The following is a 60,507-nucleotide window of genomic DNA, read 5'->3' as shown; positions in this document are numbered from 1 at the left end:
GCTTGGTCAAAGGAAATTTCAAATTCTTCAGGCCAGGTATTTTTGAACAACATAGAAAATCCAGAACGCTTACACTGAAAAATTGAATCAAACATGGCACAATCTAGAACAATACGCTTACCAAGAACTAAAGATTCTAACTTGTCAGGTTTTGGAGAATGAAGATTTGCATAAAACATCCTAACCGGGGCTTCATAAACCTTTGGGGGAGGTAGAGAGAGAATTGTCCAACCTTGAAAATCAAATAATTCCTTTACCTTGCAGTTGAAAACTTCCGTGTCGTTCAAATCAATAACCCTACCATGGGCTATTGGCTTATCCTTGAATGCGATGGAGGTGTCTCTGTTTGGGGTGTCATATAAGTTGATATTAGAATCTAAAGAACTCGTGAGGTCTGCTTTGGGCTTCTTTAGAGTGAGGGACTCAAGATTTTCTTTCATGGGGTATTTGCCTAGAGCTTTTTCATTCAAGCTACGCGTATCATTGGAGAGCTCTTCCTAAGAAGAGGCAAAGTCTTTGGAGTAGTCTGACCCTAAATCGACCTATTCTAGAGGTTGTGATGAGGGTTTTGCTTTGAAGCGAGTACTCTTTCGAGTATAGGCAGAGGGGTTTTTGGAGTTTTTCGCCATCGATGAGTTGGGAAGAAGGGTTTTAGAGCGATAGTACCAATGTGAGAGAGTGAGAGTGATGGAGGGAACTAAAACGGGTGAATTTGATGGTTGAGTGCAGAAAAGGAAAATGCGTCAGTGAATAGATGTGATGATTGATTTTTCTTTTCGGAGAGTCGTGATCGATGTGAAAAGAAGGAAAAATGGAGGCGCATAATTAATAACTCTTACACACACAAGGAAATAATTTAAAAAATAACAGTAAAAATAATTAGTAACACATATGTCCTAATTATTAGTGCTAAGTGAAATAATACCAAGTGATTCCCATAAGACACAAAATCTATCTTCAAGTAAGAGTTTTGTGAAAATGTGTGCTAGTTGATCAATAGTGCTAACAAACATCAATTATATATCTCCTTTAATAATATGATCTTTAATAAAATGATGCTTGATATCTATATGCTTAGCTCTAGAATGTTGCACAGGATATTTTGAGAGACATATAGCACTATAATTGTCACAAAATATTTGAATAGGTTTAAAAGATAATTCATATTCACTCTATTGATGAGATATCTAGAGTAATTGAGCACAACATTGTCCAATGGCAATGTATTCTACTTCGGTTGTGACAAAGCCACTGATCCTTGTTTCTTACTGTTCCAGGAGATTAATGTTTTCCCTAGCAATTGACACGTTCCACTAGTACTTTTTCTATCTTCTTTGTCACCTGCAAGATCAGCATCTGAAAATCTTTCAAGTTTAAAAATGTTAGAATGTGGATACCATAGTCCATGAGAGATAGTTCCGTTAAGATAGTGAATTATTCGCTTTACTGCAGTTAAGTGTTACTCCTTAAGAACTGACTGAAACCTAACACATTTACACACATTAAACATGATATCTGACCAACTATCAGTTAAATATAGCATAGATCCAATCATTCCACGATACTTGATTTCATCCACTGATTTTCCTTTTTCATCTTTATCAAGATTGGTTGATGGACTCATAGGCGTTCCAATTGCTTTAGCATTGCTCACGTCAAACTTTTGAATCAACTCCTAAGTATACTTGGTCTGACAAATAAATGTGCCTTTTTCTGATTGCCGAATTTGAAGTCCAAGGAAGAACGTGAGTTATCCCATCATACTCATTTCAAACTCACTCTGTATGAGATATGAGAATTTCTTGCACAAAAGAGAGTTAGAACTACAAAAAATAATATCATCGACGTAAATCTGAATAATGAGATTACCTTGAAAAGATCTTTTGATAAATAATATAGTATCTACTTTACCTCTTGTGAATCCATGATCAGTTAGAAATGAACTTAGCCTATCATACCAAGTTCGAGGAGCTTGCTTGAGTTCATAGAGAGCTTTAGTCAATTTATACACATGGTAAGGAAATTATGAGTTCTCAAATCTAGGAGGTTGTTTTACATATACATCCTCATAAATAAAACAATTTAAGAAAGTACTCTTAACATCCATTTGAAAAAGTTTAAAACCTTTAAACGATGCATATACAAGTAATATACGAATTGATTCTAATCGGGCTACCAGAGCAAATGTTTCATCATAATCAACTCCTTTCTGCTGTGAGTAGCCTTGTGCCACTAATCTTGGTTTGTTCCTAATTACCTTTACATCCTCATTCAACTTGTTTATGAATATCCATTTGGTTCCAACAATTGTAGCATTTGCTGACTTAGGCACAAGTTTCCATACTTGATTTTTGTCAAATTGATCAAGTTCATCTTGCATGGCTTGTACCCATCTGGAGTCTTTTAAGACTTTGTCAACCTTCTTTGGTTCGTCAGCATGATTGTTGACAGATTCATTAGTCGACTTTGTAGGTTCGTTGCTGTTATTAGTGGACTTTTTGGATTTCTGAGATTTATTTGTGTGTGATATGTCTTGATTGATATCTTCATCACCTACAATGATTCCTTTCTCGGCCATAGTGTTATTATCATCAAAGATAACATGAACTGATTCCTCTACACTCAATGCACGTTTATTATAAACTCTAAATGACCTACTGTTATTTGAATAATCAAGAAATATACCTCCATCACTCCTTGGTTCGAACTTACCAAGATTGTCCTTACCATTATTGTGAATAAAGCATTTGCTTCCGAAGTGATGAAAGTAGCCTATGTTTGGTCTTTTACCTTTCCACGAGTCTTCTTTAGAATAGGCTGTATGAGACATCTGTTGAGAATATGGCACACTGTTCTAACTACTTCTGCCCAAAAGTGATTTGGCAGAGAGTGTTCTAATATCATTGTTCTGGCCATATCTTGTAAGTTTGTGTTTTTGCATTCAACCACTCCATTTTGCTGAGGTGATCTAGGAGTTGAGATGTTGTGAGTATATCCCACTAGCAGGTAATATAATAAGGCAATATATTAGAATTGTGAAATTGACTAACAATGAAGCCGAGGGGACTTGCGAAAACCATTTGGGAGTGAAATCGTTGGTTTGGAAATTAATTAGGACCATGTATTATTGGAATGAAATAGAGAAGGATACAAAGGACTTTGTTAAAAAATGCGACGAATGTCAAAGGCATGCCCTAATGATCTACCAACCGGGGAGCTGCTTCACAAGGTCCTTTACCCTTGTCCATTCATGAAGTAGGGAATGAATATCGCAGGTCCTTTACGATGGGCACCCGGTAAGGCTTAGTACATCTTGCTTATGACCGATTACTTCTCTAAGTGGGTTGAGGCACAAACGTTTGAGAAAGTTAGAGAGAACGAGGTTATCGACTTCATCTGGGATCACATAATTTGTCGGTTCAGGATACCAACCGGGATTACCTGTGACAATAAGATATAATTTACCGATAACAAGGTCAATAAGTTCTTTGAAGATCACAAAATCAAAAGAGAACAAAGGTGGTAGGAAATTCTACCCGAGGTCTTATGAGCATATCAAACAACCTTGAGGTCGAGCACCGGTAAGACACCATTTTGCTCTAGTATACAACGCAGAGGCTTTGATTCTAGTAGAAGTGGGGGAACCGAGCTTGAGGTTCCAATATTCTATGAAAACATCAAACGACAAGGCTATGGACACAACTCTAAATTTAGCATACCAGCTCAAAAGCAGCGGATGGGGACATATTACAGCCGAAGGGAAAACCTTCGACACTTCCAAGTCGGGGACTTAGTATTGAAAAAAGTCACACTACATACCAAGAACCTGAATGACGGAAAATTAGGCCCGAATTGGGAAGGACCATACAGAGTCACTGGTATAACCGGAAAGGGCTTGTACCAGCTTGAGTCCGAAAATAGCATACAACTGCAGGATAACTTGAATGTGGCACACTTAAATCGGTACTATTGCTAAGGTATGAATACTTAATCTTCTTTGAGGTTTATTATATTTTGAACTAACCCGTGCAGGCACTCAACCGAAGTCAAGTCCAGAATTAGGTTTCAAATCACGTGTTGCACTCTTTTTCCCTTCGAGTGGTTTTTCCCGCAGTGGATTTTACGATAAGGTTTTTAACGAGGCAACAGTAAGCATGCTACTCTAGTTTTGAGGACCAGTCAAGAACCGGGGACTGGGTACTTCCCACTTTAGATCATTAGTACTCGAGCCCTCAGAATTTGGCCTCAAGTACTAGGGGATTATCACACCCTGAATCAAGAACCAAAGACTGAGTTCGGAAATTTCGAAGACAATTTTATTAACATCGAAATCCAAGGCTTGACTAATAGGATTTATTGTAAGAGTCAAACAATCAAATGAATCATGCCCAGATAGTTCATTCCTGCCATAGAAGATAGTTTTTGTATCTTCGATTATTTACATTACATTTGAAGTAATAAAGTGAGAAATTCACCTTTTATGCTTCATCGATTAACACTTACACGAGCAATGTTATCATTATGTCACTTAGAATAAATATTGAGTTCAAAGCCCTCTAAGCTCACATGCCATCGTTAACCGGGGGTATGAAACCTCAAAAGCAGTTAGAGCTCGCGAGACCGTGCATATTTATCTAAATACCCATAAGCTTATGGGTCACCCCGAACTGGGGACTACCGACTGACAAAAAGAGGGGGTAGATCGGGTTACTAAACCTCGATGGAATTAAGACTATGAGGAAGGGCCTAAATACGAAAGACTACAACCAACTTAAGTTCCGAAGCCATTAGAGCTTCGACCCTGGTGCATAAACGAATCAGAGACGTCTAAGTTCGTAAATATAAAAATTAAGGTCCTTACACATTTTAAGTCTATAACGATTATGTACGATCTGATCAAATCAATCGGTTTCGAATTATGGTCAAGGAAAGAGCCACCTTCGATAGATATTAACTGTGTCCGGATAAATTATTCGACTTCGTTTTATTTTTTGTTAGATCCTCCGAAGTTAAAGTAATTCGGAGTCGTTACTTGACCCGGGCCTTATTCGACCTTTGGAAGCTGAACAATTTGAGCAATAACAAAATTTATGCTAAGGCATCGATAATGCATTAAGTCCGAGATACAAGTTACATATTCTAAGTCCTAAGCATAAGCAAATGCGGAAATATTAAAGGACACAATGTGTAGCCGATGGGTAATTTATTATATTTAACAAAAAGTATTTATAGAGGTACGAGAAAATGACCCCGAATTACAAAACATACAAATACAAAAAAATATATATAAACTAAGGTATTCCCTGCCCAATCTTCATTAGAGCCCAGCTCGCTATCCGATCCCTTGGGTTGGTACCTCGCTTTGGCCTCAAATTCTAACCTCTTTGCCTTTTTGATCTTTGTCTCTACGTCGACCCCCCTTCCCCCGGACTAGGATCTCCTCGAGAGCCTTCCTACGAGATATCCATTTCACATACTCAACCTTCGTTATGATTCGGGCTTCGGTTGTCTTGACATTGGCCTTATACTGGGCCAGCATATCTTGGGCTTCTGAGGCCTCGTTCGAAGCCACCTCCAATTTGGACTTCAGCTCAGTGTTCTCTTCGCCAAGAGCATCACGCTCTGCAAAGGTTGAGGCAAGTTGAGCCAGGAGTTCCTCGTTCAACATATACCATTTGTTGACCTTTTCTTTCGTCACACAGAGCTGCACTTTGGTCGGCTCATTATCTATCTCAAGCACTCTTACCTTCTCAACCAGAAGAGCAAGATCCAGTTTTGCTTTCGAGGCCTTCTTCTGGGCCTTCTCCGGTTTGGCCTGAAAGGCTGGGAGGTCGGTCATGTCCCTAAGGACCTCGTCCTTCTGCTCACAGAGAGCCTGGTACATCTCCATTTTCCAGACTTGTTCCTTGAGCTTGAATTCGAGGTGGTCACCTCCATCCTGTAAAGGTGAAATCTTTCATGATGAAGCACTGAGGCCTGAGATATAGATAAAGAATATTGTCAAAAACATTTAAGATGATGGGAACTCGTTAAAATAAATAGGGAAGTCGATATACCCGATTCAGAGCCTGCTGGGCCTCATTGAAAAGACTTATCCCATATACCTCGTTCATCTTCACTTGGTCTTCTTCGGTTACCAAGGAATGAAAATAACTAGCCACTCTGATTGGCTCGGACAACATGCTAGTATCTGTCGACACCGAGAACATGACCGTCTTCTTTCGATCAGGGTCCACACTCGGGGCATGAAACTGCTTCTCGAGCTTTGAGCTCGAGCTCGGCCCTCGTGATTCCGGTTGCACAACCTTTTTCGGGAACTCCAAGTGGCCAAAGCCAGAGTAGTCTTCCAATATGCCAATGTCCACGCCCTCAAAAAATGAGTTGATGGTATCGTCCACGGCCCGGGACATTTCAGTCGGCTTTTCCTCAGTGGCCTAAGCTTCATTCAAAGTGGCCTCCATACGATGCAGTGAATCTTGAATATGGATAAAGGCATTGCCTTCAGAAATGGCCCTTATCAGGACCGGAGGGGCTTCTTGCAAAGCAATAACCATATGTTCTTCTTCAGGCCTCATGAGCTAAGGAGGATTCAGCCTTACAAGTATCCCCCTTAGGGGCCGCCAACTCTTGGTCGACATCGATTAGCTCGTGGGTGTAGAATTATACATGTTAATCGGGCTGGGCTGACCTGTTTACAACCCGGTTCAGCTCGGGTCAACCCAGTACTGTAGCGTGGGGGTGGGTTGGGACAGGTTGGGCGGGGAGCGGGTTTCAAACGAATAATTTTTTGATACCGGTACACCGAAACTTGCTAAGCCCGTTAACCCGTTAACGGGCTACAACCCGGTTCATCCAGGTTTTTAACTTTTTTTTTTTTAAATCTTACAGAAAAAGTTTTGTGTGTGTAATTTGATAATGCTTCTAACAACAATGCTGCTATTACAATATTAAAATTGCATCTACACCCACCACTTCCTGAAATATTTTATGTTAGATGTGCATGTCATATTTATAATTTGATTGTGAAGAGTGGCCTTGAATTATTTAGAGATGATATCACTTTAGTTAGAAGAGTTGTTGGTGTAATTCAAGGAAATAATAGAAGCGCTAGATTGAATGCATTTAAAGAAAAATGTGTACACTATGGACTAAAACCAAGACTCATGCCTGAAGAAATAGTTACTAGGTGGAATTATACTTATTTATTCTTAAAATATTGTTATAAATATAGAATTCCTATAACTGAAGTTGCTAATTCTCATTGTACCAATCCTAGCCGTTTGTTAACATCTAGAACTTGGGATGTCATTGAAGATGTTGTAAAGTTTTTACAAAAATTTTATATGGCTACATTTGAGTTTTCTGGAGCTTATTATCCTATTATTGCAAATGGTTTAGTTCATTTTGCTGAAATTTCTCTTTTAATACATAATTTGAAAAAGAAAGAAGGATATACTTCTGTTGTTGAATCTATACTAGATAATTTTAAAAAATATTTCTACCAATTCTCCCTATTTACCTAATTGGTGCTATTTAAACCCTTCTATCAAAATGGCCACTTGTCGCCAATTAATCACTGCTTTATATTCTTATATGGATATTGGACCAACTGAAACTCCTGATATTGACACTTGTATTTCTGATCTACACAAATATTTAGAAACATTATATAATTATCATGCTAACATTGTTGATGCTTCTTCTGCTGTAGATGCAAACATTCCTTCAAGTTCAGTTTCAACATCTGGGACCAATGCTTTGGATGATAATGATGGTGTTGAAGATTATTTGATTTGGTCTACACTAGGGGAGCATCAACAAACCAGTTCAGAAATATTGATGAACTTCAATTCTACTTGCAAAAGTCAGCATAGCCCCACACAAAGGAATTTCTACCACTGGGTTGGTGGAGGAGCAACTCAAATCAATTTCCTGTTCTTTCGGCCATGGCTCGAGACGTGCTAAATGTGCCGATTTCAACAGTCGCATCAGAGAGCGTATTTAGCCAAGCAAGGCAGCAAGTAGGAGATACCCGTCATTTATTGGGCAGCAATGCTTTGGAAATTCTAGTGTGCTTCAGAGATTGGATAAGATCAGAACGGCGAAATCAAGGGCGTGACGAGGTAGATGAAGCGTAGGACCAAGTAATTGGAGATATAATGGTTTATGGTTCTGATTCAACTAATGCCGGAAACCAAGAACCTCATGTTGACATGAATGAACTTACAAAAATGATGCAAAGCATGTGATGTACTATTTTTTTTTTTTTTATAATTATTGTAAACTTTTAATTTGCAAGTTCAAAAATAACAAAATCAAAAAAGAATTTGCAACTTAATTTGAAGTATTATATATTATTCAATAAAAATAACAAATGAAAGTCTTCGGAGCTTGATCCTTACATATTGCCTATTGGTCTTATTAAATAATTTTTTGTAGTCACTTACTTTCAAATTTTAATTTTAAAATTGTAAAATCCAAATTTTAAATTTAAAACTTTAAACTTCAAAGTTTAATTCTAAGCCTTAAAAGTTTGCAAACACTTGAGTATCAATAACATTGAATAAGAAAAACAAAATTTACTTAAAAAAAAATTAAAAAAATTACACGGCCCGGTCCAGCCCGCTAAGCCCGAACCCGGACGGACAAAAAAAAACTCAAAAAAGTACAGCCTGCTAACTCAGCCCGCTAACAGCCCGCAATGTTAAACGAACGAGCTGGTTTTTTTTTGTGTCCAGTCCGTCCCAGCCCGCCCGTTAAACACCCATATGTAGAATTCCATGTCCTCGTCATCCTCGGGAAAATCCTTGAGGTGACAAAGAGCTTCCGAATCTGGGACCCGGGCATCAGAAGTCTTTTTGGTGCTCTTTCTGACCTTAAGCACAATCCATTTTCTCTTCTTGACCTTGGCAGGAACATCCAAGGAGTCAGGGGATCTTTTTTTCTTCTTTGTTTTCCCTCCTTCGTTGCAGCAACTTCAACAACGGGCTGTAGAGAAGAGGAGGGTTTGGAAGACGAGGTTGATACCATGATATTGATGGTTTTCTGAAGCTTGATGGTCTTAGGCAAACGTGTGAAAGAAGGATTTAGTCATGACAATAACAGAATAAAAATGACCAGGACAAAATTCAACCAGAAAAAAAGAACTCACGCTTGGAATAGGTAAGTTGTTTGCATATACTTTCCACCCACTCCCTAAAATACAGGACCGCATTGGGGACTCGGGGGACAACTGCATATCAAATGAAACATGTCATGAGAATGAAAAGTAAATACAAGAAAGGACTTTGATGACTTAAGAAGAACTAAACTTACGATTCTGGTTCAACTTCTCAGGGAACGACATGAATTCGGGAGGAATGAGGTCCTCGGTCTTTATCCAAAAGAGCCTACCCTGCCAACCTCGGTCCCTGTCTTTGTCTATACAAGAGAAGGGAGCCTTCTTTACCGACAGACAAGTTTGATTAACCCCTCCTCGAAAGATTCTGGGGTTGTAAACTCGGAGTAAGTGATCTACCATGAACCGAGGCTCCTCCATATTATTCATAAAATGATAGAGAAGTGTCACGATCCTCCAAATGAACGGTTGAGCCTGCCCGGGGCAAATTTCGTACCTCTTGCAGAACTCAAGGATCACCGTATCAACAGGGCCAAATGTGAAAGGATATGTATAAACATATAAGTATCCTTCCATGTATGTCGTGATGTCCTCGTCATGACTGGGAACGACTATGTCCTAGCCTTCCCATTTGCAGTTCTCTCGGACAATCTTGAGCGTCTCATCGGTAATGGAGCAAACGTACCTTCACGCCTCCTTACCCTAATCTCCTTGTACAGAGGCCTTCTAGATTTTAATGTTATTATCTATGGAGCAGCCGTCGGGGATAAAATCTGTATGGGGAGGTACTGAGGTTACTATGGGAGGCACTGCCTTGATACTGGTGGCCGAGGAAGAATTCGTTGGTGCAATGTTTTGAGGTACTGATTTTGAAGTTTTCACCATTTCTATCTGAGTGTATGAAGATTTGAAGACTTGATATGAATATTTAAAGACTTTATATGAAGATTTGAAGATGAACTGTGATAATATGAAGATATGAAGAACAAGTTATGAAGATTTGAAGGATTGATGAACAGATGAAGATATAAAAAACTCGAGGGTAACTTAAGGAAATTTGAAGTCAGGAAGTAAAAAAAAAGTGAAAATAGGATACCAGAACTTTTAAAGGGAAAGAGTAATGATTGCGAGACATTTCGAATTCGGTAACTACCGGGGGATATTCAACTGACAGCTAACGCATGTCCAAAATTAAAGCAACGTGACTGATGGGACGTTTCGGTTCGTTAGCTTGCTCATGATGTACGAAAAAAGGAACCAGGGTCAATTCGTCCTCTTTCATTGTTCCTATAATCTACTCTCTGAGAAGTGATGGAACTATCTGTATACAGGTAAAATCGGGGATAGAGTTATCCCGATTTCCCGTTGTGAAGCAAGGAACGACGTTACTCGTTACTGGCTCGAGTGAGACCGAAAGGTACCCATAGATCGGAACCAGGGATAAATAAATGGTACAACGGGTCTCGAGCATGGCCGAACCCGGAAAGAATCAAGCTAGAATGAGATGAAGAATTGAGGGGAAAGGAAAGCTAGTTAAAAAGACAAACGGGGAGCCGAAATATCCGCCATTAGCTGGATATTGCGGCGCAGATCACGCTCGGTATTAACTGCGGATCATATTTTCGTGGGAGAAAAGGAAGAACAAGATTTTTACCTTATTTAGACTTGTATTAGGGCTAAAACTCCTCTACTATATAAAAAGGAGGACCCCTTCATTTTTTGAAACTGTTTTTGGCATGCATATCAAGACAATAAAATTTATTTTGACTGTCAGTAATTGATCTAAGTGTTCTTCAATTGTTCACTCATTTAGCTGGATCCGAGCTCTATCTCGAGGGCTCGATTGAAACCGACCGTTAGTATTTAAGCCTGACACGAGGCTTGATTACTTCGCCACATTGGTTTGATCGTTTTATCTCATTTCAATTCCATTATTTACTGTTCTTTGATCATTTGTGTTAAAGTAAATCACATATCTATTAAACGCGTAAAAAATTAATTGGTATCCATTTCAAGGATAAACAATATATTTAACCGAAGATACCAATTTTAACCCTATTTGTCTCACACTTATTTTATGTGCGACTCACACAAAAGTGAGAATCATTCTGCACTTAGGCATCATTTGGTTGAAGAGATTAGAAAAAATAATCCCATCATAATATCTTGCCAAAATAATTCAACATTTGGTTGGAGAGATAAAGGGTAAAATATGTCCTTGAATTATGGAAAATAATCTATATATGCTTTTCGTTAATAGTTAGTGTCAATCATGCCCTTGCCTTTGCAAAAGTGAAAAATGGTTTGCTTCCCGGCGTCCAAAATTTAGAACAAAAAAGGTTCATGTATTCTATAAACTATGTGAAATGGTCTAGATAGGCCATCATCTAATAATTTGGGTAAATCATAATATTTCAGTAGATGTGAATTCTCAAAGGGCTCACATGGTGTGTAACAAGAGCTGAGTGCCTGTTACTTAACAATGGCAGTAAGAGATGTCCTGCAGAGAAAACGTGGCCAATGACAGTTGCTTTACCAATGGAGTTGTGAAGCGCTTGCTCAACTCTTTTGTTGTTTATTACCCGACTTCATTGTTTCTATTTACTGTTGGGTGTTTTAGCTCTTTATTATGATTTGGTATTATCCAAGGTGGTGTTAGGGCACCAGTTTTACCTTAAAAATAATATTTGACTGTCTGCAATGGTGGAAAGTTATGTGTTGGAGTTATCTGATTTGTAATCATTTGGGCTTGTTTGTATTTATTAGCCAATGCAACCTAATCATTTTTTCTCTTTGTTTTGTATTTTCCATTTTGTCCCAGTACAAATAGTTAGACTCAGGTATTTGCATTCAATTTCTGAGAAAAGAAAATAAGAATTCTCTCGATTCTTCTCTCTGCAAACATGCCCGATTAATCAAACCCTAGTCTCAATTTTCTCCATTTCTGATCGATTTCACCAATCTTAACACTATGTTGTGCAAACATTGCAAATTCTGGGCTTTAACTAGGTAAACATGTCTATGTTTCTCATTATAAATTCGTTCTTCTCTGTTATAACAAACTTGTAGATGCTAAATATTTCGTATAGTTGGCTGCATAGAAAGAGATAAAATGTTATTATGCTATTTTACTTCAGGATACCATTATGTAATGTCCTTACTTAAGTAAGTTTCAGTTGTAATTTCAATCCAATCAATCCAGCATTTCCAGTTGTAAGTTTCAGTTGTAATTCCCAAAATTAATGTTAATCAAACCCAATCAATCGAGCATTCAAGATTCAAGTTACTACAAGCTTTTCCAATAATTTTTAACTTCACCCAATCATTTTACCGTAAAATTTTCCAGATTTGAATAGAACTTCGTGCTCTGAAGCTCCTTCAATGGAGTTCGAGTCTCACCGCAGCAAAACTTCAATTTCAGATTTGAACATCCATCAATTGGAATTCAAATTTTTAGCTCATATTAATCATGAGTCATACCCATGAATTAAAAAAGAGATTCAAGAGGATGAAGGTGGATTTGTGGCATAGAATCACCAGCCACCGTGAAGCAGAACATAAAAGAAAGAAAGAACAAAATGAGAAAAGAAAAAAGAATGCTAGAAGTAGGTCTATAATTTTGGGTTAAGGGATAAACAAAATAGAAGTTAAATATAAACTGGGCCAAAACAGGTAAGAAAGTAAAAGGAAAAATGGTCAAATATACCCCTCTACTTTGTTTATTGTTCACATATACCATCCGTTATATTATTAGACCACATATATCCTTACCGTTAGCCAAACTTTTTAAAAATATCATCCACCTAACAGACAATCATCAAATTAAAAAAAATTATTTAAAAAAAAAATACATTAACCCACAACCCTTTAAACCCATCATATTAAAATACGGAACCTAAATTTCTGACACGCCTTAACACATTTTATTCATTTAGAGAGAGAGTGAGAATGATGGTGGCGGTAGGATTAGTAAAAACTTATATTTTGGTTCTTAGTTGTTCATGGTGGCATTAGGTTGTCATGTTATCACACTTGATAGTTGGTTTGTATGTATGGTAACAATTGATATATACTTTAACAATATTTGTGTTTGGTTAATACATGAAGTTAGTGTGCTTATGTTGTTAAGTTACTTTCCAACTTGGTGGTGTACTTTCTTTTATTCTTGATGAACTCCTTAGACTGTAACTTGATATTAAATTGAATCTCCTCTTATTATTTAATAATTTCTGTTCATTATAAGTTCAGTTGTTACTAAGAATTATGAGTATCACACCTAGGGGCGGCCCAACATCATCCGAGGCATAAAGCAAAGCCTTAATAAGAGGCCTTTATATATATATATATATATATATATATATATATATATATAAAATTTAATGAACATCGTTTTTTTTTTTTAAAAATTAGACAAGTGAGAATGTGGAATTAAAAAAAATGAGAACTTAGTTTTATAAAGTACAGAAAATTAAATGAATTTAACGTTGATTGCATCACAACTGAAATGGGAGAACCCAGAAAACATACTTCCTTCGTCCCAACTTAAGTGATTCCTTTTTTTAGTAAGCCCCTTTCTATATTTGGTAACAATTCAACTTTAGATTTTTCTTTTTACCATTAATGAAATGATTTCTAGCCCACAAATTTCTACGATTTATTTAAGATTACAAGTTTCAAAAGCCTTCCTTTATTTCATAAACTTCATGCCCAATCAAACACTTTCATATTAATTGAGACGGAGAGAGTATAATTTATGTAAGGAAAATAAATAATAAGTTAGATTATTAGATATAGTTACGTGACCAACTAACGAATAGAGAAATATAATTAAGTAAAAAAGTAAAATAAGATTGATAGAAAACTATTTTAGTTATATTAATTAGAGGAAAAAATCGAGTTATTAAAAATTAATATGACAATAAAGAAATAAATTTATCAATAATAAGAGATAATTATATAAATAATATACTACTATATATAGAAAAATAATAATTTTGGGGCCCTTAAATTTTTGGGGCCTAAATTAAGTGTTTCACTTGCTTTAGGGTGAGGCCGCCGCTGATCACACCCCATAGCTTGGACTCTAACTTTGGTTCTTAAGGCGTGATTTGACGATAATACTCGTAGCTCAAATGCTTAAAGTAGAATAAGAAAATCATAATGCTTAAATACTCATCAACAAAGGCTCACAAATGGAGGAAAAAATACCTCGGTAGCTGCCTTAAGACTTCAGAACTGTCAACCTAATAAGATACTATAAATATTCAAGTCATGGTGGAAAGAAAATCATGGTGAATACTTGATACAGTTTGACATGACGAAAAAAAAAAAAACAAAGAGAAAAACTAGAAGAAGAAAAAAGAAATCGAAAAAGGCTGAATATAATAAACATACAATAATGATATTAAAAGAATTGTGACTGAATATATAAATGAATATATGGTTGTCGGTATTTTTATGTCTTTCACTTCTTCAGTTCAACAAGTGAATATGAAGGAGATGACTAATCTTTGAGAAAAAATACAGTAAATAAAAGCGGTTTAACATGTTATTAATGGGTTTAGTTAAAAAATAAGTCTTTTTTTAATTTGGTGGCTTTCCGTTAGGTGGAGGGTATTTTTAAAAAGTTTGGCTAACGGTAAGGATAGATGTGGCTCAATAGTATAACGGAGAATACATGTGAACAATATATCAAAGTAGGGGAGTATATTTGACCCTTTTCCCAAAGTAAAAATATGGGCCAATTTTGGTAGCATTGTTGTTTCAGTTGTATTTACCCGTAATTAATTTAATTTTTTCCCACTATGTTCATCTTTCTAGATTATCGTTGTTTATCGTTTAAAAAGATTAAATGAATACAGTATCTTAGGGGAGGGGTAAAATGGGATAATTTTTAAGCTACAGAGGCATATGTAGACCATTTCTCACAGTTAAGAAATTTGACTACTCTCGTTATTGAGATTTGGACATACGACATTTTGCACCATGCTATTTAGCTCCATTAGTCAATAAGGGCAAATATAACTTACTTCGGTAACGAGAATGGTATGATTAATCCCACTTATTAATGAAGAATGTACAGAACTTTTGAAAAGAGTACTTTTGGAGAGAATCAGTTTGTGTTTGACTAATTAATCTGAAATATTTTTGAGCAATAATTTGTATTTGACCAAACTTTTCAGAAAATAATTTTAAGTATCAAATTACGAATAAGGACATGAATAGATTTACTTAATAGTTAGTATTATAAGTAAATAAATAATCTCAAAAAATTATTATTACAGGCAATAATTAATTTTTTTATTTTATTTAAGTAAAATATGAAAAAAAATTTAAAAGTACTTAATTCTTTTAATATAAGTTAAATATATTAAAAATCATTCAACAAATATAAAAGAATTCACCCCTAAAATCACTATATATTAGAAAGTTATCCTAAAAATAATAAGAAATATTTATACATTAATATCCTAAGCATTAGGTTTAACGGTTATTTTGGTATATACTATATTTTATTAAGGGTATTTTTGGTAAGAAAAAAAGTCAAAACTGCTTCTGCTTCTGCTTTTGGGAAGAAGCTACTTTTTTTTTTTGCTTATCAGAAACTGCTTCTGCTTCTTCCCAAAATTATTTTTTTTCACCAAAAAAGCTTGACCAAACACCTTAAGTAAGAAAAAAAAGTACTTTTGAAAAAAAAATAAAATACTTTTGACCTCTCGAGAAACTTGGCCAAATATGCTATAAGTCTGGCATAAGCAATGCAGTTTGGTTTGCACCGTAAAATAACACTCTGCAATAAGTTGTGCAAAAATTGATGTATTAGTGTATTACATGATTTCACTTGAAATAGTCCTCAAACAAGTATTTTTAATTACACAATATTTCAAATATTGGAAGTGACTATTCACAAATACTGAAACCTTATTTTAGTGAAATAATGGTCTTAAGTAAAAAAATACAACTTTTGGAGTAAATTTATGTCCAAATACAATTTCAACTTTCAAGTACTCTTATTCAATTTGCACTTCAAATTTACATCAAAAGAGAAAATTTGGTGGGTAAAAACTTTTTCTAATTTTCGCAATACTTGAAACAAATTGAAAAAAGCTTTCCCATCCAAACGGTAAATTCCTTATTTTCATTTTTTCCCAATAATTGAAAAACTACGGAAGAAAAATCCTACACTCCTTCAATGGCGATGAGCAAAGCTAAAACCCTACCCGAAGAAATCATATTTGACATACTTTCCCTGCTGCCTGCAAAATTCATAGGCCAATACAGGTGCGTGTCAAAGCAGTGGCGCAATCTTCTCTCAGACCCACAATTCATCAAAGCTCACCACATTATCCATGCCCACAAAAAAGAAGAAAAACTCATTTATATCTCTGTTTCTCATGCTTTTCACACTATCACTTTCAGGTATTATAAAGGCATTTTTACAATTTCTTTGTATAGTATGTTTAATTTTGTCCCCGTATTTGATTCAATAAAAATAAACCCCATAAAGTATCGCAAAGGGTAATTCTTTCTTCATAGAGTTTGTGATGGTAATTCTTCCACCCCGAAGATAGATTTAGTGATTGATTGTATCACTTGAAATGGGAAAAACTTGAAATTGTAACTTGTTTCAATTCAACATCATCAAATGGTGGCTCTTTAAGGAAAACTTATAGTTCAATTTTGAGCACATGTAGTCTTGAAAAGGAATAATTTTAGAAGTTTTGGCTTCTTCGAATCATAAGTTAATCTCACAATGAACTCATGTAAAATTAGTGTTTGCCACTCCTATGGATACCATTTTTAAGCAATACCGACAGTAGAACTATGATTTGGCTGCTCTAAAAAAGGAAACAAATTTAAGCTTTCTACCTCGTTGATTGTATAATTGCAAGATCTATAACTATAAAGACTCTTAAGATAGATATCGGGTGGTATCACTACTTAAGAAGCTAACCACATTGTTGAGAGTGGAGAGACTCTTAAGATAGATATCTACAGTAGCAATACATAGATAAGAGTAACTAACGATGAAAAAAGGCCCTTAAAATGAATAACCTCACAATTTTGCCTCAAGAATCAAGACATATCAATCTCTATATTACTCCTCCCGTTTCAATTTAAGTGAACCTATTCTCGGCTTTCCCGACTTCATCCTTGAATCCGAACATTCATTGGCGATCAAGGCTGCATCTATGATGTTTCTATCACTAAGAAAAGCCATCTGAGAAGGACTGACAAGACTTGGCAGCACATTTTTAAGCCTATTCGCCAAAGTTTTGGAAAGGATCTTATAGAAACTACCTATCAAGCTGATAGGTCTATAATCTTTTAGTTCCTTTGCATCAGTCTTCTTAGGGATAAGAGCTGTATAAGAAGAATTTAAACTTTCAAAATATTCACAATCATGAAAGTGATTAATAGCATTCAACAAATCAACTTTTAGAATCAGCCAACACCTTTTGTTGAAACACATTGAGAACCAATCTGGACCCAGCGATTTGTCACTTTCGCAACTTTTGATGACCCCATGTATCTCCTCTTCCTGGCAAGGTCTGTGAAGCCACTCCTTTTCCTCGCTGGAAATGCATGGAGCATTGACATATTCCCAATGTGTTCTCCAGTTTTCATTCTCTTTGTATAATGCCTCATAAAAACTAAGAATCTCATTTTTTGATGACCTCTTCATTTTCATAAAGTACTCCCCCAACCTCCAGCCTGTCAATATGATTGAATCTACTATGAGAGTTTGCCATCTTGTGGTAAAAGCAGTGTTGTTGTCCCCTTGCTTCAACCAAAGGCACCTAGACTTCTGTCTCCGGGTGATTTCTTCCATTTTGAAAATCTCCTCAAGCTCCATATGAAGGATTGCTTTGGAGTGTAAGAGATCATCCGAGAGTGGTGTTTCTTCAGCTTCTTGATCAATTTCCATGATTTCACTCAGTATAGAAGTTTTCCTATTCTCCAAAAGACAAAAGAGGGCTTGTTCCATTCTTTAAGCTTAAGTTCCAATAACTCGAGCTTCTTTGTCAAAAATATAATCCGGGCTGCCCAAAATATTGAAAGGCATCCACCAATTTCTAACCAATTCTTCAAAATTAGGGTGTTCTAACCACATATTTTGAACTTAAAATAAGAGACATTTCTAGCCCAATGACCACACTCTAGGATAATTGGAGAGTGATCCGAGTCAATACGTGGGAGCGTGGATTGTTTGATTGCACCAATTGCTATCATGCTGCAAAATTAGTCTATGGACAAACGGCCTAAAGAATCTTACCTCCCTGCCCATAAAAGGGAAATGGTTTCATTAATTAAAGAGTAGAATTATTGAGGGCACGTGGTGGTATTTCATGGATTTACGCCATATCAATGGAAAAAACTCACACACCCGGTGTTTCCAATATCAATGAATATATGACATATCCCTTTCATACACATTTTATCACTTAAATGCGGTTAGTTTGTGTATATTCTAATATCAATTTACTGTTAAAATATGTTGCTCGGACTCTCCGAAAATGTTGCCGGGTGTGTGTCGGATTCTCTAAAAGTAGTGTATTTTTGGAGGATTTGACACGGGTATAGCAGCATTTTGGAGAGTCCGTGCAATATAGCTGTCAACTATGGTAAACTCATGCAGTTTGGTTTAAACACCAGGTATGAATAAGTTTCTCTCATAGCAAACTTACACTTTTTCTATGCCTTGCACAGGAATTAATCTACTCTAGGCACAATACAAGTTAAGAGAGATGTATACAAAGCCTTATCAAAATCGAGTTGTACACAAAGGCCTGCATCTCGATATGTTTAATCCCAATAGTGGTTTGTATAATGTGATGAAGTATACAAAGGTAGTAGTTGAGACATGCATTTGTGTTTGGTATATTTTGAAGCCTGCAAAGGCAGTAGTAGCAACGTGTGGAGAAAGGGTCCCTTTTGATCAGACCCTCATACTTGAGATTTGATCGTTCATATCTCAGTTGAGTTTTAATAGATGATCTGAGTAGCGATAAACGCGCATTTAACAGGTTGTTTTACATCAAGTCTTCTCCTCTTGTGAAAGCAGGATTATCCTTTGAATTTCAGTAAACAAATCTTTAGCTTTGCAATGTTTTGTTAGCATATCAAATAATTGTGCTTCCCTGTCTTATTTCTATTTTTGGATGGAAAAATGGTACAGATTGCTTATTTGATAAATATTAGACAATCAACTCTCTTGCAGCCACTTACTGTAACTGCCAGTGTGAGTATGCTAATAGATAGAGAATCTTCTGATCGTATAATAAGTCAAAATAGTTGAGTCTCTTTTTTCTATGAGTTAAAAACAGCCTTGAAGTGTCACGACCCCGATTTCCCCTCCGTAGGATGTCGTGATGACACCTAGTCACTAAGACTAGGCAAACCTAACACTTACTGAATTATATGACAGAATTTAACCAGAAGCAACTATTAAGTATGAAACTGAAATTTCTATTGTAAACCAATACTCCCGAGTGCAATACAATACCCCAAAACCGGTAGTACAAGTCATAAGCTCTGCTGAGTTTACTAAGAAATCTCTAAGTACAACTGTTTCGGAATAGAAATAAACAGTACAAGTACAATATCAGAAGGTGACTCTTAAGCCTGCGAACGCGATGTCAGGTATACCTTGAGTCTCCACGGCAAAGCCCGATCATCTAACTAGTGATCATCCGACTCATAAGTACCTGGATCTGCACAAAAAAATATGTAAAAAGCGTAGCATGAGTATATCACAACGGTACCCAGTAAATATCAAGACTAACCTCAGTGGAGTAGTGACGAAGGACAGTCAAGACACCTACTAGACTTAACAACCTGTACAAGTATGAATGTAAAACTAACAGGGAAACGATGTCAATATAAAGCTAAGCATGGTAAAGATAGCAAAACAATACTCACAATAGAATACTAGAAACATCAGTTAGCAACAGGGAACAAACAGGTAATAATGTCGTAGAGTAAGCTGAACACAGTTTAAATCTGGTGAACCAAGTAAGGAAAACAAGTAACAACTCAATAAGAGCAACCACTTTCACACAAGATTTGTTTAAGAATTTTTCTGAGGTACTTCACCTCATAGTCACAATTCACGGGTCTCAGTTCATGAACCCTAATCACTTGGCATCTTGTGCCTACATTACAATTCATAGCTGCATGGACGACTCACGTGTTGCACGGACAACTCACGTGCCAATACCATTAATACCTCATATCTGCACGGACAACTCACGTGCCATCAATAACAGTGACTCATGACCGCACGGACAACTCACGTGCCTCTCACACAGAAGGCAAGTAAACGAGAGTACATGTAAATGGTCAATAATATCAGGATTCATCTTCTTAACCTGATACGGGTGATTAATTACATGTATGCTTGTGCAAGTGTTCTATCACAACTCAAGTCGACAAGTAAGAGTGAAGACAACGAAAGGCACGTAGGAAACAACACAACACAATGAAAAATGTATAACTCACACAAGGTAGGCACACCACTATACAAATATCATCAATAACAATGTCCTCGGGCCATCACAAGTCATCACACATCATCCCCGACATAGAACACCTTGTCTCGCCACGTGCGCAACAATAAAACAAATGCCTGCCTTGTCTTGCCGCACGCGCATAATGATATTATTTCCACCTGGTCTCGACACATGCGCAAACCCGCATATATAGCCCGCTTTGTCACACCGCATGTGCAAATATCAATAATAACAATAGCACAGACAACTCACGTGCGAACACCCCGACAATCCTTTCAAAATACCACGTGTGCCAAAAAATATAACAACACAATATAATGACTTTCACCACATGTGCCCATATGCACAACATTTCCTCAAACCAATTCCAATACCATAACCACACATAACCCTCGGCTCAACCACACTGAGTACAACAATAACAACAAATATTATCAGAAACATCATACTTAGGGCTCGAAGAAGGATAAAAAGAATTAGGACAGCCATCCCAATGGCCACCTTGACCAGCACATATATTACAAATATTCCACGAAAAGGATTGAGATTGTACGCACAACTCGCTCCCGGGGATATTCTGATAATTTTTTTACTAGTGGGGTCCTCCACAATATGGACAAGGATCATCAAAATAAGAATAAGCATCATTCGAACAATTTACATTCCAAGATGCCATGTGAAAGTAAGTAAAAGAAAACAAAATACTAATTAAATAAGAAAATTAAAAACTTGAACAAAAATAAATTAAAAGCTTAACTTAGATAAACAATCAATAACTAAGTCCCCGGCAACATCGCCAAAAACTTGTTGATTCCCCAGTACACGCAAGTATACGTGGCTGTCAAGTAATAAAGTGACTCGAAAGTCGAATGTCGAACCCACAAAGACTTAGATTAACCGTTAACTAAGCAAACTAAAATCAATTTACTGTTCAAGATGTTCAAGAGTTTAACTTTTTTATTACAACTGCTATTGCAAAATTTAAACATGTAGCCAAGGGAGATATAAATTCCAGGGTTGTGGTCGGTTTATCAATCCTATTGAGTTCATAATTACACCTGTTAATCCAAATTATCTATGATTGCTAGTTGACCTGATCGTTTATATAAATAATATGTTCCCACAATACTATCCGTCAATCCATAATATATCAACCCTATATTCCTATGGTTTTGAATCTATCATGAGCGAATATAATACGGTATTCAACTAAGCAAGACTGTTAGGTATATTCATATTCTAACCGCGAAATCTTTCCCCGAGCCACAGGTTCAGAAACAAGCTCTCTCCAGTTCTACTCTAATCTAAACACGGCTTTCCCAAGCATAGCATAGATAGTAAATAGAACTCAACTACTGGCCAAACAATTAAGCAATTATGCACAGAATTAGAAAAACAACCAAAGACGATAACTCGAATTAACGGTAATATAATCAATAAACTTCAATATTCATGACAACCACAACCCTAGAATGCGGAATTTAGCTCCACATAGCCATGATAGCAAAACAACAAATCATCAAGAAAAAATAAAGATTACTAAATTTGATGGAAGAAAGATGGAATCTGATGAATTCCGGCCTCTATGGTGGCTCTGTGCTCTCCCTCGGTCCAATCTCAGGTCTCCCTCTCTAAAAATGGTGTTTAATGATTATTTATATGTGTAGAGAAAAGACATAAATGAAATAACCAAGTCCAAAACCAAAAAGGAGACAAAATAGACTTAAAACTCAGACCATGCGTCGCCACACGAAACACGCGATGAACCTCGCACTGGACCTCGCGTCGCGAGGCAAAACGCGAGGAGAATTGCTCGCCTCGCCTGCTGCTCTTCGTTTACAATTTTGATTTCTTTGGTTAGTGCTAGTTGCCTAACTTTTCTTCCCATAATTTCTCGTACTTTTCCTTTCTTTTTCAATTTGCAATTCTATGTTATAGCCTTCATGCCCTCGATCCGATGGTCCTCATTCTCCCACTTGGCAAGCTGCTACTGTGAACAACAAAGTAAAGGATGCTTCCAGAAACCTTCGAAAACAATAAGGGATTAGCTCAAGGAGTACTAAAAAAGGTGCTAATGGCAGTGGGACTCCTGCAGGTGATAAGAAGCTTAAAAAATGAAGCCCATTTTTTTTGAAATCCCACTATAGTAATGCCTGGTGACTATTGGTATGTTTAGTCGGGCGGCGGACGTTAGGTCACCTATTTTGAGTTATGGACAGCAGCGGGAAAGGAGTCTATCTATCTGCCTAGCTATCTCGTTGAATCAGTCTTTTTCGCCACATCGCGTATAACGGGAATCGAACCCCCTCCGCACTAAGGGAAATGACTCTCGATTGAGAAAAAACTTGCCACCTTTTTTGTATCCATTTCGCGGATTCTATCTTTCTGGAAGCTACCTCCCCTCTCTCTTTATGCACTTGCCTAGAAGGCTTAGGTGTCCGTGGGTAAGCAACCGCTGCTTATCGATTAATAGAGCCAGCTCCACGTCCGAGCCTTAGAATAGAACAAGACATTTGAATTCTAGCGCACTAGCCTTAGCTAGACTCCTGCTTCAAGTGCTGATTTGAATTTCTTAGTTGAAGGAGTGAGAATAGGCCTAAGGGAATAATCAATCCACAGCTTACTTCGACGTTTTCAATTTTCCATAGAATCTCCGGAGCTTTCCTAGCCACTATACTTTTCTTTTTTTATCTTCTTTGTCCTGATGAACTGCCCAGCTAGGCACGATCGCGTACATGTGCTCACCATAAACCTGCCTTTTTGTTTTCTTCAACTTCGTGGTAATGAAACGTCTTTCTTTTGTTTTTTTCATAATACTAAACTTCAATCATTGTCCAATAATTAAATAATTATGAACCATTCTTGTAATATATAAAATACACATAAAATCTTTAGTTCGCTCACAATTTCATCTCCAAAATAACTACACATAAAATAAACTCAATTAAGCATACATATAATACAATTTAGCATTAAAGCACATAAATGTAAGATAAGTAATGCACTAAAAATATACAATTATAACCAAACATCAACGTAGAAAAAGTATTTTCTTTCATTTCAATAAAACGGGTATTTTCTTTTCATGATGTAGAAAAAGCATTTTCTTTCATTTCAATCTTTTGATGATATAGAAAAAATATTTTCTTTCATTTCAACAAAATGAGTACTTTTTTTACATGTTATAGAAAAAGTACTTTTTTTTTCAACCAAAAAAGAGTAATTTCAACGTTGTTTTTGCGTAAAAAAATAAAGCAACACATTATTTTCTTTGGGTTTGTATGAATTTTTAAAAGAATAATTAAATTCTTGAAAATTAATAAAGTCCTGAAAACAACATTTTTTTTCGTACCAAACACACCCATTGCACTTTTTATCCATGGTTTTGCAATTAGAAGGAAAGATTGAAACTTTGTTTGCAAAAAATATGAATTGCCTCAACTTGAATTGATGATGCTAGTGCAGCTAAACCAGATACAAGCTAGTCCATTTCAACTTTATGCATCTTATGATCTTGATTGATTCGTACCGAGTAACTATTATTACCAAATAACTGAGCTCTTTCTTTATTTTTACTGCCTGAAACCCCACTCATTCAGTCAGGAGTTATAAGACTTCGAACTTCAGTTTTGTTATGATGTGGTGTGCTTGAGCTCGAGCTTCCAGCTGGATGCTGGTAATGATATTCAAGTCTGCACCTTTTTGTGTTCTGCATGTTGGGCGCCATGGTTAATTCTGGTGAAAAGAGGGTATAAAAATCAGAGAAGAAAGGATAAATTCCAACTATTAACATATAAGAGCTAAATCTGCTCTACGAGTTTCTTGGACAAAGAGGAAAAGATACCACTTGCGGAATGAACACTAGCAAACAATATGGCACTGCAAAAAGTAAAGGATTTATTAAGAAACTTCTATACAGTCAAACATCTCTATAACAGCCTCGTTTGTTAAGAATATTTTTGGATGTTATAGCGAAGTACTGTTATAGCGAACATATATTATAACATAACATAAAAATTAACTTTTATAGAGAAGTGTTGTTATATAGGGATGTTGTTATAGAGAGGTTGACTGTAGTAGTATGGAATTAAGCACAAATCCCACAAGAAATAGGGAAGTCAGAAACCTTTTTCCGGAAGTTAAAATCTTCAACTTGAACCGACATGGAACTGAATGCTTTTCCTATTTGAGGACAATAAGGCTAATAAAGATAACTTATAAATTTGTCAAACATGCTATGAACTAGAACTTGTGTCAGTATTTTGATTGCCATAGTTTGACCAGGTACTTTTATTATCACAATTAGGATCATAACCTTTCCTAGCAATGGAGTTTCAATACCCATTAGGTGGTGGAGTTTGGTTAAATCTTGGTCATTAGACCACCAAAACCAAAGCCATTGCAGGAACCTACATGCTGTGACATGTGATGTTTGCGTTAATTTCTATTTTACTCTCCACTAGTGACCAAGGGCGTCTTTTCCAAAGTGAAAGCATAGGTAGAGGCGAAGCTAGGATTTGAATCTTATGGGTTCGGAATTATAATCCTTCTAAGTTACTCGGTTCTAAATTAATAATTTATACTTATTCATTGAATTTCTTAATGCAAATATAAGGTTTGAACAAAAGCTATAGGGTTCGACCGAACCCGCAATCATCACTGTAGCTCCGCCCTTGAGCATAGGTGTCTTGCTATTGGAGTCACGCTTATACGACGTTATCTTTTTTTAGTTAGTTGGTGAAGTTGATACATCTTTTCCTTCAATCTAGCTAACTTCATTTATTTCATGTTCACCTTCGATCGTTCACATAATTAAAATGTTAATCACCAGTCGTGCGGTACAGCCTATGATTACAACAACAACAACATACCCAATATAATCCTACAAGTGGGTCTGGGGAGGATAGTGTATACGCAGACCTTACCTTTACTTTGTGGAGATAGAAATATTGTTTCCGAAGACCCTCGGCTCAAGGACAAAATGAAAAGGAGCAGTAGCAATAAGCAATAACAACATCGTTATATAAACAGCAACGGTATAGTAAAATAACTGAAGCAAAAGAAATAACAGGTAAGAATATAGCTCTACGAACAGGAAAATGAAAAAAAAAACTACAAGACTAATACTAGTGCCATTAGGATGACAAAGGAATACACCCAACTACTTCCTAACCTTCTATTCTAATCATCGACCTCCACACCCTCCTATCTAGGGTCATGTCCTCAATAAGCTGAAGTTTTGTCATGTCCTGCCTAATCACCTCGCCTCAATACTTTTTAGGCCTACCTCTACCTCTCCTCATGCTCACCACAACCAATCTCTCACAACTCCTCACGGGGGCATCAGTGGCTCTCCTTCTCACATGCTCGTACCATCTTAACCTCACTTCATCCATTTTGTCATCCACTAGGGCCACGCTTACCTTATCCCGAATAACTTCATTCCTAATCTTATCCCTCCTGAAATGCCCGCACATCCACCTCGGCATCCTCATCTCGACTACTTTCATCTTTTGGATATGAGAGTTCTTAAATGGCCCATATAACATAGTCGGTTTAATCACCACTTTGTAAAACTTATCTTTAAGTCTATGCGGCACATTCTTATCACACAAAACACCAAGCCTCCGTACACAGCTTAGAGTAGATTAATTCATGTGCAAGGCACAGAACAAGTATCAGTTTGCAACGAGAGAAACTTATCCACACATGGTGTTTAAACCAAACCATGTGAATTTACCGCAGTTGAGAATAACTTGAGATGAGAATACACACAAATTAACTATAGTTAAGAGATAAATGTGTATAAAACACATATCTCGTACATTCATTGATATAGTGGAAACACCGGGTGTGCGAGTTTTCTCTGCTTGCTATTATTTAAATCCATGAAATACCACCATGTATCCTCAAAAATCCAACTCTTTAATTGATGAAACCATTTCTCTTGTATGGGCGGGGTGGGGGCGGGGAGGAGAAAGGTGCGGGAGATTCTTTAGGCTGTTCACGCAGACTGTATTTTGTAACATGATAGTACAACAACAAACCCAGTATAATCCCACATAGTGGGGTTATACGAGACTAGTGTGTATGCAGCCTTACCCCTACCTTGTGGAGATAGAGAGGTTATTTCCAATGTAACGTGATAGTAGCTTCTGGAAAAAAGAAAATAAAAAGAATAAATACGAAAACCATTCCTTAGAAGGCAGTGGAGCTGGCTAAAAGTGAATTCTCATAATGCTGCTGAATTAGTTAACAAAATCACAAGCAGAGTTTTCCAAGGTAAAGAAAACACAGCAGCTATTGAAAAAATTACTGGAAAAAGATGACAATTATCTACAAGCCATTCTATTGTAGTAAATAAATCATAAACAGAAATTAACAAGCTTCTTCATAAAATAGCTTCTTTGAACCTTTGTCATCTTAATTAGGATAGAAATAGGATGAACCACTAACCCGATATATATCTTTACGGTCTTTGTAGTGATTGATCTTGACAATTATACATTCAAAGAGGCATACAACATAAAATGAATTCTGTTTTTAAAGCAGCTAGATAACAGTTTTAAAGTCAAATTGCTTAAAAAAAGTACGCACAGAAGTGGCCAAGACTAATTTTTACCTGAGTTTATTGAGACCAGTGTCATGATTCAGAGAAGAGTAAAAACATCTAAATCTATTTCTTTTCAAGATTGTGTGTGCTCAAAATTGAACTATTCTTTTCTTTAAGACATTGTGTGTGCTCAAAATTGAACTATTCTTTTCTTTAAGACGCCACCATTCTATAATGCTGAATTAATTCAATCTACAAATCCAGGTTCTTTCCTTCATTTAATACAGTTAACTTTTCTTTGGGATCGAAGAATTACCATCAAAACATACTTCAAGGACAAAAGAACTACCATTCATAAAACTCTAAGGGTTCATTTTATTGGATCAAATATGAGGACCAAATAAAAAATATTATACAAAATACACTAAAAATGACTAAAAAATCATGAAAAAAATGATGATATACCTGAGTACAACATCATCGCAGAATATTGCATCAAGCAATACCGTAACCATCAGTATCCTTGCCTAACATAGGAGATACAAGAGACTCCATGAAAGATCTAGTTCTTTCAAACTTAGCAGTTATTCCACCAACCTTCATATCCCTCCACAGATCCTCTTTCATGTTGTAGACAATCAACTTCTCTCTATCGACATTCAATACAACATCATCATCACTAATTGAACAAAATGGCACCAAACCATGCACTAAATCCAGTCCAGCAATCCTACGTTTGGTCCAAGACTCCTCAACCCCATATTTTTTCATCATCCAAAACTCAATTTTGTTTTCTTCTGTATCATTCAACAACATACAAAGACACCCTCTAAAAGCCACAAGATCACAAAGCACAAAATTATTGTCATCGAGTGCATTAGGTACTGGCAGCTCCAAGAATGTCTCATCATTTAAATCAAAAGCAACAATTACAGAGGAATAATAAGGAGATTTCCTAGCCAACCAATGCAAAGCCCCATTTACTAAAACCCCAGAACCGCCAATAGGAACTCCATGATCAACAGGTAGCTTCCCATGCCTCCTCCATAGACCCATTCTAACAGAGTAGACATCAACAAAAATATTGTCTAAATCCCGTTTATATCGAGAAAGCGTAACCACCTTATAGTCATCACTAGCAAAATCATACCCTAGACCACACATGCTAAAGATACCAGGCACAGGAAGAGCCAAATGAAAGTTTGGAATTCTATGGTACTTTAAGGTTGTGGGGTTGATTAAATATTTAATATTTTCCGCATTCTCCACCAAGACCAAGCCATTAGATGAGCCAACAACTTTTACCCAGTTGTGTGAGAGCTGCGGAAAATTAAGGTTTCTTGAAATGGCATTATGGGGGTTTTGGTTAAACGTGATAGTGTGAAGAGCGGCAGAACTAGATACGAAAATGAGTTTCGCATCTTCTTTATGGGAATGGATGGTGTGGTGAAATTTGATGAATTGTGGGTCTGAGAGAAAATTGAGCCACTGTTTTGACACGCATCTGAACTGGCCTATGGCTTTTGCAGGCAGCCGGGAGAGTATATCAATGATGATTTCTTGGGGTAGGTATTCAGCTTTGCTCATCGCCATGGTTGAATTTGGAAACTATGGAGTCTCTGCGTATGTCTGTCTGACTAGGGCATAAAATAGGGGTCGCAAAATTAGCATGACCGTTAATAGCATTTTGTGAAAACTAGAAAAAGTTTTAATATTTCCTTTCAATTTGTTTAGTTGGAGTTTGGATAATATATGATTGAACTTTGGAGAAAAAAAAAGTACTCATATTTGAAGCAAGTTATATTTATTCATAAACTTATGATCTATCTATATATATATATTTATAAATTGAGGGGTATTGGCAAGTGATGTGGCATGTTTCATTGGCCACGATTTGATTTTATCTTTTATCTCCTTTTTCCTACATTTCTTTTCCCTCTTTATTTTTTTCCGTAATTAAATCACATTTATGTTATTTCAACAGTTGGATCATTTTTTGAACGGTTGCCTTATTAATTTTTAAATAACTACACCTTAACGGTTTCTTCTTCCGTTATACAGTATATATTATGCAGATCGTTATGATTTATATATGTGCCTATCCGTTACTCCTTCCAGAATAATAGAGAGGCGAGCTCGAAGCTATTGCTTTGCCAAAGTCTTTCCAAATTTTTTAACTTGATTCGTAATGAACAAAAATTTATGCTGATGCTATTTTTATAATTTTGTTTATTGTTGGCTTGCCGCAATTTGGCTATATTCCTAGAATATGTAGTTCTAACACAAAGGAGTTTTTGACTCGAGCAATCTGATTTTCTTATCCAGGTTGTGACAAGCACTTTTTATCTCTCCGGTTATGTATTCCTGGGAAGTAGCGTTTGACATAACATATACATTAAACATAATCTCTAATAAAAGTATTTACTTACAATAGTTAAATTATGAGCATTATTTGAATAGGAAGAGAAGGCGAAATGGCTACATTACATAGTTTTTCCCCGTACATTAAATGTCAATGACTTTTCCCCAGTAGAGAAATATATTACTTGAGTATCTTTGTCATTACAAAATTCTCGTGGCCTATATCACTAGTTTAACATATTTAAAATTTTGTGAGTGAAAATCTTTATTTTACTTCAAATACGCTTCAAAAATTTTAAATATTTGATAATAACTTCATAGGGAAGATTGCAAATAGTGAAGATGGTCAAACCTTAACTTGTAAACAAATGCAGACCTAGAGTTTTAAATTTATGGATTTTGAAGTTGAACTATAGGAAAGGCAACTTATTGAATTCTAGATAAATTATTTATATATACATATTAAGTGAATTTTTTAATACAAATACATGATTCGGGTCAAAACTACTGAACTGTGATCAGAACGGTAGAAAAATAATTATTTTTTCATCAAAACCAAGCGTGTGTTAAAGCATTCACGTTTCCCATATATAAATCACAAAAGATGAAAAGGGCGTTGGGAATTCATTTGATCAGTTCTCAAAGTGGCTTCCACTTGTCTCGGCAATGCAAAATCCTCTGTGATCTGTGAAGAATACCTTTCTCTCGGGCTTGTCCCTCAGTTTATCCATTATCCCTGAGCTGCCATTGAAGCTCTTGGGCTGTGTTGTAACTTCAGATGCCAGCATGATCAAATGGAGTTACTCTCGAGCCACCTCAGAGAATCCATTCTTAAGGTGAAGAGATCAAAGGTAGTGTCTGAAATACCTGCTTATCGTGTTTTGTTGTATAATTTATATAATATAAGTAGGAAAGCATAACAATCTTAAGTTCTGATGAGATGGGGTTTGGCAAAATCTTGGTCATTCACCCCCAAACTAAAACCAAAACCATGGCAGGAAGCAGCATGCTGCGATAGGTGACGCTTCTCTTGATTTCGATTTTATTTTGCATTAGTTAGCTAGTTCAGGTCATTAGAATGATGGCCCGTCTAAGATTGGAGGTTGCAATGGCATGTAGCTTGTTACGGTCAGGATTCAGACTCATTTGCCTGAGAAATGCTTGGATAGAAATAAGCTAGTTCGGCATGCACTTCATGTAACGACCCGACCGATAGTTTTAAAAATTAGCGTCCTGTTCGGTGGTTTAAAGTCTCGAGTAGCCTCGTGTTATATATTATGACTTGCGAGTGTGGTTGAGTTCGGTTCTCGGATGATTCAGGATTGATTCGGAAGGATGATCCTTGTTTTAGAAGGTTCAGTGGTAAGAGTTGACCATAGTTTGACTTTTGTGTAGACGACTCCGAAATGGTGTTATGATAATTTCAATAGCTCTGTATAGTGATTTTGGACTTACGCGTATGCCCGGATTTGGATTTGGAGGTCCGTAGGTTGATTTGATACATTTTGGCAAAAATTGAAAAAGTTTAAGTTTTGGAAGGTTGAGAGGTTTCACCGGGAGTTGACTTTGCCGATATCAGGTTCGGATTTCGATTCTGAGAGTTGGCTTGTGTCATTTATGACTTGTGTGCAAAATTTGATGTCAATCGGAATTGGTTTGATAGGTTTCGGCATTGATTGTAGAAGTTGGAAATCCATTAGTGCATTAGGCTTGAATTGGGGAGCGATTCGTGTTTGTGATATTGTTTGATGTGATTTGAGGCCTCGATTAAGTTTGTATGATGTTTTAGGATGTGTTGGTATGTTTGGATGGGGTCACGGGTGGGCCTCGGGTAAGATTCAGATTGATTACAGATTGAGTTGAGCCTTGTTGAGCTGCAAATTTTTCGAGTGTCTAGTTTCCTTATACGCGTTCGCGAGAGAGGTCTCGCGTTCGTGAAGAGTATATGGGAGGCAGGTGAAGATTGTTCTTCGTGTTAGTGAAGAAGGCCTCGCGTTCGCGAAGGTCTAGGAAAATTGTGCATCGCGATCGCGAGATAGAGCTCACGTCGCGTAGAAAGATGAGGCCGGCTTGGGCACCAGGCCTTAAGTTTTGTTCGCGGTCAGGGTGACGCGTTCACGTAGGAAAAGCTCCGTGAAGCATCGCGTTCGCGAGGGAGCCTTTGCGTTCGCGTAAGAGGATTTTTGGGCGGTTGAGTTGTGTGCTTCGCGAAGGGCAGCATATATTAATTTCATAATCGAGCGTTTGAAACTATTTTTCATATTTTGAGCTAGAAACCTCGGATTTGGGCGATTCTTGAAGGGGTTTTCAAGGTGTTAATTGGGTAATTGATTTTAACTCGGTTTTGGTTGTTATACATGAATCTATCATTATTTTTACCATTTAACTAGTGATTTAAGTTAGAAATTTGAGAAAAATTGTGAAAACTTCTTAGACTAAATTTTGGAGATTTGAAAGTCAATTTGAAGTCGGATTTGATTAATTCTTGTATGGTTGGACTCGTTATCGAATGAGTGTTCGAATTTTGTAATTTTGATCGGGTTCCGAGATGCGGGCCCGAGTTGACTTTTTGAGTTGACTTTTTTATTTCTCTTTCAAGATCGAAGGTTTATTATCTGGAATTGTTTCCTATGATTTTTATTTATGATATTAAGTTATTTTGGCTAGATTTGAGCCGTCCGGAGATTTTTTCACATGAGAAGGTCATTTTAGAATATCGGTCTACTTTCTTTGAGGTAAGTATCTTGCCTAACTTTGTGGGGGGAACTACCCCTTAGAATTTGAGTCGTTAGTGCTATTTGTGTCATGTGAAGGCCGTGTACGCGAGGTGACGAGTACGTACTCGGGCTTAATTGTGGAAATTTGACCGTGTTAGACTCTTAGGTTCTTATGCTCATTAAAAATGAAGTTGTCTTATCATGTTAATTTCTCCATTTGCTAAATTCAATCTTACGTGTCTTAATTGGAGTTGATTGATTCACGTTCTACCTTGTTGCCAAATAAACTCTTATGTGCCTTAATTGATGTTGTTGCCTCTTTTATTGCCATGCTGTCTCTTTCCGTAATTGCTCAACCTTAGTTGAAGTTTTTGTTATTCCTTCCATTATTGACTTATCCGTATTTGGAATCATTGTTATCTGTTATCTCTCTTATCGTCGAGTTGTGCTTATTTGGAAACATTGTTACATGTCACCCCTTCAATTGTTGAGTTACTCTTATTGGATATCGTCGTTACACATTATCTCTCCCCTTGTTGAGTTGTTCTTGTATGAAACCATTATTATTTGTCGTGCCTTTCATTGTGAGCTCATTCTTCCGTTTCTTTGTGTTCTGTAATTCTGGTGTTGGATTTACTTGTCGTACTCTCGTGTAGGAACAAAGTGGAGAATGTGGAGTATGATGCTCATATAATGGATATGATGAGGCAAATAATGGAGCAAACTCAATTTTTAAGGGAGCAAACTCATGAACGTCGAAAAGAGATGGAAAATCTCAAGGCAATAAATAAGAGAATGAAGGCCAAAATAGAAAAATGGGTTGAAACATTCGATGATCAACAAGTTGCAGCCTTAGTTGATAGTCAGGAAGAGCTTCAAATTCGAGAAGAGTGAGTTCCAATAAGAGAAAAATTTCAAAGAAGAGGAGATTTTGAGCCAAACTTGGCTAATGGAACAAGCTAAGCGATTTGAAATGTATGAAGCTCAACATGAGAAAATTACAGATGAGATAAGAGACTTAATAGAAGGGAGAGCTGAACTGGGACAAGAGATCAAAAAATTTGGTACTGCTATTCACGACTTGGGAGCTCAATTGATTGCAAAGGTTGATGCGTCTAACGCCCAACAAAATAGTTCTGAATTGTGTGAAACTGAAAAAGAGATTATACGCCAAATTGAGGAGCTAAAAGCGGAGAGTCAATCATTCGACCGTACTTTTATTAATGATGTCCATGTTGAGGGAAGCACTCTAGAGTCATGTGAGGAAGTAGATAATATTATATGTGAAGACTCTAGTCTGTGTACATATGAGGATGTAAAGAGTGATGAAATTCTAGATTTGGGGCGTACTGGTCCTCATTCCATACATTTTTCAACATTGTGTTTGGATGATGACATGGAAATCGAGTCATCTGAGCCTTTGGAGGAGCCAATGGACGAGGAACGGGGTGCCTATGTTCTTGAATGTGTTGTGCCAAAAAGCAAAAATTATATTCCTCATCTAAAGGTCAAGAAGTGTAGAGCGAAAATTTTATTGCTTGGCCTGGTTTTCTTTATAGCCCCACCGAAAGAGCATAGCCACAGACTGGATGCCCAGTTAGGGGTACAATTCATAAGTTCGAGATGGAGACAAAAAATGCTTCAAGTCATGCCGCGACGTTAAATCAGGCGCTTGTTGGGAGGAAACCCATCTTTACTGCTTTCTTTTATTTTTTATTTTTATCTTATTATTGTTGTAGTGTCTGTTTTTATTTTGTAGGATTATAAGCATATGAGGAAAAGCCATTGAAAGAGTGCAAAAGTGAGCTAGATGGTGAGAACTAAGTGTGGGGTGACTACACAAAGGACCATGCCTGGGGGAAGTCTGAGTACCCGTGAGCCGCTATTACTTCGGCCTTTGGCCTTTCAGGGAGTTTCTTGTCCACCTTCATTATTGTTTTACTTTATTTGTGCATTGGGGACACTGCACTCTTTAAAGTATAGGGTGGGAGAATTCTCTAAATAATTAGTAGTAGGATGTTAGAAAAATGTTAACTTTTTATTTTTATTTACGCAGTGGTGTAGTATTTTAGTAGCTTAATTTAATTTTTTTAAAATCAAAAAAAAGGTAGAAAAATTGGACTATTCCCGACGATAGATCTCCTAGACAATTTTCTAGAGGGAGTTAAGTATAAAGAAAAAGGACAAAAAGATTTTCTTTGTATATAGTGTAGTAATTCCCCTTTGGATTTTTTTTGTGCCTCGGTTCTTTTTCATGGGATGTAGTTTGAACCGGGTAGTAGTTTTTTCTTTTATTTTTAATTTTTTTAGGGTAGGACTTAGGAAAAAATGGAGGAAGAAAGATGAGATTTCTAGGCGCCCTTGACTTGTTTAATAGTAGCATATTTAGTCTTTGGCATGTGTACTATCTTCCCTATGTGCTAAAATTACTTATGTTGCCTTGGTTATTTGGATAACATGTTTTGTGATGCCTATGTCTCATTTTCTTGACTTATGTTCACTTTGTGCTTAATGCTTAACATCTCGTGGCTCCGTGAATATTTGCATTAGTTTGAGAGTTGGAATGAAACCGTCCTTAGTAAGTCATGTGCCATGTGCGGTGAGATTTTTGTATAGTCCATGTTATTGTGCTTGTGTCTAGAACTTGCCCGGTAGGTGAGTCGAAGCGAAATTTTAGGTGATACTCGGTTTGAAAAATGATTTTAGGCTATCTTTGTTCTTTTTGAGTTTAATGTTTATCACAAATAAAATATATTTCTAGTTAACCATTGAGCTTATAGACTTTTATTTGGCACCCACATTACAAGCCTAAACCTCTTTTGTTCTAAATTGACATTGTTTGAATTTGTTTTACCTCTTAAAGCACTTTAATTGTGAGACGAGCGCTAAAAGGAGTAAGAAATGACTAAGTGTGGGGTGGCTTTTGAGTGGAACCAGTGAATGAAAGAAAGGTGCACTTGTTTTGTAAGAGAATACACCACTAGTGAAAATTGCAAAAGAGAAAAAGAAAAAAAAATTTTAGATGAATAAATTGATATTTTGTTCTTGCTAGTGGGAATGAATTAAAATAGTGCTTAAAGAAAGATGGAACATTGTTATGGATGATTTTAGTTGTGAAATTAAAATTGCGATTGAAGAATTTGCACTTACAATTGATTATGTGATGTGTTAAAGTGATTAGGAGGGTTAGCCAATATTCCTAAATATATCCTTCCCGTCCCTTAGCCCACATTACAACTATAGGAAAGTCCTAATTGATTTTAGACTGAGTGAGCCTACTGTTACACCCTGTGCGTCCCAAGGAGACGTAATGAATATAAGACTTGTTAATCATGATTTAAATAATTTTAAAGTCATAATATGACTATATATGATATTTGGATAGAAAATATGAAGTTTGGGAAAAATCGGATTAACGTTGCGGAAAAACCGACTAAGGATTTGCCTTGTAATAAAGATTTTTGATAAATAAATTTCGTATGTTATATGAGGTTGTTTTGGGACATATTATATACCTAATTGTAGGTCTTGGAATTTAGTTTCCAATGCTCTAAACCGTTCTTTCATACGGCACCCGGATAAAAAGTTATAAGCGTTGGAAGAAGGACCAATGCGAGGGTGCTAAGTAGCACCTTTTGACTTATCAAACAAAAATGGATATTTATATCCTTATCTCGTTTCTTTCATCAATTTTCCATAACACACAATCAAATAAGACCCCTAACTTTACTCTTAAGCTCTCTGCAAGAGCTTCAAACAAGCTTATCATCCCGGGTACGAAATCAAGATGCGATAACATTAAAACGATCCTTACGACGTAAGTATCGCTATATCGCTTATCTTTTTTTTTTTTTTTTGTAGTTTGAGTTTTTAAAGGTACTTCATAGTTAAGAAAACGTGTACTTTCCATATTTAAGTGCTTAAATATCAAGGAAGGTTGATAAATTCATTTCCTAATAGTTAGAACTCACGGGACGGTAATCGGAAGCCGTGAGTTCGAGTTATTTGACTTGTAGTGAACTGTTTTGTGGGATGTTTTATGTTGCCTTTGGGCTGTCTATTTTTCTACTGTTTAATGGAGTTTTGGATGATATATGGCGTGGAGAAATACCACATAATGACGGAATGGTTGGCTGGTCGTTCATCGTTATATTTTTAAAGTTGTTTGACACTACTTTGGTTGTCGTTTTATGTATGAAGTGATTAGAGTGCGTGGGCTATTTTGTGGTATATTGTGATGGAGATAAGGTTAGAAAATGATGATTACATGTTTTTATTGTTGTATTATTGTTGTTTTTGGTATACGGTATTGGAGGAGGGCCTAGTTACAGGGGAGATGCTGCCCAAATTTACGTAAACGAGCTACTAGTTTAAGTTGCGGACTTAGTCTTTACTCAACACTGATTTTAAATCTCCTTATTCTATGGTAGATTGATTTGATTTATTTGAAGAATTGATTGGAAGGTATTAAGGACTCAATGGAGTTAAGGTATGTTAAGGCTATCCCTTCTTTCCTTTTGGCATGATCCATATGATACAAACGAAACGTGCAAACGCGAAACTTTCATAAATGACTCTATTTCATAGAAGTACTAGAGGTGTCTATGTTCTTGATTCCCAATGTGTCATATTATTATATCTTCTGTTCATGGGTATCAGAAAAATACGTAAGTTGCTAAAGTTTATCATAAGGCATATTGATCTTATGACATTCCGAGAAATCTTACTGACTTACTTCATTATGCATTACATTCATTTATACATGTACATTGACCCATGACCAGATGACGTTATATACACGTATATTATATGTATATCGGATTTGGAAAAATGTTATGGTGTTATATACGCACCACCACCTGATCAGCTGGTATACATTGATGATTTCGCCCACAGTGACTGAGAAGATATGATGGGATGCCCTCAGAGGCTTGATGATGTTATGTACGCATATACTTATGCATGGTATGGCATTTATACGTACATGCATGATATTATAAATATTTTCATGATTCACAGAGCTATTCAGACTTACAGGTTGAGTTCCTTACTCCATGTTTCTTTCATGCCTTACATATTCAGTACTTTATTTGTACTGACTTTCCCTTTGCTTGGGGATGCTGCGTTTCATACCCGCCGGTCCCGATAGACAGGTTGAGAGTTCTTCTAGTAAGCTATCGGCTCAGCAGAAGGTGTTTGTGCACTCCACTTGCTCCGGAGTTGCCTATTTGGTCAGTATGATTTGAATATGTATTGATTGGTATGACGGGGCCCTGTCCCGACCTTTATGACATTTATGTACTCTTAGAGGCTTGTAGACAGATTACATGTATATGGATACTTGTATTGACTTATCGGCCTATGTCTTGAATATATAAATGATTATGTCAGCCTTATAGGCTCGTATGTCACATATATAAATTTCAATATTATGTTGGGTCGTCCTATGTCTAGTATTCCCTTATGTTTTATTCTAGTTATCTCATGACGGCCTTTTCAGTTCATTTACTCATGATAGTATGATAAGAATGTTACATTGCATTGGTACTCGGTTGAGTTAGGCATCAGGTGTCCGTCGCGGCCCTACGGTTTGGGTCGTGACTAATGTGGTATCAGAGCAGTTCTGTCCTAGGGAGTCTACAAGCTGTGTCTAGTAGAGTCTTATTTATGGGTGTGTTGTGCACCACACTTATAAGCAGGAGGCTACAGGGCATTTAGGGTTGTCGCTCTTTCTTTTTACTCTAGATCATGTGGTAGAGCTCAGTTGTAAGAATTCAAACTCCTAAATTATATTTTATTCGTTATACAAGGATACCTACATCTAGAAAGACAGTTGGTAAGAGATTGAATATGGTTGTGGAAGAGTTGAGTAAGAGGAACTCGATTTTGCATCATGGTTATGATGAGTAAATATAAGGTCTTCAGCGGATCATGTGTGTACTAAGAGTTGTGAGCCTCTTGATAAGGAGCCCTAAGGCATGAATATCTATCTACCCCTATGGTAAAAAGCAACGAGAGAATCAGAAGGTAGATACAAGTTTCAACAAGTAAAAGAAGCTAGGTGAAGAAGGATACGAGGTACCCAGTTAGTGAAGATTATCTGTATTTACAATTCAGGCAGAGAAATATAAGCCTTCTGAGTTACTTTCAACAATAACAAAGATATATTCACTTGACAACACCTATTTCAGTTATGCCACGTGGGAGCTAACTTATATAATTTAAGAGAAGGATGGGATATCAACATCCGGCTAGGGTTAGATTAACCCAAAATTCTTGATGGATTGTTATCATTAGCTCACATTTTCGAGGGATATTACAAACGTGGTAATGGTTCTCCTTGCGAGACACCCAGACGGTGCACTCTAGAATAGTACAATCAGAGATGAATACTAGAATGTTCAGAAATTTCAGAAGATTGGCATTGGAATCTTAGAAGGGATAAATATTTACCTTTGTATGGCTCTCGTCCATAGTAAAGAGAGAGTGTTAGGCGACCCGAAGAGCCAGTGAGTTGAATCAAGGGGGGCTAAAAGTGAAAGAATATTTTGAAGAAGTTTTCATAATAAGGTGATAGATAGAAATATTAGCAGGAGAATAAGAAAAAAATGAATGAAGCATTATGAGTAAGATGTGATAAATGGATGATAGCGATAAATCAAAATATGATAGGACTACAGATTCTATAGTCAAGTGAAGGAAAAGACAAGAAGTTATGGGCCTTGAGACAATAAAAGAGTATAAGCCATAAAGTCATGTCCCCATTTCGAGAAATGAGTTGGTGACTCATACGTGATTATCAGAAGGAAAAGTTAGACCCCCGAGTAATAGAAATTAGTATGGGCTAGTGAATAAGATAATCTGAACATGAATTCGGGACCAAACGATTTGATAATAGTTAACATCATGAAAATTTCAGAGATCGCGTTCTGGTGATAATTGAATGGACAACAGATGAATAACCTTTAAAGGTCATTCAGGAAGACGCTTCCCTAAAATAAGCGCTGTGAGCAGAGTTAACCTTAAGGGATTAAGTGTGCCAGTTACACTTGGTGTCACCTTTGTATGTAAGAAATTAAATTATCCCTAATACAGAAGGGTTACCGCAAGGCAAGTAAGAGTCTGTGAAGATGTGAAAAGACACCAAATATGAAGAGGTGAAACATTTATAGGTAAATCTTCATAGCAATAAATGTTAGTACTCCCCTAAAGGGGGAAGATGGTGTGATATGGTATTAAGTCGGAGTTATATAGTTAAGGTAACTATGGAATAGTAAAGGAAAAATGTGGTAGAAAGGCGAAAGGAATGGGATTGCATTTATTCAGATCCTACGGATATGATACGACTCCAGAACATTATGTAAGCATGATGACGGGGAGAGGCAGTAAGGGTTCCATCACTAGATGTTATTGATAAATAAGTGCAAATGAACACTGGATACATAAGGAGCTAGTGTGCAGGATAAGTTAAGACAAAAGATATAACCCAAGAGAGATTACGCATAATATAGATATGAGAATGGACTAACGTGTAGTTAGTAGTTGATTCAGGAAGAGACTAGCCATGGCTAAACAAGAGGATACAGAAAAATCAGCAGGTTGTGCAAGATAAACATAGTGAAATCCAACATAGGGAATTCAGTCTTGCAAATATGATGACATCGTAATCCTTGAGAAATATTTAGATAGGAGTTGGGGTTGTATAGTCAAAAATTTCAGTCCAGAATCAACCTTACGAGCACAAGGACGTGGAGGTAAGTAATTAAGGATAATTATAGGTGAGTAAGAACGTCCAAAAAAAAAAAATCTTTTGGGTATACGATGTAATAAGCTCTCAGCTTTACAGGAGTCAAAGGGTCTCTCTTAAGTACTACAAAGAAAGGCTAGCTGAGGGAATAAGGAAGAATGCTTCAACTTAAGCATAGTGACATAAGGAAGAAATGGTCTTGTAACAATAGTCTCACAACAACATTGTATGCACTCCATAAGAAAGTGGCACCTATCGTGGCTAATGAGCGGGAAAAAAAATAAATCAAAAGATGATATTTGAGATCATATGAGTTACAGGAAATTCCAGTATTTGTGGGAAATGATATAAGCCATGTATTTATGCAACAAGTGGCAGATCGACCATGAAAAGTAATTGCTTATGTTTAAAGACAACTAAGAAAGCACGAGAAGAATTATCCGACCCACGATTTAGAGTTAGCTGCGGTGATTCATGCACTAAAGATGTGGAGGCACTATTTATATAGCATTCATGCTAATATCTATACGGATCATAAGATCCTTCAATATATCTTCAATCAAAAGGAATTGAATTTACGCCAAAGGAGATGGTTGGAGCTACTGAAAGACTATGGCATTGATATTTTATACCATCCGGGGAAGGCGAATATAGTAGCCGACGCCCTCAGCCGTATATCTATGGATAGCCTGTCATATTTACAGCCAGAGAAGTGTGGGATAGCCCATGAGATTCATCAGCTAGCTAGTCTTGGAGTTCGATTACTGGACTCAGGTGATACCAGAGTTACTATTTCGGAAAAAGGCAACACCCTCTTTAGTAACTGAAGTGAAGGAACGCCAGTATGAGGATCCTTTGCTAGCTTGTTACAGCGATACATCCATTCAAAAGAAGAATACACCATTCGAGATTATAGGAGATTGAGTCCTCAGATATCGAAGTCGATTATGTGTTCTAATGTGGCAGGGTTGCGCCGACAGGTTATGGGAGAAGCTCACTATTGTCGTTATTCTATTTATCCAGGAGAATGTATCATGATATCAGGAGAATATACTGGTGTGACGAAATGAAGAAAGATATAGCAGAGTTTGTTGCTCAGTGCCCTAATTGTCAGCGGGTTAAGATTGAGCATCAGAAACCCTGTGGATTATTACAGGCTATAGAGATTCTGACATGGAAATATGAAGTGATTAATATGGATTTTATCATAGGCTTACCTCGTACCCAACGTAAGTTCGATGCTATATGGGTTATTATCGATAGACTTACAAAAGCAACTCATTTTCTGTTTGTCGGGACTACTTACTTAGCAGAGGATTATGCAAGGCTTTACATTAGGGAGATAGTACGACTTCATGGTGTCCCTATATCTATTATCTCAGATAGAGGTGCCCAGTTTACAGATAATTTCTGGAGGTCCTTCTAAAAAGTATTGGGGATTCAGGTAAGTCTTAGTACAATATTTCATCCCCAGATAGACGGTCAGGCTGAGCATACTATTCAGACACTGGAGGATATGCTACGGGCTTGTGTGATGGACTTCAGGGTAGCTGGGATAATCATCTTCCACTTATTGAGTTCGCATATAATAATAGTTATCATTCCAATATTCAGATGGCTCCATACAAAGCTCTTTACGGACGGAAGTGTAGGTCATCTATTGGATGGTTCGAGGTTGGGGAAACTAAGTTAGTAGGACCAGAGTTGGTACAACAGGCAGTTGAGAAGATTAAGCTTATACGGGAAAGGCTATTAGCAGCTCAGAGTCGTCAGAAGTCCTATGTAGATAATCGACGACGAGAATTGGAGTTTCAGGTAGATGACTGGGTATTCCTAAAGGTATCACCGATGAAAGGCGCTATGAGATTCGGTAAGAAAGGAAAGCTTAGCCCTCGGTACATTGAACCTTATAAGATCATATGCAGAGTAGGCCAGGTAGAATATGAGTTAGACTTGCCTTCCAACTTGGAGTCAGTACATCCAGTTTTTCACGTGTCTATGCTCCGCAAGTGTATTGGAGATCCTTCTAGAGTCGTTCTAGTTGACGATGTTCAGGTCACAGAGCAGCTATCATATGAGAAAGCTCCCATTGCTATACTATATAGACAAGTTTAGAGATTAAGAACTAAGGACATAGATTCAGTTAAAGTACTTTGGAGGAACAAGAATATGAAGGAGACTTTACCAACATTTCTATAGATTTCTAGGAGTTTAACATTCCAGGATGAATGTTTCTAAGGGGAGAAGTTTGTTACACCCTGTGACGTAATGAATATGAGACTTGTTAATCATGATTTAAATAATTTTAAAGTCATAATATGACTATATATGATGTTTGGATAGATAATATGAAGTTTGGAAAAAGTCGGATTAAAGTTGCGGAAAATCCGACTAAGGATTTGCCTTGTAACAAAGCTTTTTGAGAAATAAATTTCATATGATATATGAGGTCTTTTTGGGACATAGTATATACCAAATTGAAGGTCTTGGAATGTAGTTTCCAATTATCTTAACCGTTCTTTCATACGACATCCGGATAAAAAGTTATAAGCGTTGGAAGAAGAACCAATGCGAGGGTGCCAAGCAGCACCTTTTGACTTTTCAAACAAAAATGGATATTTATATCCTTATCTCGTTTCTTTCTTCAATTTTCCAGAACACACAACCAAATAAGATCCCTAACTTTACTCTTAATCTCTATGAAAGAGCTTCAAACAAGCTTATCATCCCGCACACGAAATCAAGAAGCGATAACATTAAAACGATCTCTACGACGTAGTATCGCTATATCACCTCTTTTGTTTTGTAGTTTGAGTTTTGGAAGGTACTTCATAGTTAAGAAAACATATACTTTCTGTATTTAAGTGCTTAAATATCAAGGAAGGTTGATAAATTCGTTTCCTAATAGTTAGAACTCACGAGACGGTGATCAAAAGCCGTGAGTTCGAGTTATTTGACTTGTAGTTGACAGTTTTGTGGGATGTTTCGTGTTGCCTTTGGGCTGTCTATTTTTCTACTATTTAATGGAGTTTTGGAGGATAAATGTCATGGAGAAACACCACATAATGACGTAATGGTGGGGTGGTCGTTCGTCGGTATATTGTTTAAGTTGTTTGACACTACTTTGGTAGTCGTTTTATGTATGAAGTGATTAGGGTGTGTGGGCTATTTTGTGGTATATTGTGATGGAGATAAGGTTGGAAAATGATGCTTACATGTTGTTATTGTTGTATTCTTATTTTTTTGGTATACGATATTGGAGGAGGGCCTAGTTACTGGGGAGATGCTGTCCAAATTTACGTAAACGAGCTATTAGTTTAAGTTGCGAACTTAGCCTTTACTCAACACTGATTTTAAATCTCCTTATGCTATGGTAGATTGAGTTGAGTTGTTTGAAGAATTTCTTGGAAATTATTAAGGACTCAATGGAATTAAGGTATGTCAAGGCTATCCCTTCTTTCCTTTTGTCATGATTCATATGATACAAACGAAACGTGCAAGAACTTTCATAAATGGCTCTATTCATAGAAGTACTAGGGGTGCCTATGTTCTTGATTCCCCATGTGTCCTATTATTATATCTTCTGTTCATGGGTATTAGAAAAATACATAAGTTGCTAAAGTTTATCATAAGGCATATTGATCTTATGACATTCCGAGACCTCTTACTGACTTACTTCATTATGCATTGCATTCATTTATATATGTACATTGAACCATGACCAGATGACGTTATATACACGTATATTATATGTATATGAAATATAGGGAAAGGTTATGGGGTTATATACGCACCACCACCTGATCAGCTGGTATACGTTGATGATTTCGCCCATAGTGGCTGAGATGATATGATGGGATGCCCTCAGAGGCTTGATGATATTATGTACGCATATACTTATGCATGGTATGACAATTATATGTACATGCATGACATTATAAATAATTTCATGATTCACAAAGCTATTCAAACTTACTGGTTGAGTTCCTTATTCCATGTTTCTTTCATGCCTTACATACTCGGTACTTTATTTGTACTGACGTCTCTTTTGCCTGGGGACGCTGCGTTTCATACTCGCAGTTCCTGATAGAGAGGTTGAGAGTTCTCCTAGTAGGCTATCATCTCAGCAGAAGGTGTTTGTGAACTCCAGTTGCTCCGGAGTTTCCTATTTGGTCAGTATGATTTGAATATGTATTGATTGGTATGACGGGACCCTATCCCGACCTTTATGACATTTATGTACTCTTAGAGGCTTGTAGACGGATGACATGTATATGGATACTTGTATCGCCTTATCGGCCTATGTCTTGAGTATACAAATGATTATGTCGGCCTTATAGGCTCGTATGTCACATGTATAAGTTTCTATATCATGTTGGGTCGTCTTATGTCTAGTATTCCCTTATGTTGTATTCTAGTTATCTCATGACGGCCTTTTCGGTTCATTTACCCATGATAGTATGATAAGAATGATACGTTACGGTGGTACTCGGTTGATTTAGGCATCGGGTGCCCGTCGCGGCCCTACGATTTGGGTCATGACACCTACATTAGTAGAGATTTACATTAAGGGAAAACCTATGGTGCCAATTACATACATGCAACTTCTTTTGTGAGAGAGAGATTTTATTTGATATATTTTAGTCCTTAAAATATATTTGATCATTTGATTTGAATGTATGGATTCAACTTACTCTCTTGTTCTTATTGTAAGGGCACATGGTTTCACAAGGGATAGGTAATGTTATTAGACTTCTCTTTATGATGTTGGGTATTCAAGCCATGAGTGCATTGTGACATTGAGCTGGTTTTTGAGGCTAAGATTGTTATGATCATGTTGTCTTTGTTTGAATATTTGTGAAGTATGGCATAAGAAAAGGGAAGTGTATGTGATTGCATATGCTAGAGTTTAATTGTTGCTATCAACCATGGTCATTAGTGTAGTGTGCTTTAAATGTGGTAAATATAAAGTGTGGGGTTGACTCGAGGACGAGCAACATTTAAGTGTGGGGTAGTGATGTTTGGTTATAATTGTATATTTTTAGTGCATTACTTACCTTACATTTAGGTGCTTTAATGCTAAATTATATTATATGTGTGCTTAATTGAGTTTATTTTATGTGTAGGTATTTTGGAGATGAAATTGGGAGCGAACTAAAGATTTTATGTGTATTTTATACACTACAAGAATGGTTCATGATTATTTAATTATTGGACAATGAATGAAGTTTAGTATTATAAAAGAAGACAAAAGAAAGACAATTGCAAATTGAAAATGAAAGGAAAAGAACGAGCAATTATGGAAAGAAAAGTTAGGAAACTAGCACTAACTAAGGGTGGCATGTGGGCCGGTCCAGGCCCGGGACCGCGGACCATGTGGGCTTCTGGGCCTAAATGGTCCTTAACCGGTTAGAACCGGGACCGTGGAGGTGGGCCGGTCTTCTGGGCCGGTCCTTCACAAAAAAACGCAAGACCGGGACCGTTTGAGACCGGGACCGGACTGGACCTTGGCGGGCCTAAACAGTCCCGAACGGTCCCAACAGTCAGAGTTTTTTTTAAAAAAAATTTGCCCATTTGGGCATCTAAAAACTAGCCGTTTGGTCTGCCAAAATAGCCGTTGGCTATTTGCAAAATAGCCATTTAACCCCCAAACTTTGTTTTAACTCCAAACTTTTTATAATTACACTTTTCCCCTATTTTTAACTATAAATACCCCCTTATTCTTTTATTTTTCTCACAAAATCATCAATCTCTCTCTAATTTTCTTCTATAATTGCTACTATTGCTTACTTTATTGTTACAATTTGTGAAAAAATTGTGAAGTTGGTAAATTGAAGTCTTTAAGTCTTCAACGATAATCAATTTTCAACAAGTTGTTCGTCAATTCGGTAACTCGTTCCAACTCTTAATTTTTAATATTATAGTTTTGTTTGTTTTATTTATTTTTTATTATTTGATTAATTAAGATGACTTCCTTAGAAAAAATGTTTTGGTAAAAATAAGGGAAAATCCAAGACTGGCAAATCTAGTGGCCAATCTGTTCCTCCTCCACTTCCCCCGGCTCCCCGACCCAAACTCCATACCCGTCCTACACCTGCTATTCTTGATAGTGATAATAGGAGGTCCTCAATTTTGGTATGAAATTGTTTATAATGGTTTAGCACTTGAAGAAGAGGAGTTGTCTAAACTTCCGGAAGCAATAGTCTCAATTAAAATAAATGCTCAAACTATTTATAATGCTTATCAAGTTATATTAGATCAGGCTAGACCAAATGTTCCAACTCCTTCTTCTTCTGATTCTCAATAATCTAAAAGAACTGCGGGAGTAAGAGCACTTAGTGCTTGGGCGGGGTTCAGGGGTTCTCAAGGTTCTACTACTAGTGATTTTTCACAACTAAATGAGCTTGAAGTTTATTTATCACAGGGAATTGAGGAAGTGAATCTCGACAGCTCCTTTAATATTTTGGAATGGTGGAAGGACAAAGAAAAATACTTTCCTATTCTTTCAAGGATGGCCCGAGATATTTTAACTATTCAAGCTTCAACAGTGGCATCAGAAAGCGCTTTCAGTCAAGCAAGACTTCAACTTGATGATTATAGAGCGTCTATGAGGGAGAGCTTGGAAAAATCAGTACTTTTCAGAGATTGGATCCATTCGGAAGAAGAAATTTTGGACTTGCTGAATCACAACCAGAGGTAGACGAAGCTTACGAAGAAATGCTAGTTAAACTTGCGGAGGATTCTGCTTCCCCCGGAAGCAGTGATGAACAAGCTTCTTTTCCCCCACCACCAACGGAAATTCCTACGGACCTTAATGGATTTATGAAGTTTGAAAGAGATACCATGTAACTTGTATTTTGGCACATCTTGATTAGTTTCTTTTTCTTCTCAATGGTGGTATTAGTACCTTGTTGTGCTCATTCCATAGAGGGGAGGAAGACTAAGAAAGATATTGCCCTGTTTTTTTAATGATATAATAAAATTATAACGCATTGCTTTGAATATCTCTTTACAATATTTTTGTCTTTAAATTTGAATTAAAAAATTTAGCTCACAATTCTATAATATAATTTACAAGGAATTGCCTTAGATATTTTTATTACCATATTGTTTTCTCTAACTTCTATAATTTTGTTTTTAAAAAAAATATCCGTTGGGACTAATTAGGCCCACTTGGGCCCACTTAGCCCGGGACCATTAGTTCGTGGGCCCAATCCTGGGCCGATTCCTACAAAAGGACCACCAAGATCGGGACTGCGAAGCCCGTTTAAATTGGGACCGGCCTGGGACCTGGACCGACCCACTTAGGACCGGCCCACTTAGCCCACTTAGGCCCGGGATCGGCCCACATGACACCTTTAGCACTAACCAAAGAAATCAAAATTGCAAACGAAGAGCAGCAGGCGAGGCGAGCAATTCTCCTCGCGTTTTGCCTCGCGACGCGAGGTCTAGTGCGAGGTTCATCGTGTATTTCGCGTGGCGACGCATGGTCCGGGTTTTAAGTCTATTTTCTCTCCTTTTTGATTTTTGACTTGGTTATTTCATCTAGGCCTTTTCCCTACACATATAAATAGTCATTAAATACCATTTTTAGAGGGGGAGACCTGAGATTGAATCGAGGGAGAGCACAGAGCCACCGTGGAGGCCGAAATTCATCAGATTCCATCTTTCTTCCATCAAATTTAGTAATCTTTACTTTTTCTTGATGATTTGTTATTTTGCTACCATGGCTATGTGGAGCTAAATTCTACATTCTAGGATTGTGGTTGTCATGAATATTGAAGTTTATTAATTATATTACCGTTAGTTCGAGTTATCTTCTTTGGTTGTTTCTCTATTTCTGTGCATAATTGCTTAATTGTTTGGCCAGCAGTTGAGTTCTATTTACTATCTATGCTATGCTAGGGAAAGCCGTGTTTAGATTAGAGTAGAATTGGAGAGAACTTGTTTTTGAACCCGTGGCTCGGGGAAAGATTTCGCGGTTAGGGTAGCAATATACTTAACAGTCTTGCTTAGTTGAATACTGTATTATATTCGTTCATGATAGATTCAAGACCATAGGAATATAGGATTGAAATATTATGGATAGACGGATAGTATTGTGAGAACATGCTATTTATATAAATGATCCGGTCAACTAGCAATCATAGATAATTTGGATTAATAGGTGTAATTATGAACTCAATAGGATTGATAAACCGACCAGAACCCTGGAATTAATATCTCCCTTGGTTACGTGTTTAAATTTCGCAATAGTAGTTATAATAAAAAAGTAAACTCTTGATGATAGTAAATTGATTTTTGTTTGCTTAGTTAACGGTTAATCTAAGTCTCTGTGGGTTCGATATCCGACTTTCGAGTCACTTTATTACTTGACGGCTACGTATACTTGCGTGTACTTGGGGAACCAACATACGTCATGAAAAGAAAATACTCATTTTGTTAAAATGAAAGAAAATACTTTTTCTACATTATGAATAGATTGAAATGAAAGAAAATACTTTTTCTATATCATGAAAAGAAACCCCAACTACAGGGAAAGTCGCAATTTAACTTCCTGCCTTGACCTAGGCCTCACATCGATCGTTTGAAATGAAAAAAAAATAATTACTACATCATTTTGTTGAAATGAAAAAAAAATACTTTTTACTATATCATTTTGTTGAAATGAAAGAAAATACTTTTTTACATCATGAAAAGAAAGTACTTTTTTTGTTAAAATAAAATAAAAATTATGAAAAGAAAATACTCATTTGTTGAAATTAAAAAAAGTACGCTATCTATAACATGAAAAGAAAGTAATATTAATAATATCTATTTAGGGTGGGGGTGTCACGCCCCAAACTCAGGGAGCGCGACCGGCGCTCAACCGAGAGACCCGGCCGAGCAAGCCTATTAGATTTCCTTCTATCCAAACTCATCCATGAATAAAGAGGAGATGTACTCCATTAATCATTCACTGAAAAGATTTTTATTAACAACGTCCTTTTTTATTCTCATTAGCAGCTTCATTCATAATTCCAAAATATTACGAATTTATAGAATCAATGAAAAACATGATTTCCAAATATCAACATTTCTAGTCCAATTCCCAACTTCAACCACAACCTACAACCTGTCTACGGAGCCTCTAAATACAATAGAAGAGTAATATAGAAATGCCAGCAACAAGACACCGGCTATACCTCAAAATACAGTACGTGAGAAACAAAAGATACATGACCCCGAAATGAGGTAGGGCTCACCAAATCAGCTGAAAAGAGTGCACTGCTATCACTGATCAATGCCGCCTGCTGTTGAATCACCTGCATCCATTAAAGATGCAGCGCCCCCGGCAAAAGGGACGTTAGTACTGCCGAATAGCACTAGTATGCATAGATAAAAGTCCTCTTTCAAAATAGAATACCCACATAAGAAAAGGCAACCCATAGAAACAACAAGTCATAATCAACAATATCCAAATGTTCAGTTAAAACATAATAATTTTCAAAATACGAACTTCATATACAATTTTGGTTGGGAGATTATTAGTACTGATATACCACCGTCTTTGTTAGCACGGAGTCCGATCAAGCCCGATCGGCTAGGTAATATCCCCACGAACAATGTGGTTTGACATGTGATACGAAAGAAAATTATTACCTAGAGTAGTACCACCATATGCTCAATATGGCGTCTGATCTCCACCCGATCAACTAGGTCGCCTTCCCACATATGCCGTGCGGGTTGAATTTTTCAATCTACAAAGGTTCCAGTTTTATCCCAATTAAGGAAAATAATATCACAATTTCTCAAAGGTTTCAATTTCATCCCAAATAAGGGGAATAATCATAATCCACCCCCATACCGGCACGTGTAGTTTCAGGTGTGGGTCTTATGACCCACCCTTCCTCGGTTTTGCTAATGATGCTCCCAAAAATATTTTTGATTTGATTTGCAAACAGAAATATCATAAATACAATTGTACTCACCTCAACATCTTTCACATTGTATAAATTCTCATTAGTATTCCCATTCATTAACAACGACAATATTTCCTTGGCTCATTAGGCCATTCAAAAGATTCTTTATTCCTGGTACGATGGCCGTATTTCATATTCCACACTTCCATTTCTTTCAATTTCAAAGATCACCATCAAGTATCAACATATAGGATATTTCTGAAATCATATACTTCAAATCCATTTGAAATGGAAACTTCAAACACAAATGGTTTTTTCCCAAAGAATGAGGCATACCATCCAACAATTAAAATACACATGAAAATCATAAACAATCAATACACCATTTATTCTTACAATGCTCTTCCCTAGCAATGACAATGTACCAGTTCAACACATGAGTATATAGAACTCGAATCACACTAGATATATTTATAAAGCAAAGCATTAGTTAAAGCAACCACTACTGGGCATGAATTGAGTACAAAAGCTTTTAGGTAATTCTATCTTCGAAGTCATTTTTAAATGATTGAGTCGAGACTCATTTCATATTCTTTATCGTATCTTCTCAAATTATTTGCACTACTAGACACAATCATAACTTAAATTCTTGGCACGTTGGCCACACTCTATATCCCCAATTAATTTATTTCACTTCCAACTATCTTTATAGATTATCAACAATAAGACATTTCCAAATCAAGACTTTAGGTACACATATGAGCAATTAAGAGTCTTAAGAATATTAAAATTTTTTCACACAATTTAGCATAATATCTTTCATTGAAACACGACTCAAAGCCATAACCTTTTAATACGCAACCCATACTTTGAATCTTACGGAAATATTATGGACTTCAATTCCAAGAGAGAAAGTTTAGCCAACATACCTCAATCGAGCTTCCTTAACTCTAGAATGATCCACAATTCTTAGCAATCCCGACCTATTTTGAGACATAACAAAATTGAACCATAATTAAGAAGATATTCATGGTCTCAGCTCATTTGAGCATTTTATCAGACACTAGGTGTGCAAATTTAACTACAAGGTTCTTCTACAAGATTTTCTTCACTCCAAAACCTAATCCTTACTTATTTCAGCTCAACAATCTTCCCACAATTCTTATTGGTACATACATGTATAAATAATAATCTCATACCCATGAATCATACTCCTAATCAACCATTTTCTACCCAAATTTGAAATTAAAAACTAAGGTATGGAACCTTACCTCTTAGATGAAAAACTTGTGGATTTTCCTTATTAGTCTTCCAAGATTTGAGCAAGACTTGATGAATAATTAGCGTAGGGTTTCCTCTCTCTCTAAAACACTCTCCCTTCTCTCTAAAACATTAGAATTTTTGTTCAAAAATAACCCTTTGCATGTATTTAACGAAGTAGGGTCGGGTTGTAAGAACCCAAAAATAAAGCTCCGGAACAGGTTCTGCGGTCGCATATCGGTCGCATAATTACAGACCAAAACGATCAAAAATCTGCCCGTGTATGCGGTCACTATGCGGTCCGCATAACTGTTATGCGATCGCATAATGCATCGTATAACAGTTATGTGGTCGCATAGTCGACCGCATAATTGCCCCCAGATTGGCCCTTCTCCTGCTCACTTCTGCGGCCATTATGCGGCCCGCAGAGTGGTTCTGCAGTCGCATAATGGACCGCAGAAATATATTTTTCCGCCAAAATTTTTTCCTTCACTTTCCGGTGCATTGTTCAACCCAAAAAGTCGGAACCGCGGCGAGTAAGCTCGTAGCGAAGATTTTATACCATCCTCAAACACGTAAGCCTACTCTGGCACCACAAAACCTTAAATTCACTTGCGAAATTTACGGGGCTTTACACTGAAATACTTCAAAATTTTCTGGGGTGTTACAGGGGCAGAGGGTGGGTGTGGTGTGGGGGGCTGGGGGTGGGGGTGAGTAAGTGGGGGTTGGTGGAGATGAGGAATATGGTAGGGAAGGTTGAAAAAAAGTTTTGTAAAATGTTTTCCTTTCTTTTGATTGGGAAAATATTTTTCTCCAATTGGAGGAAAATGAGAAAAATATTTTTCAAAACATTTAAGCCAACTAAACATGAAAAAATTAGAAAATATTTTCTGGCCTTCGTACCAAACACTCCCATAATTTCTAATGGTTTTGTTCAATCAAGTTATTGCCATGGAGTTCAATTTTCTGCTCTTGATTGTCTCCAAACTGCTATTCAAGACAAGGTTGGACTAAGACATTCATTGCTTTGCAAAGTGGTATTGAGAATATTGGAAATAGTACATCCTAGTTCAGGACAGTCTCAGCCAAGTCCCGAGGATCTTGTTTCTTGGTTTGACATGTTATATCTTCAAGAATGTACATAGTTTGGAGTAGTCACTTGAATACTCATATCGTAACTCATAGTCAGTTTCAGAGTTCCTCATTCAAAAAGGGTTGATGACTATCCAACTCCTTCAAAGCATGTAAATTTGTCCAAGGATTTCCTTTAATGCTGTGATCACTAGATTATTAAGGATCTTGTCTTCTCGTGTAATCAAATTGATAACAAAATATCAAAATGATCAAGAAACAATGGGCAATTGGACCAGTTCTGCCTACTAAATTTGATCATGTCTCAAATAGGAACAATATATGTTTGGAGTGGCTTAACAAACAACCTCCAAGATCTGTTCTTTATATATCTTTTGGAACAACAACTTGATTTTCTGATAGGAAAATCAAGGAGCTCGCGATGGGATTAAAACAGTGCAAACAGAGGTTTATATGGGTGTTGAGAGATGCCGATAGAGGAGATGTCTTTACTGGGGAAGCTAGAAAAGTTGAGTTGCCAGAAGGGTTTGAGGAAAGGGTAAAAGAAGTAGGCTTAGTGGTCAGAGAATGGGCACCACAACCAGAAATCTTGGCTCATTCGTCAACTGGGGGTTTCATGAGTCATTGTGGTTGGAATTCTTGTATAGCGAGTAGCTGCTTGGCCTATGCACTCTGACCAACCAAAAAATGGTTTCTTGGTAACGGAAATACTGAAAATAGGCATGATTGTTAGGGAGTGGGAGAAACGCGAGGAGTTGGTGAGTGCATCCACCATTGAGAATGTTGTTAGGAAGTTAATGGCATCAGAAGAAGGCGATGAAATTAGAAAAAGAGCAAAAAAATTGGGAGAAGCCGTAAGGCAGTCCACAGAAAAGTGTACTTAAAAAGTTAAAAAATTGGGCTGATAAGTGTACTTAAAAAGTTACCGTACAATATTCCTGCCGCAACTCTCCTAAAAAAGAGTAAAGTTCCGCCCGCGTTTCAAGTCTAGCTCCTACTTTGGTTCCTCCACCGACCCAGTGAAACACCAACCACGTCCCTTCTATTTCTCAGATCATAAAACTCACATGATCCGTTTACTTGTCTTTCAACCCCCTAAATAAGTAAGACCCCAAACATTCAATTCCTTGAAACTCCCCTTTCAAATCCTAATGCTCCTTACAAATTTCCAAATGTGTTAATATCCCTTCATTCTTTGCAACAGCCCATCTCTGCGAGCCAGTTTGCACACTAGCATGCGAACTTGTTAGCACGATTATTAACTGTAATATGGTCATTAATTTGGCTTATTTTTAAGTGGGGGACAAATTTGCATGACATTTGTCATGACATAATATCCACTATTAACACAATTTGTGGACCAAGTCTTCAAGACATTTTTTATGACATAATATCCACTATAACACAATTTGTGGACCAAATTTTCATAACATTTGCCATGACATAATATCCACTATTAGGTCAAAGATTTTTTGCTATAAATAGAGGAGTTTCTCCTCATTTGAAAACTATAGGTTTAAGGTAAACCCACATATTACAATAGTAAAATCCAAAATCGTAGGGTTGTTCAAAATCAAACCGTAATCACTAACCGAACGACAAAAATGGTTTATTGACTTATTGGAATTAGGTTATCGAATTAATGGTTGGTGAACGATTTAAAATTTTATAATGAACGATTTACCGGTTAGGGAGTACTTTACTCAATTTTCTTATCAGATAAACCGTTAAGCCGTTAAGAATTATTATATTTATATTTTTACCCTTATGAATATAAAGTATCTCTTCCACTATTTGAAACCTTAATTTCTTATTTCCCTAAATACAGCAGCACTCACCAACATTCTCTATTTCTGTCAACAATCCTTAGGAAATAACGACACTGGTCAGACTTACAATGAAGCAACTTTTTAGCATCTAAGCTTCAACGTCATCATAATTCATTTTTGGGATAGAATTAGGCGGATCTGGATAGTTCATGATACCTTTTTGCTCACATAAATCATTTAACTTGGTAACTGAAGCAAAATTATATCTAGAATTTATGTTAACTGAACTTCTATTACCGGTCAAGAGTTTATAATACCTTGCTTATTGTAAAAGAAGTAAAGAAGAAGAAATTGCCATTAATAATGAGAGTTTCAATAGCCTATTGGAGTGTGATTATAATTGGATCGTCTATCAATTGTTTATTGTCTTGCTTACTAATGAAATTTTTATTTTCTATTTGATTTAGCCGATAAATCGCTTGATAATCGCTAACCCGATACCAATCCGTTCGATATCTTATCGGATGGCTAGCGGGTTAGTACATTTACAAGACGATAACCGATAAGTAAAGCTGTTAAATAAAATATCCCCCTGATCCATCTGATAAGCAGTCCTACAAAATGGCAAAAAACTGGGGGAAGTGCACAAACAACCATTCTTAGGGCTGCTATTTAGGGATTAGCCATTACTTATTTTTGTTAGGTTTTGCCCTTAATTTCTAAACTATTAGGACTCTCTTTCTTGAAGGATGGTTAAAAAAACTCCTAAAAGGAATAAATCTCCTTCATATGCCTTATCCTTTTCTTGAAGGAAAAGTCTTGAACATCTATAGATTGATGATCTCTGTTTCTCACAACAAGAATAATAATATCTATAATTTATTTTTTGTTTAGAGGAAGAATGTATTCTCGCTATAATTGTTTTTAGTAAATTGATTTAGGTCACTTGACCAAATCACTTTTAAATAATAGTTTCTTTTGATATGTTTGTTTATGCCTGATTATTGTCATCAAAGTTATCTTTGTTGGCTTTCACATGTACCATTCGATCCGAATAAGTGGTATCAGAACTGATGGTTAAATGAGGTTGAAGACTAAAATCAAGCAACGCCAATTTGACGACAATGAAGTTTTTTTGTCAAAACAATATTCTGAAAACTACATGTGAAAATAAAATTTTCAACCATATTTTCAACATTCTCGTTGCTGCATCTTTAGAAGCAAATCATCAATTTTAAACCATACTTATGGGCTTCAATATTTTTAACCCTTGCTCACTTTTAACGCACATGGCTCTAATTTTACCCACATAGCTATTTTTAACCATAGCAAGCAATAGTGATGAAGATTATGTGACGAAGAAGGATAAAGTTTTGTCAAGAAAATTCAGGCCAGTGGGAGAATTGTTAGGGTTTTGCCCTGAAATTCTAATCTATTATGACTCTATTTCTTGAAAAAATAAAAAAAGACTCTTAAAAGGAATAACTCTTATGCATATGCCTTATTCTTTTCTTGAAGGAAACGTCTTGAACATTTATAAATTGATGATCTCTGTTTCTAACAACAAGAACAACAATAACCACAATGTAGTTTTTTCAAAGAGTTTTATTTAGGGAGAGAATTTATTCTCTCTATAAGTTTTTTTTAGTAAATTGATGTAGATAACTTGACCAAACCACTTTTAAATGATAGTCTCTTTTGATATTTTTGTTTATGCCTGATTTATCGTTATCAAAGTTATCTTTGTTGGCTTTCGCATGCATCATGTTATTCAATCCCAATAATTTTGTCCTGAAAATTTGAACTAAAATCTTAATTACATGATAATTCAGGATATTTTATCCCAAAAAATTAAACTGAAAAATTAAAATTTAGAATATATTAGCTAATTCCTAGATAGCAGCGTTAAATGGCTGTCTAGTGTAATTTCTACCCAAAAAAAAAAAAAAACCTTGTCGAAACGGCGATTACTAGAACTTTAGGTTGAGTGCGTAGTTTTTTTGTCGATATGTATTTTTGGTATCCATTTAAATTTGTTTTTTTCTTATTAGGATTTTGTGTAGGTCTCTTTTCTTTTGTGCTGAAGCCAAATCTTTTGATGGGAACTTTCGTGAAAGACTGCAAAACTTTGGTCACGATATAGGAGGTTGTTGTTTGATTTAGGAAAGCAAATATATGTATTTTTTACATAGATGTTTCAATTGATAATAGGTTCATCAATTTATTTGATTCCTACTGAATATATATATATATATATATATATATATATATATATATATATATATATATATATATATATATATATATATATATATATATAGAGAGAGAGAGAGAGAGAGAGAGAGAGAGAGAGAGAGAGAGAGAGAGAGAGAATTTATATGTTAAATATAAAAAAACGATAAATATTGAAACAAGACCTACTTTGGTTGTTTGGTGTCTTTTTAGGTAAAAATCGATCAAACCAAATCGTGAAAACTTTGTTCAATTCCCCCCCCCCCCATATAATTTGTTTTTTCATTTTGTGACAAGGTGGAAGGGACCTGATTTAAAATCAATGGTACGACAATAGTTACTAATTTGGTCATGTCCTACATCGACCTTCAGATGCACCGATTTGTAGGTGTAAAATCATGGCGAGTGAAGGTATTAAAAATGACGAGGGAGACCTAGTGTCATGTAAAAAGAAGTCTCGAAAGACATATAATTTCTTCGAATCTATCAAAGAATACTTAATTAGCGAAAGATATGGCACAATGAAAAATAAAATATCTATATAGACGATCCAATTAGGTGGAATATATTGTAGCCATATTGGTATGTTTACTTAGGTCTTATACTTTTTAGGAGTTCTTTTAGCTTTATATGAGATCTTTATGTCACTAGAAAATATAAAAAAACTTGTAATGCTTTTTATTTTTATTTTGTGTAATATTAGAAACATGGTTACTGAGAAGGGGAGCATTAACGTAATTGGTAAAGTTGTTGCCATGTGACCAGGAGGTCACGGGTTCGAGCCGCGGAAACAACCTCTTGCAGAAATGCAACGTAAGGCTGCGTACAATAGACCTTTGTGGATGTGGTCCGGCCCTTCCCCGGACCCCGTGCATAGCGAGAGCTTAGTGCACCGAGCTGCCTTTTTTAAATATGGTCAGTGAGGATTCATATTGTTTCTTATGAGATTGAACAAATTGTATGCCGCATTTATACATGTGTATATCTATAAATAATTGGAGAACAATTTTATGGAAGGTAACCAAAGTTTCCAAGTCTTAGTTCTGTTTACTTTTATTCAATTCTCATAGCTTTTACTTTGAAGAAATACAAAAGAGTTGTATACTAAAAACCTGTTAAATTTTTCCATGGATAGCTATGAGAATATACAAAGCCATGAACTCAGCAATTTGAAAAAACAAGATGAAGTAGCTATAGTGATGGTTCCATTTCCAGCACAAGGCCATCTCAACCAACTTCTCCAACTTTCCTGTTTAATCTCTTCCTATGGTCTCCCCGTTTATTATGTCAGCTCAGCTACACATAATCGCCAAGCTAGGGTTCGTGCCAATGCCTTAAATCCTTCGGACATAGCCAAAATCCGATTCCACGATCTCCCAACTCCTGAATTTGACTCATCTCCACCTGACTTTAATTCCTTAAGCAAATTCACCTCGCATCTTCAGCCATCATGTGATGCTTCTATGCTTCTGCGCGAGCCTATTGCTTCATTCTTTCGCGATATTTCATATAAAGCAAGACGAGTTGTTGTTGTTCATGATTCTTTAATGTCCTATAATGTTCAGGATGTTTCATCCTTGTCCAATGCAGAATCCTATATATTTAATTGCATTTCATTTTTCACTTTGTACTGTTGTATATGCTTGTCTAGTGGGATGCCTGTCCAACTTGAAGAAGAAATGCTTAAAAAGCTACCTTCCCTTGAAGGAGTTGTGACAGATCAAGTCAGGGAACTTGGAGCTTCTCAGAGTCCATACATGGATATTAGAGCAGGTGATATCCATAATACGAGCAAAGTAATCGAAGGCAAGTTTCTTGATTTGATGGTAGAAGTAACAAGTACACAGAACAAGAAACAATGGGCAATTGGACCAACTCTGCCAGCTAAACTCGATTACATCTCAAATAGTAACAATATATGTTTGGAGTGGCTGAACAAACAACCTCCAAGATCAGTTCTTTATGTATCTTTTGGAACAACAACTTCATTTTCCGATAGGGAAATCAAGGAGCTCGCGATGGGATTAGAGCAGAGCAAACACAGGTTTATATGGGTTTTGAGAGATGCCGATAGAGGAGATATTTTTACTGGTGAAGCTAGAAAAGTTGAATTGCCAGAAGGGTTTGAGGAAAGAGTAAAAGATGTAGGACTTGTGGTAAGAGAATGGGCACCACAACCAGAAATCTTGGCTCATTCGTCGACAGGAGGATTCATGAGTCATTGTGGTTGGAATTCTTGCATAGAGAGCATTACTATGGGGGTTCCTATAGCTGCTTGGCCTATGCACTCTGACCAACTAAAAAATGGTTTCTTGGTGACGGAAATACTGAAAATAGACATGATTGTTAGGGAGTGGGAGAAGCGCGAGGAGTTGGTGAGTGCATCCACCATTGAGAATGTTGTTAGGAAGTTAATGGCATCAGAAGAAGGCGATGAAATTAGAAAAAGAGCAAAAGAATTGGGAGAAGCCGTAAGGCAGTCCACAGAGAAAGGGGGAGCTTCTCGAATTCAGTTGGATTCTTTCATTGCGCATATCACAAGATAGACTTGCTTTTCACCAGAATTTTCAAGTATTTTGGTTACTTTTCTCATTTTTCTTTAAATTAATCAGTCAACTGTCTGTTTCTTGGTTCATACTAGTTCATTATATTGCTTTCAGTTTCTTTGATTCTGCAATGTTTAAAATCTTGTTTCAGACTAGTTTATGATCTTGTATGTCTGTTAGTAAGAGCAAAATTCAACAGCTAATCTGGTTCTAACTTTGCAGACTACAGGATTGATGTGGAGAATGATTTTGTATACATTTCTTAATTAGGTGTATAACATTAATTAGGTGCATTATGTGGCTTTTAGATTATCTATGATCAAAGTTAATTCTGATAGCGGCATATAACTTTTAGATTATCTATGCGACCAAAATTCATTGTACATAAGTCATTAATATGAAACATGTAACTAAGAGTTCAAAAGTCATACTTTCTACCTATATATACACTTGTATGTGTTATCCGCAAGATGCAATTCTAAGATTTCTCTTCTCTAAATACTTTTCTAGTCCTTTTAACTGTGTTATCACCTCGCAAAACTTTCCAATGGCTGATAAGTGTACTTAAAAAGTTACCGTACCATATACCTGTCGCAACTCTCCTAAAAAAGAGTAAAGTTCCGCCCGCGTTTCAAGTCTAGCTCCTACTTTGGTTCCTCCACCGATCCAGTGAAACACCAACCACGCCCCTTCTATTTCTCCGATCCTAAAACCCCATGAACCGTTTACTTGTCTTTCAACCCCCTAAATAAGTAAGACCCCAAACATTTAATTCCTTGAAACTCCCCTTTCAAATCCTAATGCTCCTTACAAATTTCCAAATGTGTTAATATCCCTTCATTCTTTGCAACAGCCCATCTCTGCGAGCCAGTTTGCACACTAGTACGCGAACTTGTTAGCACGATTATTAACTGTCATATGGCCATTAATTTGGCTTATTTTCAAGTGGGGGCCAAATTTGCATGATATTTGTCATGACATAATATCCACTATTAACACAATTTGTGGACCAAATTTTCATAACATTTGCCATGACATAATATCCACTATTAGGCCAAAGATTTTTTGCTATAAATAGAGGAGTTTCTCCTCATTTGAAAACACACAAATTCAAGAGCTTTTCACTCTTGTCTTTCTTTCTTCTCCTTTATTATAGAGTATTTTGTAAGAGAGTGAGTGTTGGGAAGCACTTGTGTGAACCCTTTCTTTAGAGTTATCTTGTGAGGTTATTCTCTTGGGGTATTTAGAAATTAGAGTATTTACTCTAATTTTGTACTCTCTTTTGTACTCTTGTTGGTATAGTGAAATTGCTCCTCTCCGCTTGTGGTAGGTCACCTTGACCGAACCACGTTAAATTTATGTCTTCTTTATCTTCTTTAATTGCCGTTATTATCAACTTGCATTGTCTTTGTTATTGTCATTATAACGTTATTTGGCTAAATTTTGCACTACCCGATTTTTCGATCCTAACACCGATAGTTCTAACAGGTCTAACCGAGTTAGTTTAAATAGCCAAAATGACTCTAACAAAGTCTTATGTTGAGAAATTTGACCGAAGTGCAAACTTCGAAATGTAGCAATTAAAGATGGAAGCTATCCTAATTCAGGATGGCTTAGATTTGGCACTGCAAGGAAAGGAGAAGATGCAGGATAAAATGACGGACGCAGAGTTTGCCGTCATAGACAAAAAGGCAAAA

At 36.5% G+C, this 60,507-nt stretch overlaps 1 protein-coding gene, 1 long non-coding RNA gene and 1 pseudogene across 4 annotated transcripts; 2 read left to right on the top strand and 1 right to left on the bottom strand.

Annotated features, from left to right (window-relative positions):
• The first annotated feature begins 16,252 nt into the window (after nucleotides 1-16,252).
• LOC107780612 (uncharacterized) lies at nucleotides 16,253-19,265 on the top strand. The gene is made up of 2 exons (XR_001646865.2): nucleotides 16,253-16,537; nucleotides 18,830-19,265. It is a non-coding gene; the product is annotated as an uncharacterized LOC107780612 (long non-coding RNA).
• A 4,679-nt stretch (nucleotides 19,266-23,944) lies between these two features.
• On the bottom strand, nucleotides 23,945-28,957 carry LOC107780613 (F-box/kelch-repeat protein At3g06240-like). 3 transcript variants are annotated; one of them, XM_075229485.1, is made up of 2 exons: nucleotides 27,650-28,957; nucleotides 23,945-24,340 (listed from the first exon to the last, which is right to left on the bottom strand). In XM_075229485.1, exon 1 carries the CDS (start codon nucleotides 28,775-28,777, stop codon nucleotides 27,680-27,682), a length of 1,098 nt encoding a protein of 365 aa, XP_075085586.1. In that variant the 5' UTR covers nucleotides 28,778-28,957; the 3' UTR covers nucleotides 23,945-24,340; nucleotides 27,650-27,679. The 3 variants fall into 3 exon arrangements, with proteins under 3 accessions (XP_075085586.1, XP_016456657.1, XP_016456656.1); XM_016601171.2 differs by having other exon boundaries at nucleotides 23,947-24,366; XM_016601170.2 differs by lacking the exon at nucleotides 23,945-24,340 and adding an exon at nucleotides 26,740-26,786.
• Nucleotides 28,958-51,964: 23,007 nt separating this feature from the next.
• LOC107780615 (zeatin O-xylosyltransferase-like) lies at nucleotides 51,965-58,904 on the top strand (annotated as a pseudogene).
• Nucleotides 58,905-60,507: the final 1,603 nt, after the last annotated feature.

The sequence above is a fragment of the Nicotiana tabacum genome, chromosome 14 (assembly GCF_000715075.1).
Source record: "Nicotiana tabacum cultivar K326 chromosome 14, ASM71507v2, whole genome shotgun sequence".
NCBI classification, from domain to species: domain Eukaryota; kingdom Viridiplantae; phylum Streptophyta; class Magnoliopsida; order Solanales; family Solanaceae; genus Nicotiana; species Nicotiana tabacum.
This window is presented reverse-complemented; position numbering and strand designations above follow the sequence as displayed.

Bases quoted from the DNA above. Each gene is read 5' to 3' on its own strand.
- LOC107780613 (XM_075229485.1), bottom strand. From the start codon at position 28,777: ATGGCGATGAGCAAAGCTGAATACCTACCCCAAGAAATCATCATTGAT.